This window comes from Arachis hypogaea, chromosome 1 (genome assembly GCF_003086295.3).
Source record: "Arachis hypogaea cultivar Tifrunner chromosome 1, arahy.Tifrunner.gnm2.J5K5, whole genome shotgun sequence".
Classification (NCBI taxonomy): Eukaryota; Viridiplantae; Streptophyta; class Magnoliopsida; order Fabales; family Fabaceae; genus Arachis; species Arachis hypogaea.
Genome location: NC_092036.1, coordinates 36,829,505 through 36,890,761, shown reverse-complemented (window position 1 = coordinate 36,890,761; position 61,257 = coordinate 36,829,505). Strand labels below are relative to the sequence as shown.

Genomic DNA, 61,257 nt, shown 5'->3' with positions numbered 1-61,257 from the left:
CACTCAACATTGTCACTAACATTGGAGCAACCACTCAAACCACCAAGAGCCACGTTAACCTCCACGTTAACTTGGTTAACGTGGAAGCTAACGATGAGGAATGAAGAATGAGCCAACGTTAGTGACACTCAACATTGTCACTAACGTTGGGATGGCTAAGGATGGCCACATTAGAAGCCACGTTAACCTAGTTAATGTGGACTCTAACGTGAAAGAAGGGGCACACTTGAACGTTAGTGACAATGTTGAGTGTCACTAACGTTCTCGAAGGTTGGCAAAAGCCACGTTAGAAGCCACGTTAACCTAGTTAATGTGAGCTTTAACGTGAAAGAAGGGGCACACTTGAACGTTAGTGACAATGTTGAGTGTCACTAACGTTCTCGAAGGGTAACAAGGCAACGTTAAAAGCCACGTTAACCCAGTTAACGTGGGCTTTAACGTGAGGCAAAAGAGGTGCATGGCAACGTTAGTGACAATGTTAAGCGTCACTAACGTCCTCGAACTTGTATTTTCACTAAATATTAAATGCCCCTAACGTCTTGAGTTAAAATCTCTGCACACTTCACACTTTCTCTCTGCAAGTAAGCCAAGCCCAAAAGAAGAAAGGAACTGCTTCAAACTCAAAGATCCAAAGGCCCAAGACTTGAAGAACTAACTAGAAGCTGAGAAAAGTAGTATATATAGGAGTAGTTTTGAAATAGAGAAGGAGCTTTTTGGGGAGGAGAGAACTACTCTCTGTATCTTTACTTTCTCTGCACTTCTAGTTCTATGATGTATTCTCCATCTTTGATTTTGATTTCTAGAGCTATGAACAACTAAACCCCTTTCATTGGGTTAGGGAGCTCTGTTGTAATTTGATGGATCAATACTAATTTTCTTGTTCTTCTTCTATCTTTCCTTTTGATTTTACTTGAAAGCTTTCGATCTTCATCCAATTGGATAGTGATCTTGGAAAAGAAGATATTCAAACATGGATCTCTTCGGATCCTTGAAAGAGGAATGAAGAGATTAGCTAGAAATGCTTTCTCATGCTGGACCAAATTGAGTGTGGATGGGTATGTGGCTATAACCCTCTAAGCACTTGATTTGGGAAGTGCATGTGGTATAATCAGTGACCACACTTCATCTCTTCTCATGAGCAATTGACCAAGGAATTGGCTATTGATCAAGATTTGAGAGATTGAATTGCAAGAAATTGTGATTCAATCACTTAAGATTGCCAAGGAGATCAATGAGTGCATTGATTGAGGAAGAGATGAAAATGAAATTGATCCGGAGAATGCAACATCTCCTAAGCCTAATGAACTCCCCATTTCTGATCTTACCCATTCTCTTAATTTCTACAATTTATTTTTATGAGCAATTCCCCCATTCCCATTTATAATTCTGCTATTTACTTTTAGTCATTTACTTTCTTGCCATTTTAATTTCTGCAATTATCATCTCTATTCATAGATTCACTCAACTAGATCATTCCTCTAATTAAAGTTGTTTGATCAATCAATCCCTGTGGGATTTGACCTCACTCTATTGTGAGTTTTTACTTGACGACAAATTCGGTACACTTGCCGAATGGGAATTTGTTGAGAGACAAATTTTCCCCGATCAGGATCCGAGCTGAACTACCAGAAAATAGAAAAATTTGCTTATACCCTCATTCTAACATCTTGACGACTTTGCCCATACTTCCAGGCTCACACCATTAAGGTTCGAACTAATCAGCCCATAAAAGGAATATTACAGAAAACAGATCTGGCAGGCAGAATTCTACAATGGACAGTCGAGTTGTCAGAATTTGACCTCCAATATGAAGCTCGGACGGCCATCAAATTACAGTATTTGGCTGACTTTATCGCAGAATTCACAGATGCCCTAGAAACCCCCACAGAATGGAATCTTTACGTGGACGGTTCTTTAAATAAAACTGGAAGCGGCGCGGGCGTGATAATAGAAAGCGACCAAGGAACCCAAGTTGAGCTCTCCCTCAAGTTTGGGTTCCTGGCCTCAAACAACCAGGCAGAACATGAAGCATTATTAGCTGGTTTGAAGCTAGCTACAGAGATCGGAGCTCAAAAACTCAACATTTACAGTGATTCACAAGTGGTCACATCACAAATAACAGGGAGATACCAAGCCAAAGATCCCACCATGAAAAACTATTTGGAAAAAACCAAGGAACAGCTCGGACAAATCGGGGAGTATAAAATCTACAACATACCCCGCGAGCAAAATGCCCGAGCTGATGCACTCTCAAAACTAGCTAGCACCAAACCAGGAGGCAACAATAGGATCCTCATCCAGGAAATGTTGCAAAACCCGTCAATCTCGGAAGAAGAAAAATTCCTGACTATAACAAGTCAGGACCAAGGATGGATGACCCCCATAATCAACTACCTCAAAACAGGAACGCTCCCCGCAGAAGAAAAGGAGGCAAAGAGGTTAAAAAGGGAGGCATAGTACTACACCATCATAAACAACATCCTGTACAAAAGAGAATTCTCATCACCTTTACTAAAATGCGTGCCGACCTCCAACACAAGGGAAGTGCTAGAAGAAATACACGGCGGCATTTATTGCAATCACTCGGAGCACGAGCTCTTGCCAAAAAAGTACTCCGGGCGGGATTTTATTGGCCAACTCTACAGAAAGAAGCTACAGAATTTGTAAAGACATGTCCACCATGTCAGAAACATGCCAACTTTCACATAGCCCTGCCAAAAGAGCTCATTAGCGTGACCTCGCCTTGGCCGTTTGCAAAATGGGGACTCGATCTTCTCGGCCCCTTCCCACAGGGATCAGGACAAGTTAAATTCCTCATAGTAGGGGTAGATTACTTTACAAAGTGGCTCAAGGCAGAGCCCCTAGCCAATGCCACCGCTTAGAGAAGCCGAAAATTCTTATATAGAAACATTGTCACAAGGTTCGGGGTTCCATATTCAATAACCACAGACAATGGCACTCAATTCACAGATGCAGGCTTCAGAAAACTAGTGGCTGACTTGAATATAAAGCACCAGTACACATCCGTCGAACATCCACAAGCCAATGGATAGGCTGAAGCTGCTAACAAAGTCATATTGGCCGGATTAAAACGGAGATTACAAGACGCAAAGGGAGCCTGGGCAGAGGAGCTTCCACCACAAAGGAATCCCCTTTCCGATTAGCATACGGAATGGAGGCAATGATTCTAGTAGAAATGGAAGAAGGATTGCCCAGAGTAGTTCACTACAATGAGGAAGCAAACTCCCAACATCAGAGAGAAGAGCTCGACTTGCTACCCGAAATCCAAGAAAGAGCTCGGATCAGGGAAGAAACTCTAAAGCGCCGAATGGCCTCCAAATATAATCAAAGGGTAGTGCCGAGAAGTTTTGTAGAGGATGATCTCATCCTAATCCGAAATGATATTGGAACAACTCGACCAGGAGAAGGAAAGCTGGCAGCAAACTGGAAAGGACCCTACCGAGTTGTAAAGGTACTTGGAAAGGGCTACTACAGACTGTCTGAACTCGATGGACGAGAGCTTCCTAGGTCATGGCACGCCTGCAACCTAAGAAGGTACTACAGCTAAGACAAAAGATCTCATCATTTGATGCACTCTTTTTCCTGAAAAGGTTTTTTAATGAGGCACTATGTTGAAGATCTAGGTCATGCCCAACTTAAAGGGATAAGAAAATTCCCGCATGTATATATTTGCATTTTTTCTTTGAATAAAGTCTATTTAGATATTTTACAAAGAATCCAAGACGCATTAATCTGAAGTATTCATCATCCAATTATAAAGCGACAGGTCGGCAGAAAGTGAAAAACAATTTCACTGCACGACCATGATAAAGATAAATCGTCCGATAAAGGTGAAAACGCGATTCACCCAAAGGACGATCTAAAGATTCCAACCACTTTCTACAAATCGGCAAAGATGAACACAGAATAATGTAAGAAGTTATCGAAAGTGATCTAAAAAATAACCTGACGAGGTCTTACGGATTGCTAAAATAATAACTTAAGGACTGGTCGAATGAACCAAGTCAAACCAAGTTATAAGTAAACCCTGGAAAGAGGTCTGGCCAACCCTATTAAAGAGGATTACTTTAACTTAGAAGGGCCTGACATAACAAAGTTAGCCCAAAACAAAAAGTTATACATGTAGTCCCTGAAAGAGATCTGACAAAGATCCAAGAAAGAGGACTACAAAAAATAACTTAAAGGAGACCGACATAACCAAGTCGGACTCCTATCACTAAAAAGTTATACAAGTAGTCCCTGAAAGAGATCTGACAAAGATCCAAGAAAGAGGACTACAAAAAATAACTTAAAGGAGACCGACATAACCAAGTCGGACTCCTACCACTAAAAGTTATGCGAAGTAGTACCTGAAAGAGATCTGACAAAGATCCAAGAAAGAGGACTACAAAAAATAACTTAAAGGAGACCGACGTAAACCAAGTCGGACTCCTACCACTTCAAAGTTATCAAAGTAATCCCTGAAAAGAGACCTAACAAAGGTCCAAAAAAGAGGATTACAGAAATAACTAAAAGAGGGACCTGCGCAAAAGACCCATCAAGAAACAAGTTGGACCCCTGAGTTACAACCTCAAAGGATCAAAGCTATAAACGATAAAATAAAACAATCCGAGGAGGTCAAGCTTCAAGATTTCAAACATCAGCAAGAAGATGCCAAGTCAAAAGACTACTTTTTTTTTTAAAAGGTCGTGAAAGGCCACCAAAACCTACTATCAAAAGACCGTAAGCTATTGTTCAGAATATAAAAGTTGCTAGATAAAGCAACTAAGAAGAGTCAGCAATTGAATAAAAAAGTTTCAAAATCCCACAAGCCGGGCCAGCTACAGATCAACAAGCTTCAGGAACTTTCATGGCATCATCAGGACAAGGAGAAGGCGGACGAGTCTGAATAGGCACGGCATCTATAGTTCCGTTCTCCCGGTTCAGAACTTGGCAATCCGAATCAGGTGCAACCGGAGGAACAGAAGAGGTCGACACTTTGGCAGAGGACACAGGAGGAGGATCAGCATCATCATCACCCTCGTCATCAGGGACAATCTTGCCATCTCTGACAATATTGTCTAAACTGAAAAGGGTGAGATCGGCCTCGGGAGCAATGACCCGAACTTGCTACTTCAAGTTCTCGTAAGCAGCAGTCACGCTGCCGACAAGATGACCTTGGAGCTCAGAATAATCCTCCCGAGCACTGTCCAACTCCCCCTCAGACGCATCACCTCCCGATAAGTTGTAACATAACTATCTTTATGCATCAGGGCTGTGTCCTCGGCCAACCGCAAAGAAGCCGCCAATGAAAGGGAACTCGCCTTCTCATTCTCTAGATCCTTCTCTAACTTGGTCACCGTTAATTCGAGCTCCTCCTTCAGCCCCTTCATCTGGTCAAACTCTTGTTTTTCCTCCTCCATAAATGCCTTGGTGGCATGAAGAGGGAGACTTTGGGAAGTCCGGTGTATAGCGGCCGCCATAAACGCCATCTGCACGTGATTCCGGGCCATAAATTCCAAATGGTGGAGGATGGACACATCGTCCATCGAGAGGGTACCATAGGGCCCAATTTGTTGATCTATGAACTCGATGGCATTGAAGTCAGGGGCATTAAGGTCGAAAGGCTCAACCGTCTTTTGCTTCTTACTTGGAGGGGCAGCAGATGGAACGGCAGAAGTAGGGTGAGGATCCACCAAGCGGACCCGAGGTGTCGGAATCACTTTCTTCACCATGGGGGAACTCGGCACTGATGGCTTCTCGCGCAATTGGGAGGACCCCTCCCCAGCCGCCTTGGCGGCAATATTCCTGGCAGCAGTCGCCTTCTGCGCCCTCTTAAAAGCTTTCATAGATTCATTATTCTTCATCGCCTCTGCAAATAAAATAGAAGTTGTTCCGAGGGTTACCTGAAACTGTAGGCCGATCTCGGATGAGATCTTCTGTGTTGGTCGGAGCCGACGTGTCCGGTAGGTGTACGGCGGCCGGAGCTGATGTGTCCGACTTGTTAGACTTGGTAGTGGTGCTGATCCTTCGTCCCCGGAGGGTGGGGGGTACCTGCAAGGGACTCCGATGCTTAAGTTAGCAAGGGTATTAAGCAGGTATTGAGTAGAATCAGAGTATGAGTTATACCTGGGTGCTCCAGTGTATTTATAGTGTTGAGACATGACCTTTGTTGGATAAGATAAGTTAGTTATCTTATCTTATCTTTATCTTTAGGGTTGAGGTCAGCGTGTCTTCAGCGGAACCGCCCTTATCACTATAGGCTTAGGCCGCCTTAGGATTTGGGTCGTGTTCCTCCATTTGGGCCCTTTACTGGGCTCTCTTGTCGATTTGGCCGAGCTCTCTGAGAAGAGGCCGGATAGTCTGACCTGAAGAGGTCGGTCGCTTTATCTTTAATCACCCCAGGTCGGATAGCTCGACCCAGGGTATGAACAGTGCCCCTGCTTGAGCTCGGTCTTCTTTCCTGAGGTCGAGTCCTAGACTTCGGTCCCTCTTGAGGCCGAACTCAAGCATTTTTGTCGATTCCCTTTGTAGAAGTTTTTGAATGTAGAACGTTTTCTTCTAAAAGCGCGCGCTTTTATATCGGCGCTTTGGAAACGTGCGAGGGTTTAATGCCTTTTATTTAACATTAATTGCCCCGTTTCTCCTAGGCCCTTTTATTTTGCTTTTGAAAACCCAGAAACGGTTTTTCTTCTTCATGCATTTCGTAACTTCTTCGCATTTCTCTCTTCTCCCGTTTTTAACTTTTCCTCTGTGTTTGCTCTATTTTGCCTTACTCTTTCTCTGTGCCGTTTCGTTTTGGTAGTCCATTGGTGCTTCCTTTGAGAGACGTTTTCCTGCCCCAGCTTTCCATTTTCTTCAGAACTTTCCAGGTTTGGTTTCTACTTTCTGTTTCCTTACTTCTTTTACTTTTTGACCTTCGGTTTATGATAAAGTTTTGGTTTTGCTTGCATGCTTGTTTGGAAAGCTTGAATCTTTTTGCATTTGTCGTGCCTGTTTATCGCCGTGTGTTCTGGAGCTTCTTCATTTTCTGCATGATCAATTTTTTCTTAATGCCTTTAGGGCTTTCGCTTGTCATTGCCTTTCCCGTTTGTACTTTTGATGGTGTTTTTTGCCTAATTCTGGAAAAGGTTGTATCTTTGGTGTTTGTTCTGTTTGGCATTGTTGACGTTGACAGTGCTTTTACTAGTAGATTGTAGAAAGATAGTTGCTTTAATGACTTTTGCATTTTTTATTTTGCTGGACGAAATACTTGTTGCTTTAGGCTTTGTTTCTTTGTTTTCGAGAGACGTTGGGGGTAGGTTTTTCCCAGGGACCCTGCTTTGCTGTTGCTGCCTCCAAAGGATGCCCCAAGACTTTTGGTTTGAGTCTTGGGGTTTTCCTTTTCTGCATGCCTCGTCTGTATGATATTTAAGTTTGCTTTCTACCTTCTCCGATATGTTTTTAGTAACCCCGTCTTCTTTTCTTCTTTGTAGGATTAGTTGGCCCTATGTCTTCTCGCAATAACATCGTAGAGATGTCTTCCAGAGTTCCCGAGGGGATGTCCGACTGGCTGGACTCCCTTGTCTTGTTATGTGTTTCTGTTGTGGATGCCGAGTTCTGTGCCGAACTGAGGAAGCGCCATAGGATTTGTGGTAACAACGCTCGTGAGGAGGATTATGAGCTTGTTGCCCCTGACTCTGACGAGAGAGTTTGCTTTCCGACTTCTGTCAAGGGAGAGCGTCCCTTCTTTTATGCTTACGAGTACTTTTTCAATCAGTTGAACGTTTCTTTTCCTTTTACCACTTTTGAGAACGACTTGCTGTGGTCGTGTAATATTGCTCCTTCCCAACTTCACCCCAATTCCTGGGGTTTTATTAAGATTTTTCAACTTCTCTGCCGTGAACTAGATGTAACTCCTTCCCAGACTTTGTTCCTTTATTTGTTTGTTTCCGCCAAGCCTGGTGGTTCCTCAAAAAAGAAAGCTTCTTGGGTTTCCTTTCGGTCTGCCCAGGGGCACAAAGTGTTTGCTATGTATGATGAGTCCTTTAAGGACTTTAAGAACTACTTTTTCAAAGTTCGAGCTGTTGAGGGGGTCCGCCCCTTTTTTCTTGATGAAAACGACGAACCCTCCTTTCCCCTAGAGTGGCAAAAAGATGTTCGAGTGTCTCGCTACACTTGGGAGATGCTAGATGACGTTGAACGCGCTTTTGTGGTTGTTCTCAAGGATCTTTGGGGGAAACCACCTCATCTTGATACGAAGAGATTCTTGAATGATCCTTCCTTGGATTGAACTGTTCTAGGTATTTTGTTTGGCTTTGCTTTTATACTTGTTTTTCCTTTCTCTACATTACATTTGTAACTCTTGGTTGTTGCTATGTTTGCAGAGATGTCAAAAAATACTGATTCTTTGAAGGCCTTTAAGAAGGCGAAGAAGGCCACTGCTGCTCTGAACATCTTGGCCAAGGTGGCCGGAGAGGGATCTTCTCAGATTCCTTTGAAGCCTCTTGTACCGAGTTCCCCTGGACCGAGGAAAGCAATTCCTGTTCCTCGGGTCCGCCTAGTTGATCCTCCTCAATCATCTACTGCAGCTTCTGGTCCCCCTCCTAGTAAAAAGCAAAAAACCATTAAACCCTTCAATCTAGATGCCCCCGACTTTGATGCCGTTGAATTTATTGATCAGCAAATTGCTCCCTATGGTGGACTTTCCATGGACGATGTGTCTCTCCTTCAGCACCTGTATTTTATGGCCAAGAATAGTGTGAAGATGGATCATATGAGTGCGGCTATTTTCCGGACAGTTCAGGGGATTCTGATTCATGCCACCAAGTCTTTTATGGAGGAGGCCAAGTCAGAGTTTAATCGGATCAAGGGCCTGAAGGAGGAGTTGGAGGTGAAGTTGGCAAAGGTGGAGAAGGAGATGGAGGGTGAAAAGGCTAGTTCTATCGCCCTTGCTGCTTCTTTGAGGCTGGCTGAAGACATGGCCCTGAAGCATAAGGACAGCTATGTCTCAGCTTATAGGGAAATCATGCACCTTCGGAGTGAGTTGGAGACTGCTCGGGCTGATTATGGTGAGCTTCAGGGCCATCTTGTGGGTAGCGTAACTGCTGCCTCCGAGAATCTAATGGAGCAGTTTCGCGTTGTTGCCCCTGATGCCGACCTGTCTCTTGTCAGCTTGGATAATGTGGTGAGGGATGGCAAGATTGTCCCTGACGACTAAGATGATGATGATGCTGACCCTCCTCCAGTTCCTTCTCTCAAAGTGTCAACCTCCTCGGTTTCTCCTGTTACAGCTGATTCGGATTGCCAAATCTTGAACCGGGATGATGGAACTGTTGACGCTGTGCCTATTCAAGCTCGCCCTCCTTCTCCTGATTCTGATGCCACCAAGAAAGCTCCCGATGCTGCCGAGAAAACTTCTGTTGATTTGTAGTTGGCCCGACTTGTGGGCGTTTTGTGGAAACTTTTTTATAACTTTTTTGTGTAGCTGGCCCAATGTGTGGGCTTTTTTGAACTCTTTATTTTTCTATTTCTCGTTTGACATTTTTAAGTTGCCTGCCTGGTAGCTTCATTTTGAAAAACAAAAGGCCGCTTTCTGAGGTGGATTATGGTGGTTTTTTGAAGCTTCGTATTTATGCTCTCTTTGGCGTAATATCCCTTTTCGGATTTTTGCATTTTGTTTCTTGGCTTCTTTGGATTGCTTTGCACTTATTGCTTGTAGCTCGGATCCTTTGAGACTGTGGTTGCATGGGTCCGACGTGCTTCCTAGTTTTTTTGCCATTGCTTTGTATTTTAGTACTTTATAGCCAGCTTCTTCGCGTTGGTCCCTTTATGAGTTATTTTTGTAATCCTCTTTCTTGGACCTCTGTTAGGTCTCTTTCACGGATTACTTTTATAACTTATCTTTGTAGGAGACCGACTTCGTTAGGTCAATCTCTTCTAAGTTATTTTTGTAATCCTCTTTCTTGGACCTTTGTCAGGTCTCTTTCAGGGACTACTTGTATAACTTTTCAGTAGCAGGAGTCCGACTTTGTTATGTCAGTCTCCTTTTAAGTTATTTCTGTAATCCTCTTTTTTGGACCTTTGTCAGGTCTCTTCCAGGGATTACTTTGATAACTTTTTAATGGTTGGAGTCCGACTTGGTTATGTCGGTCTCCTTTAAGTTATTCTTCGTAGTCCTCTTTCTTGGATCTTTTGTCAGATCTCTTTCAGGGACTACTTGATAACTTTTTTAATGGTAGGAGTCCGACTTGGTTATGTCGGTCTCCTTTAAGTTATTCTTCGTAGTCCTCTTTCTTGGATCTTTTGTCAGATCTCTTTCAGGGACTACTTGATAACTTTTTTAATGGTAGGAATCCGACTTGGTTATATCAGTCTCCTTTAAGTTATTCTTCGTAGTCCTCTTTCTTGGATCTTTTGTCAGATCTCTTTCAAGGACTACTTGATAGCTTTTTTAATGGTAGGAGTCCGACTTGGTTATATCGGTCTCCTTTAAGTTATTCTTCGTAGTCCTCTTTCTTGGATCTTTTGTCAGATCTCTTTCAGGGACTACTTGTATAACTTTTCGTTTTGGGCAGACTTTTATTATGTCGGGCCCTTCTAAGTTAAAGTAATCCTCTTTAATAGGGTTGGCCAGACCTCTTTCCAGGGTTTACTTATAACTTGGGTTGACTTGGTCCGACTTCCGCATGTCGGCCAGTATTTAAGTTATTATTTTAGCTATCCGTAAGACCTCGTCAGGTTCTTTTTTGGATTGCTTTCGATAACTTCTTACATTATTCTGTGTTCATCTTTGCCGATTTGTAGAAAACGGTTGGCATCTTTAGATCGTCCTTTGGGTGAATCGCATTTTCACCTTTATCGGACGATTATCTTTATCGTGGTCGGGCAGTGAATTTGTTTTTCACTTTCTGCCGACCTGTTGCTTTATAATCGGACGATGAATACTTCAGATTAATGCGTCTTGGACTCTTGTAGAATATCTAAAATATATTTTATTTAAAGGAAAATGCAAATATATACATGTAGGATTTTTCTGGTCTAGGTCTCGACGTGGTGCCTCATTAAAAAACCTTTTCAGGAAAAAGAGTGCATCCATTTAGTGAGACCTTTTACCTTTTCTAACTGTAGTACCTTCGTAGGTTGCAGGCGTGCCATAATCGGTGAAGCTCTCGTCCATCAAGCTCGGACAGTCTGTAGTAGCCCTTCCCCAGTACTTCAATGACTCGGTAGGGTCCTTTCCAGTTTGCTGCCAACTTTCCTTCTCCGGGTCGAGCTGTTCCAATGTCATTTCTGATTAGGATGAGATCATTCTCTGCGAAGCTTCTCGGCACTACCTTTAGATTATATCTGGAAGCCATTCGTCGTTTTAGAGCTTCTTCCCTGATCTGAGCTCTTTCTTGGATTTCGGGTAACAAGTCGAGTTCTTCTCTCTGAAGTTGAGAGTTTGCTCGTTCATTGTAGTGGACTACGCGGGGGGATCCTTCTTCGATTTCTATTGGAATCATTGCCTCCGCTCCGTATGCCAGTCGGAATGGTGATTCGTTTGTAGTAGAATGGGGGGTTGTTCGATACGCCCATAGGACTTGTGAAAGTTCCTCGGCCCAGGCTCCTTTTGCTTCTTGTAGCCTCCGCTTTAGTCCGGCCAATATGACTTTGTTGGCCGCTTCGGCTTGTCCATTGGCTTGGGGATGTTCGACGGAGGTGAACTGGTGTTTTATGTTCAAGTCGCCCACCAGTTTTTTGAAGCCTGCCTCTGTAAATTGGGTACCATTGTCTGTGGTGATGGAGTATGGTACCCTGATGAGCGGATAATTTGTACGCTTTTTGGCATTGTTTTTAGTATGTTTTTAGTATGATCTAGTTAGTTTTTAGTATATTTTTATTAGTTTTTAGTTAAAATTCACTTTTCTGGACTTTACTATGAGTTTGTGTATTTTTCTGTGATTTCAGGTATTTTCTGGCTGAAATTGAGGGACCTGAGCAAAAATCTGATTCAGAGACTAAAAAGGACTGCAGATGCTGTTGGATTCTGACCTCCCTGCACTCGAAGTGGCTTTTCTGGAGCTACAGAAGCCCAATTGGTGCGCTCTCAACGGCGTTGGAAAGTAGACATCCTGGGCTTTCCAGCAATATATGATAGTCCATACTTTGCCCACGATTTGATGGCCCAAACCGGCGTTCAAAGTCACCCTCAGGATTTCCAGCGTTAAACGCCGGAACTGGCACAAGGATGGGAGTTAAACGCCCAAACTGGCATCAAAGCTGGCGTTTAACTCCAAGAGGAGTCTCTACACGAAAATGCTTCAATGCTCAGCCCAAGCACACACCAAGTGGGCCCGGAAGTGGATTTTTATGTCATTTACTCATCTCTGTAAACCCTAGGCTACTAGTTTTCTATAAGTAGGACCTTTTACTATTGTATTTTTATCTTTGGACATCTAGTTCTTAGATCATATCTGGGTAGTTATCTTTGTTCTGATGCTATCTTAGATCATTGGGAGGCTGGCCATTCGGCCATGCCTAGACCTTGTTCTTATGTATTTTCAACGGTGGAGTTTCTACACACCATAGATTAAGGTGTGGAGCTCTACTGTACCTCGAGTATTAATGCAATTACTATTGTTCTTCTATTCAATTCCGCTTGTTCTTGTTCTAAGATATCACTTGTTCTTCAACTTGATGAATGTGATGATCCGTGACACTCATCATCATTCTCACCTATGAACGTGTGACTGACAACCACCTCCGTTCTACCTTAGATTGGGTGAATATCTCTTGGATTCCTGATACATGATGCATGGTTGATCGCCTGACAACCGAGCGCTCGCCTGACAACCACGCCAGCCATTCCGTGAGATCAGAGTCGTCGTGGTATAGGCTAGAACTGATGGCGGCATTCAAGAGAATCCGGAAGGTCTAACCTTGTCTGTGGTATTCTGAGTAGGATTCAATGATTGAATGACTGTGACATGCTTCAAACTCCTGAAGGCGGGGCGTTAGTGACAGACGCAAAAGAATCACTGGATTCTATTCCGGCCTGATTGAGAACCGACAGATGGATAGCCGTGCCGTGACAGGGTGCGTTGAACATTTCCACTGAGAGGATGGGAGGTAGCCACTGACAACGGTGAAACCCTTGCATAAGCTTGCCATGGAAAGGAGTAAGAAGGATTGGATGAAGATAGTAGGAAAGCAGAGAGACGGAAGGGACAAGCATCTTCATACGCTTATCTGAAATTCCAACCAATGAATTGCATAAGTATCTCTATCTTTATCTTTATGTTTTAATTCGTATATCACCCATATCCATTTGAGTTTGCCTGACTAAGATTTACAAGGTGACCATAGCTTGCTTCATACCAACAATCTCTGTGGGATCGACCCTTACTCGCGTAAGGTTTATTACTTGGACGACCCAGTACACTTGCTGGTTAGTTGTGCGAAGTGTGTTTATGCCATGGTATTGAACACCAGGTTTTTGGATTCATTACCGGGGATTATTTGAGTTGTGAAAAGTATTGATCACAATTTCGCGCACCAAGTTTTTGGCGCCGTTGCCGGGGATTGTTCGAGTTTTCGGCAAGCGTTTGGTCCGGTAACATCAGTGCCAAATTTCTGATCCGGCAACAGCACCAAGTTTTTGGCGCCGTTGCCGGGGATTGTTGAGTTTGGACAACTGACGGTTCATCTTGTTGCTTAGATTAGGTATTTTTCTTCAGAGTTCTTAAGAATGAATTCTAGTGTTTCATGATGATCTGTTGAAGTCTGGCTGGCTGTGAAGCCATGTCTAATTTCATTGGACCGAGGTTTCAACTTATCATCACAAGAGCATGTTGATTTCTATCAATCTTGCTGTTGGAGCAGTGATCTACTAAGGCTTAGCTGGCCATTGGCCATGTCTAGTGTTTTGGACCGAAGCTTTCTTTGAAAGCTTGGCTGGCTGTGAAGCCATGTCTAATTCCTGGACCGGAGTCTTAGACTAGCATTGCACTGATTCCTGGAATTCTCATTAAGAATTTTGATACCTTTTTCCACTTGATTTTCGAAAAACACAAAAAAAATTAAAAAATCATAAAATCCAAAAATTTCTTGTTTGAGTCTAGTGTCTCATTTTAAGTTTGGTGTCAATTGCATGCTTTCATTCATGTGTCTTAAGGATCTTCAAGTAGTTCTTGATGATTTCTTACTCTGATCTTTGAATTCTCTTGACTTGAGTGTTTATGTGTCTCATGTGCATTCTCATTTTGTTAGTGTCAGTAGTATACAAACTGCTAAGTTTGGTGTCTTGCATGCATTGTTATTTGATTTTAGTGCATTTTGATTATTCCTTATTATTAAAAATCCAAAAATATTTTTAATTGGTGTCTTTTCAAGTCAATAATACAGAGAATTGAAGATTCAGAACATACAACAGAGGAATTACACAGAAAAAGCTGGGCGTTCAAAACGCCCAGTGAAGAAGGACAGACTGGCGTGTAAACGCCAGCCAGGGTGCCTAGTTGGGCGTTTAACGCCCAAAAGGGTAGAGTTTTGGGTGTTAAACGCCAGAATGTGCACCATTCTGGGCGTTTAACGCTAGGATGGCACAAGAGGGAAGATTTTGTTTTCAAATCAATTTTTTTAAGTTTTCAAAATCTTTTCAAAATCAAATCTTTTTCAAATCAAATCTTTTCAATCAAATCTTTTTCAAAATCAATTTCTTTCTATTTTCAAAAATACTTGCTATCAATTAATGATTTGATTCAACATTTCAAGTATGTTGCCTTTTCTGTTGAGAAAGGTTTAATGTCTGAATCATATCTTTTCTTGTTAGCCAAGTTATCAATTTTTCAAAATTAAATCTTTTTTTTAAAATGTTTTTCAAATCACATCTTCTCAATCACATCTTTTTAAAACTAATCATATCTTCTTAACAACATCTTTTTCAAAATAGTTTTCAATCAAATCTTTCTGATTTCTAATTTCAAAATCTTTTTCAAAAATCACTTGATTTCTTTCCCACTCTTATTTTCGAAAATCAAGTAGTGTTTTTCAAATTGTTTTCAAAATCTTCTACTCAATTTTCGAAAATTACTTCCCTTCTTCTCACATCCTTCTATTTATGGAATAACACTATTCCTTAATGCATAATTCGAACTCCATCTTCTTTGATAAAGTTCGAATTTTCTACTTCTGCCTTCTATCTTTCTTTCTTTTCCTCTGACACCTCAAAGAATCTCTATACTGTGACATAGAAGATTCCATATTTCCTTGTTTTCTTCTTTTTCTTATGAGCACAAGCAAAGACAAAAGCATTCTTGTTGAGGCTGATCCTGAACCTGAAAGGACCTTGAAGCGAAAACTAAGAGAAGCTAAGGCACAACTCTCTGTAGAGGACCTAACAGAAATCTTCAAAGAAGAAGAACCCATGGCAGCCGAAAACAACAACAATGCCAACAATGCAAGGAAGGTGCTGGGTGACTTTACTGCACCTACTCCCGACTTCTATGGGAGAAGCATCTCTATCCCTGCCATTGGAGCAAACAACTTTGAGCTTAAGCCTCAATTGGTTTCTCTAATGCAACAGAATTGCAAGTTCCATGGACTTCCATTGGAAGATCCTCATCAGTTTTTAGCTGAATTCTTGCAAATCTGTGACACTGTCAAGACTAATGGGGTTGACCCTGAGGTCTACAGACTTATGCTATTCTCTTTTGCTGTAAGAGACAGAGCTAGAATATGGTTGGACTCACAACCTAAAGAAAGCCTGAACTCTTGGGAAAAGCTAGTCAATGCCTTCTTGGCAAAGTTCTTTCCACCTCAAAAATTGAGTAAGCTTAGAGTGGAAGTCCAAACCTTCAGACAGAAGGAAGGAGAATCCCTCTATGAAGCTTGGGAAAGATACAAACAATTAATCAGAAAGTGTCCCTCTGACATGCTTTCTGAATGGAGCATCATAGGTATTTTCTATGATGGTCTGTCTAAACTGTCCAAGATGTCTTTGGATAGCTCTGCTGGAGGATCTCTTCATCTGAAGAAGACGCCTACAGAAGCTCAAGAGCTCATTGAAATGGTTGCAAATAACCAATTCATGTACACTTCTGAAAGAAATCCTGTGAACAATGGGACTAGTCAGAAGAAAGGAGTTCTTGAGATTGATACTCTGAATGCCATATTGGCTCAGAATAAAATATTGACTCAACAAGTCAATATGATTTCTCAAAGTCTGTCTGGAATGCAAAATGCACCAAGCAGTACTAAGGAGGCTTCATCTGAAGAAGAAGCTTATGATCCTGAGAACCCTTCAATGGAAGAGGTGAATTACATGGGAGAACCCTATGGAAACACCTATAATCCTTCATGGAGAAATCATCCAAATCTTTCATGGAAGGATCAACAGAGACCTCAACAAGGTTTCAACAACAATAATTGTGGAAGAAACAGGTTTAGCAATAGCAAGCCTTTTCCATCATCTTCTCAGCAACAGACAGAGAGTTCTAAGCAGAACCACTCTGACTTAGCAACCATGGTCTCTGATCTAATCAAAACCACTCAAAGCTTCATGACTGAAACAAGGTCCTCCATTAGAAATTTGGAGGCACAAGTGGGTCAGCTGAGCAAGAAAATTACTGAACGCCCTCCTAGTACTCTTCCAAGCAATACAGAAGAAAATCCAAAAGGAGAGTGTAAGGCCATCAACATGGCCGAATTTGGAGAGGAAGGGGAGGCAGTGAACGCCACTGAGGAAGACCTCAATGGATGTCCACTGGCCTCCAATGAGTTCCCCAATGAGGAACCATGGGAATCTGAGGCTCAAAATGAGACCATGGAGATTCCATTGGACTTACTTCTGCCATTCATGAGCTCTGATGAGTATTCTTCCTCTGAAGAGGACTGAAGAGCACGTTGCTAAATACCTTGGAGCAATCATGAAGCTAAATGACAAGTTATTTGGAAATGATACTTGGGAGGATGAACCCCCTTTGCTCACCATAGAACTGGATGACTTGTCTAGGCAGAAATTACCTCAAAAGAGACAAGATCCTGGGAAGTTCTCAATACCTTGTACCATAGGCACCATGACCTTCAAAAAGGCCTTGTGTGACCTAGGGTCAAGTGTAAACCTCATGCCTCTCTCTGTAATGGAGAAGCTAGGGATCTTTGAGGTGCAACCTGCAAAAATCTCACTAGAGATGGCAGACAACTCAAGAAAACAAGCTTATGGACTTGTAGAGGATGTTCTGGTAAAAGTTGAAGACCATTACATCCCTGCTGATTTCATAGTCCTAGAGACTGGGAAGTGCATGGATGAATCCATCATCCTTGGCAGACCCTTCCTAGCCACAGCAAAGGCTGTGATTGATGTTGACAGAGGAGTGATGAACGGATAATTTATATGCTTTTTGGCATTGTTTTTATATAGTTTTTAGTAAGTTTGAGCTACTTTTAGGGATGTTTTCATTAGTTTTTATGTTAAATTCACATTTCTGGACTTTACTATGAGTTTGTGTATTTTTCTGTGATTTCAGGTAAATTCTGGCTGAAATTGAGGGACTTGAGCAAAACTCTGAAGAAGGCTGACAAAAGGACTGCTGATGCTGTTGGAATCTGACCTCCCTGCACTCGAAATGGATTTTCTGGAGCTACAGAACTCCAAATGGCACGTTCTCAACGGCGTTGGAAAGTAGACATCCAGAGCTTTCCAGCCATATATAATAGTTTATACTTTATTCGGAGATTGACGACGTAACTTGGCGTTGAACGCCAAGTACATGCTGCTGTCTGGAGTTAAACGCCAGAAAAACGTCATGATCCGGAGTTGAACGCCCAAAACACGTCATAACTCGGAGTTCAACTCCAAGAGAAGCCTCAGCTCGTGGATTAATCAAGTTCAGCCCAAGCATACACCAAGTGGGCCCCGGAAGTGGATTTATGCATCAATTACTTACTCATGTAAACCCTAGGAGCTAGTTTATTATAAATAGAACATTTATCTATTGTATTAGATATCTTTGATCACTTTAGGTCTTTGATCAGTCGGTCTTGTGACCACATGGGGGCTGGCCATTCGGCCATGCCTGAACCTTTTACTTATGTATTTTCAACGGTGGGGTTTCTGCACACCATAGATTAAGGGTGTGGAGCTCTGCTGTACCTCAAGTATTAATGCAATTCTATTCTCTTTTATTCAAATCTCTCTTATTCTTATTCCAAGATATTCATTCGTACCCAAGAACATGATGAATGTGATGATAAGTAACCCTCATTATCATTCTCACTTATGAACGCACGTGATTGACAACCACTTCCGTTCTACCTGCAACAGAGCTTGAATGTGTATCTCTTAGATTCCCCAACAGAATCTTCGTGGTATAAGCTAGATAGATGGCGGCATTTATGAGGATCCGGAAAGTCTCACCTTGTCTGTGGTATTCCGAGTAGGATCCTGGGAATCCGGAAAGTCTAACCTTGTCTGTGGTATTCCGAGTAGGATTCCGGTAATGAATGACTGTGACGTGCTTCAGACTCGCAAGTGCTGGGCGTTAGTGACAGACGCAAAAGAATCAAGGGATTCTATTCCAGTAGGAGCGGGAACCAACCAGTAATTAGCCGTGCTGTGACAGAGCGCGTGAGCGTAGTTTTCACTGCGAGGATGGGATGTAGCCATCAACCATGGGTGATGCCTCCAGACGATTAGCCATGCGAGTGACAGTCGCAGAGGATCATTTTCCCGAGAGGATTGAAAGTAGCCACCGCTGATGGTGAACCCCTATACACAGCTTGCCATGGAAAGGAGTAAGAAGGATTGAGTTGAAGAAGTGGGAAAACAGGCGTCCTTGAGCCATACAGTATCTCCATTCGCTTATCTGAAATTCCCACCAATGAATCTGCATAAGTATTCTATCCCTTTTATTATTTATTTTCTTATTTCTATTTTCGAAACCATAAATCAATTTAATCTGCCTAACTGAGATTTACAAGGTGACCATAGCTTGCTTCATACCAACAATCTCTGTGGGATCGACCCTTACTCACGTAAGGTTTATTACTTGGACGACCCAGTACACTTGCTGGTTAGCTGAACGGAGTTGTGTCCACTCGTGCCAATTTCAAATTCCATAAAAGTACAATTTAAAGAATAGTGATCACAATTTCGTCCACCAAGTTTTTGGCGCCGTTGCCGGGGATTGTTCGAGTATGGACAACTGACGGTTCATCTTGTTGCTCAGATTAGGTAATTTTCTTTTCAAAAACTTTTTCAAAAATTTTTCTTTTCTTTTTCTTTTTTCCAAAAATGTTTTTCAAAAAAAAAATTTAATAAAAATACAAAAAAAATTAGAAAATCATAAAAACCAAAAAATATTTTGTGTTTCTTGTTTGAGTCTTGTGTTAATCTTTAAGTTTGGTGTCAATTGCATGCTTTTAAAATTTTTCTTGCATTCTTTTCGAAAATCTCATGCATTCATAGTGTTCTTCATGATCTTCAAGTTGTTCTTGATAAGTCTTCTTGTTTGATCTTGATGATTTCTTGTTTTGTGTTGTTTGTTGTTTTTCATGTGCACTTTTGCATTCATATTTTCCATGCATTAAAGATTTCTAAGTTTGGTGTCTTGCATGTTTTCTTTGCATCAAATTTTTTTCAAAATTATGTTCTTGATGTTCATCATGATCTTCAAAGTGTTCTTGGTGTTCATCTTGACATTCATAGCATTCTTGCATGCATTCATTGTTTTGATCTAAAAATTTCATGCATTGAATATTTTTGTTGTTTTTCTCTTTCATAATTAAAAATTCAAAAAATCAAAAAAATATCTTTTCCTTATTTTCCTCCAAATTTTTGAAATTTTGGGTTGACTTGGTCAAAAAAATTTTAAAATTAGTTGTTTCTTACAAGTCAAGTCAAAAATTTCAATTTTAAAAATCTTATCTTTTCAAAATCTTTTTCAAAAATCATATCTTTTTCATTTTTTTTATAAATTTCAAAAATTTCAAAAATCTTTTTCAAAATATTTTCAAAATCTTTTTCTTATCTTTATATCAAATTTTCGAAAATTAGCTAACAATTAATGTGATTGGTTCAAAAATTTGAAGTTTGTTACTTTCTTGTTAAGAAAGGTTCAATCTTTAAGTTCTAGAATCTTATCTTGTAGTTTCTTGTTAGTTGAGTCTTTTTAAAAAAAAATTAAATCTTTTTCAAAATATCTTTTTATTAAAATTTTTATCTTATCTTTTTATCTTTTATCTTATCTTTTTCAAAAATTTTATCTTTTTCAAAATTTGATTTCAAAATATCTTATCTAACTTCTTATCCTCTTATCTTTTTCAAAATTTGATTTCAAATCTTTTTCAATCAACTAACTAACTTTTTGTTTGTTTCTTATCTTTTTCAAAACCACCTAACTACTTTTCCCTCTCTAATTTTCGAAAATTCTCCCTCTCTTTTTCAAAAATTCTTTTTGTTTTAAATTTTAATTTTAATTATATTTTGTCTTTGATTTTCGAAAATTACTAACCTCTTTTTCAAAAATTATTTTCGAAATCTTCCTTCTCTTTTCTTCTTCTATTTAATTATTTAATTACTAACACTTCTCTTCACCTCTCTTCATCCAAAAATCCGAATCCCCATCTCCATTCTTCTAACCCCTTTCTTCTTCTACTAACATAAGGGAATCTCTATACTGTGACATAGAGGATTCCTCTTTCTTTTCTTGTTTTCTTCTCTTTCATATGAGCAGGAACAGGGAAAAAGGCACTCTTGTTGAAATTGATCCAGAACCTGAAAGGACTCTGAAGAGAAAATTAAGAGAAGCTAAATTACAACAATCCAGAAACAACCTTTCAGAAATTTTCGAACAAGAGAAGGACATGGCAGCCGAAAATAATAATAATAATGCAAGGCGAATGCTTGGTGACTTCACAAAGCCAACGTCCAAGTTTGATGGAAGAAGCATCTCCATTCCTGCCATTGGAGCCAATAACTTTGAGCTTAAGCCTCAACTAGTTGCATTAATGCAACAAAACTGCAAGTTTTATGGACTTCCATCTGAAGATCCTTATCAGTTTTTAACTGAGTTCTTGCAGATCTGTGAGACTGTAAAGACGAATGGAGTTGATCCTGAAGTCTACAAACTCATGCTTTTCCCTTTTGCTGTAAGAGACAGAGCTAGAATATGGTTGGATTCACAACCTAAGGATAGCCTGGACTCCTGGGATAAGCTGGTCACTGCCTTCTTGGATAAATTCTTTCCTCCTCAAAAGCTGAGCAAGCTGAGAGTGGATGTTCAAACCTTCAAACAAAAAGATGGTGAATCCCTCTATGAAGCTTGGGAAAGATATAAGCAGTTGACCAAAAGATGTCCATCTGACATGTTTTCAGAATGGACCCTATTAGATATATTCTATTATGGTCTCTCTGAATTTTCGAAAATGTCATTGGACCATTCTGCAGGTGGATCTATTCACCTGAAGAAAACGCCTGAAGAGGCTCAAGAACTCATTGACATGGTTGCAAACAACCAATTCATGTACACCTCTGAGAGGAATTCCGTGAATAATGGAATACCTCAGAAAAAAAGAAGTTCTTGAAATTGATGCTCTGAATGCCATATTGGCTCAGAACAAAGTGTTGACTCAACAGGTCAACATGATCTCTCAAAATCTGAATGGGCTGCAACATGCATCCAACAACACTAGAGAGGCAGCTTCTGAAGAAGCTTATGATCCTGAGAACCCTGCCATGGCAGAGGTTAATTATATGGGTGAACCTTATGGAAACACCTATAATCCATCATGGAGAAATCATCCAAATTTCTCCTGGAAGGATCAACAAAAGCCTCAACAAGGCGTTAACAATGGTGGACGCAATAGGCTAAGCAATAGCAAGCCATATCCATCATCTTCTCAGCAACAGACAGAGAATTCTGAACAAAACACTTCTAATTTAGCCAATATTGTCTCTGATCTGTCAAAGGCCACTTTCAGTTTCATGAATGAAACAAGATCCTCCATCAGAAATTTGGAGGCACAAGTGGGCCAGCTGAGTAAGAAAGTCATTGAAACTCCTCCCAGTATTCTCCCAAGCAATACAGAAGAAAATCCAAAAGGAGAGTGCAAGGCCATTGATGTGATCAATGTGGCCGAATGTACAAGGGAGGAGGAGGACGAAAATCCTAGTGAGGAAGACCTCCTGGGACGTCCCTCAAGCAAGAAGGAGTTTTCCATTAAGGATCCAAGGGAATCTGAGGCCCATACAGAGACCATAGAGATTCCATTAAATCTCCTTCTGCCATTCATGAGCTCTGAAGACTATTCTTCCTCTGAAGAGGATGAAGATGTGACTGGAGAGCAAGTTGCTCAATATTTAGGAGCTATCATGAAGCTGAATGCCAAGCTGTTTGGTAATGAGACTTGGGAAAGTGAACCTCCCTTACTCATTAGTGAACTAGATACTTGGATTCAGAAAACTCTACCTCAAAAGAAACAAGATCCTGGCAAGTTCTTAATACCTTGTACCATTGGCACCATGAGCTTTTTCAAAGCTCTATGTGATCTAGGGTCAGGGATAAATCTTATGCCACTCTCTGTAATGGAGAAGTTAGGGATCATTGAGGTACAACCTGCCTTGTTCTCATTGCAATTGGCAGATAAGTCATTGAGACAAGCTTATGGAATAGTAGAGGACGTGCTAGTAAAGGTTGAAGGCCTTTACATCCCTGCTGATTTCATAATCTTAGACACTAGGAAGGAAAAGGATGATTGCATCATCCTTGGAAGACCTTTCCTAGCCACAGCAGGAGCTGTGATAGATGTCAACAGAGGTGAATTAGTCCTTCAATTGAATGGGGACTACCTTGTGTTTAAGGCACATGGCCATCCCTCTGTGACAAAAGAGAGTAAGCATGAAGAACTTCTCTCAGTTCAGAGTCAAGAAGAACCCACACAGTCAAACTCTAAGTTTGGTGTTGTGAGGCCACAACCAAACTCTAAGTTTGGTGTTAAGACCCCATATCCAAACTCTAAGTTTGGTGTTGGGACTACACTAACATTGACCTGATCACCTTGTGGCTCCATGAGAGCCACTGTCAAGCTATTGACATTAAAGAAGCGCTTGTTGGGAGGCAACCCAAGTTTATTTATCTAATTGTTATTATATTGTTATTTTGTGTTTTATTAGGTACATGATCATGAGGAGTCACGAAAAAATCAAAAAAATTAAAAACAGAGTAAAAAACAGAAGAAAAAAATTTTTCACCCTGGAGGACGCACGGGCTGGCGTTCAACGCCAGTAAGGTGCATCTGGCCGGCGTTCAACGCCAGAACAGAGCACCATTCTGGCGCTGAACGCCAGAAACAAGCAACATCCTGGCGCTGAACGCCATGAATGTGCCCAGAGAGGAAAAACTGGCGCTGAACGCCAGTAACAAGCATGAAACTGGCGTTCAACGCCAGAAACATGCTTTACATGGGCGTTGAACGCCCAGAACGTGCACCAATGGGCGTTTAAATGCCAGAATGGTGTGCCAAGGCAATTTACATGCCTATTTGGTGCAGGGATGGAATTCCTTGACACCTCAGGACCTGTGGACCCCACAGGATCATCTCAGGATCTGTGGACCTCACAGGATCCCCACCTACCTCGCCCTCTCTCTTTCCATTCATGGTCATTCCTTCTATTTTTCATTCACCACCTACATCTATCCACTCTTCCCCATACACCCCACCTACCTTTACAATTCAACTTCTCTTTCCCACCCAATCCCACCCATATAGCCGAATCCATCTCCCCTCACTCACCTCCATTTTCTTCTTCTTCTTCTTCCTCTCTTCTTTCTTCTCTTGCTCGAGGGCGAGCAATATTTTAAGTTTGGTGTGTAAAAGCATAGCTTTTTTGCTTTTCCATTACCATTAATGGCACCTAAGGCCAGAGAAACCTCAAAGGGAAGACAAAAGCTTCCACCTCTGAGTCTTGGGAGATGGAAAGACTATAAGCCGTCATAGCTCAGTGGTAGAACATGTGGCTGCAAATCAAGAGATCCCTGAGATACCTCAGGGAATAAGTTATCCTCCACACAAATATTGGAAGCAACTAAGGGTAGAAACACCAAAATTACTAGGAATCATTCAACAGAAGCAAGGAAGAGACATAGAGGAGCTCAAAAAGCACCATTGGACCTTCAAGAAGGCGCCACCCTCACTCAGGTGGATTCATTCCTTGTTCTTTATTTCCTTCTGTTTTCGGTTTTTAATGTTGTGTTTATCTATGTTTTGTGTCTCTACTTCATGATCATTAGTATGTAACCATGCCTTAAAGCTATGAATAAAATCCATTAATCCTTCACCTCTCTTAAATGAAAAATGTTTTAATTCAAAAGAACAAGAAGTACATGAATTTCGAATTTATCCTTGAATTTAATTTAATTATATTGATGTGGTGGCAATACTTTTTGTTTTCTGAATGAATGCTTGAACAGTGCATATTTTTGATCTTGTTGTTTATGAGTGTTAAAATTGTTGGCTCTTGAAAGAATGATGAACAAAGAGAAATGTTATTGATGATCTGAAAAATCATGAAATTGATTCTTGAAGCAAGAAAAAGCAGTGAAAAAGGAAGCTTGCGAAAAAAAAAAAGTGGCGAAAAAAAATAGAAAGAAAAAGAAGGAGCAGTAGAAAAAGCCAATAGCCCTTAAAACCAAAAGGCAAGGGTAAAAAGGATCCAAGGCTTTGAGCATCAATGGATAGGAGGGCCAAGGAAATAAAATCCAGGCCTAAGCGGCTAAATCAAGCTGTCCCTAACCATGTGCTTGTGTCATGAAGGTCCAAGTGAAAAGCTTGAGACTAAGTGGTTAAAGTCGTGATCCAAGGCAAAAGAGTGTGCTTAAGAGCTCTGGACACCACTAACTGGGGACTCTAGCAAAGCTGAGTCACAATCTGAAAAGGTTCACCCAGTTATGTGTCTGTGGCATTGATGTATCCGGTGGTAATACTGGAAAACAAAGTGCTTAGGGCCACGGCCAAGACTCATAAGTAGCTGTGTTCAAGAATCAACATGCTTAACTAGGAAAGTCAATAACACTATCCGAAATTCTGAGTTCCCAGAGACGCCAATCACTCTGAACTTCAAAGGAAAAAGTGAGATGCCAAAACTATTCAGAAGCAAAAAGCTACAAGTCCCGCTCATCTAATTAAATTAATATTCATTGATATTCTGGAATTTATAGTATATTCTCTTCTTTTATCCTATTTGATTTTCAGTTGCTTGGGGACAAGCAACAATTTAAGTTTGGTGTTGTGATGAGCGGATAATTTATACGCTTTTTGGCATTGTTTTTATATAGTTTTTAGTAAGTTTGAGCTACTTTTAGGGATGTTTTCATTAGTTTTTATGTTAAATTCACATTTCTGGACTTTACTATGAGTTTGTGTGTTTTTCTGTGATTTCAGGTAAATTCTGGCTGAAATTGAGGGACTTGAGCAAAACTCTGAAGAAGGTTGACAAAAGGACTGCTGATGCTGTTGGAATCTGACCTCCCTGCACTCGAAATGGATTTTCTGGAGCTACAGAACTCCAAATGGCGCGCTCTCAACGGCGTTGAAAAGTAGACATCCAGAGCTTTCCAGCAATATATAATAGTCCATACTTTATTCGGAGATTGACGACGTAACTTGGCGTTGAACGCCAAGTACATGCTGCTGTCTGGAGTTAAACGCCAGAAAAACGTCATGATCCGGAGTTGAACGCCCAAAACACGTCATAACTCGGAGTTCAACTCCAAGAGAAGCCTCAGCTCGTGGATTAATCAAGCTCAGCCCAAGCATACACCAAGTGGGCCCCGGAAGTGGATTTATGCATCAATTACTTACTCATGTAAACCCTAGGAGCTAGTTTATTATAAATAGAACATTTATCTATTGTATTAGATATCTTTGATCACTTTAGGTCTTTGATCAGTCGGTCTTGTGACCACATGGGGGCTGGCCATTCGGCCATGCCTGAACCTTTTACTTATGTATTTTCAACGGTGGAGTTTCTGCACACCATAGATTAAGGGTGTGGAGCTCTGCTGTACCTCAAGTATTAATGCAATTCTATTCTCTTTTATTCAAATCTCTCTTATTCTTATTCCAAGATATTCATTCGTACCCAAGAACATGATGAATGTGATGATAAGTAACCCTCATTATCATTCTCACTTATGAACGCACGTGATTGACAACCACTTCCGTTCTACCTGCAACAGAGCTTGAATGTGTATCTCTTAGATTCCCCAACAGAATCTTCGTGGTATAAGCTAGATAGATGGCGGCATTTATGAGGATCCGGAAAGTCTCACCTTGTCTGTGGTATTCCGAGTAGGATCCTGAGAATCCGGAAAGTCTAACCTTGTCTGTGGTATTCCGAGTAGGATTCCGGTAATGAATGACTGTGACGTGCTTCAGACTCGCAAGTGCTGGGCGTTAGTGACAGACGCAAAAGAATCAAGGGATTCTATTCCAGTAGGAGCGGGAACCAACCAGTGATTAGCCGTGCTGTGACAGAGCGCGTGAGCGTAGTTTTCACTGCGAGGATGGGATGTAGCCATCAACCATGGGTGATGCCTCCAGACGATTAGCCATGCAAGTGACAGTCGCAGAGGATCATTTTCCCGAGAGGATTGAAAGTAGCCACCGCTGATGGTGAACCCCTATACACAGCTTGCCATGGAAAGGAGTAAGAAGGATTGAGTTGAAGAAGTGGGAAAACAGGCGTCCTTGAGCCATACAGTATCTCCATTCGCTTATCTGAAATTCCCACCAATGAATCTGCATAAGTATTCTATCCCTTTTATTATTTATTTTCTTATTTCTATTTTCGAAACCATAAATCAATTTAATCTGCCTAACTGAGATTTACAAGGTGACCATAGCTTGCTTCATACCAACAATCTCTGTGGGATCGACCCTTACTCACGTAAGGTTTATTACTTGGACGACCCAGTACACTTGCTGGTTAGTTGAACGGAGTTGTGTCCACTCGTGCCAATTTCAAATTCCATAAAAGTACAATTTAAAGAATAGTGATCACAATTTCGTCCACCAAGGAGAATTGATCATTCAAGTGAATGAAGAATCCTTTGTGTTCAAGGCTCAAGGATATCCCTCTGTCACCATGGAGAGGAAGCATGAAAAGCTTCTCTCAAAACAGAGCCAAACAGAGCCCCCACAGTCAAACTCTAAGTTTGGTGTTGGGAGGCCACAACCAACTTCTAAGTTTGGTGTTGAACCCCCACATTCAAACTCTAAGTTTGGTGTTGGAAGGCTCCAACATTGCTATGAGCATCTGTGAGGCTCCATGAGAGCCCACTGTCAAGCTACTGACATTAAAGAAGCGCTTGTTGGGAGGCAACCCAATGTTATATTTTATCTATTTTCCTTTGTTATTTTATGTTCTTTTGTAGGTTGATGATCATGAGAAGTCACAAAATCAATGAAAAAAGCAAAAACATAATGAAAAACAGAAAGAAAAACAGCACACCCTGGAGGAGAGCGTGCTGGCGTTTAAGTTTGGTGTGGTAAAAGCATTGCTTTTTGTTTTTCCATAACCATTTATGGCATCCAAGGCCGGAGAAACCTCTAGAAAGAGGAAAGGGAAGGCAAAAGCTTCCACCTCCGAGTCATGGGAGATGGAGAGATTCATCTCAAGGGTGCATCAAGACCACTTCTATGAAGTTGTGGCCTTGAAGAAGGTGATCCCCGAGGTCCCTTTCAAACTCAAAAAGGGTGAATATCCGGAGATCCGACATGAGATCCGAAGAAGAGGTTGGGAAGTTCTTACCAACCCTATTCAACAAGTCGGAATCTTAATGGTTCAAGAGTTCTATGCTAATGCATGGATCACCAAGAACCATGATCAAAGTGTGAACCCGGATCCAAAGAATTGGCTTACTATGGTTCGGGGGAAATACTTGGATTTTAGTCCGGAAAATGTAAGGTTGGCATTCAACTTGCCCATGATGCAAGGAGATGAACATCCTTACACTAGAAGGGTCAACTTTGATCAAAGGTTGGACCAAGTCCTCACAGTCATTTGTGAAGAGGGCGCCCAATGGAAGAGAGATTCAAGAGGGAAGCCGGTTCAATTGAGAAGGCATGACCTCAAACCCGTGGCTAGAGGATGGTTGGAGTTTATCCAACGCTCAATCATTCCCACTAGCAACCGGTCCGAAGTTACTATAGACCGGGCTATCATGATTCATAGCATTATGATTGGGGAAGAAATAGAAGTTCATGAGGTTATAGCTCAAGAACTTTATAAGGTGGCGGACAAGTCCTCTACCTTGGTAAGGTTAGCCTTTCCTCACCTCATTTGTCACCTCTGTTATTCGGTTGGAGTTGACATAGAGGGAGACATCCCCATTGATAAGGACAAGCCCATCACTAAGAAGAAGATGGAGCATACAAGAGACCCCACTCATCATGAGATCCCTGAGATTCCTCAAGGGATGCACTTTCCTCCACAAAACTATTGGGAGCAACTAAACACCTCCCTAGGAGAATTGAGTTCCAACATGGGACAACTAAGGGTGGAGCACCAAGAACACTCTGTCCTCCTCCATGAAATTAGAGAAGATCAAAGAATCATGAGAGAGGAGCAACAAAGACAAGGAAGAGACATTGAGGAGCTCAAGCACTCCATAGGATCTTCAAGAGGAAGAACAAGCCGCCATCACTAAGGTGGACCCGTTCTTTAATTTCCTTGTTCTTTATTTTCTGTTTTTCGAATTTTAGTGCTCATGTTTATCTATGTTTGTGTCTTGTGATCATTAGTGTCTTAGTGTCTATGCCTTAAAGTTATGAATGTCCTATGAATCCATCACCTTTCTTGAATAAAAAAATGTTCTTAATTGAAAAAGAAAAGAATTGCATGAATTTTGAATTTTATAACAGTTTAACTATTTTGATGTGGTGGCAATACTTTTGTCTTCTGAATGTATGCTTAAACAGTGCATATGTATTTTGAATTTGTGGTTCATGAATGTTGGCTCTTGAAAGAATGATGAAAAAGGAGACATGTTACTGAGGATCTGAAAAATCATAAAAATGATTCTTGAAGCAAGAAAAAGCAGTGAATACGAAAAAAAAAGAGAGAAAGAGAAAAACGAAAAAAAAAAAGAAGAAAGAAAAAGAAAGAGAAAAAGAAAAAAAGAGAGAAAAAAAAAGTTGTGATCCAAGGCAAAAAGAGTGTGCTTAAGAACCCTGGACACCTCTAATTGGGGACTCTAGCAAAGCTGAGTCACAATCTGAAAAGGTTCACCCAATTATGTGTCTGTGGCATGTATGTATCCGGTGGTAATACTGGAAGACAGAGTGCTTTGGGCCACAGCCAAGACTCAATAAGTAGCTGTGTTCAAGAATCATCATACTTAACTAGGAGAATCAATGACACTATCTGAATTCTGAATTCCTAAAGAAGCCAATCATTCTGAATTTCAAAGCATAGAGTGAGATGCCAAAACTATTCAGAGGCAAAAAGCTAAAAGCCCCGCTCATCTAATTAATACTGATCTTCATAGATGTTTTTGGAATTCATTGCATACTCTCTTCTTTTTATCTTATTTGATTTTCAGTTGCTTGAGGACAAGCAACAATTTAAGTTTGGTGTTGTGATGAGCGGATAATTTGTACGCTTTTTGGCATTGTTTTTAGTATGTTTTTAGTATGACCTAGTTAGTTTTTAGTATATTTTTATTAGTTTTTAGTTAAAATTCACTTTTTTGGACTTTACTATGAGTTTGTGTGTTTTTCTGTGATTTCAGGTATTTTCTGGCTGAAATTGAGGGACCTGAGCAAAAATCTGATTCAGAGACTAAAAAGGACTGCAGATGCTGTTGGATTCTGACCTCCCTGCACTCGAAGTGGATTTTCTGGAGCTACAGAAGCCCAATTGGCGCGCTCTCAATGGCGTTGGAAAGTAGACATCCTGGGCTTTCCAGCAATATATGATAGTCCATACTTTGCCCAAGATTTGATGGCCCAAACCGGCGTTCAAAGTCACCCTCAAGATTTCCAGCGTTAAACGCCGGAACTGGCACAAGGATGGGAGTTAAACGCCCAAACTGGCATCAAAGCTGGCGTTTAACTCCAAGAGGAGTCTCTACACGAAAATGCTTCAATGCTCAGCCCAAGCACACACCAAGTGGGCCCGGAAGTGGATTTTTATGTCATTTACTCATCTCTGTAAACCCTAGGCTACTAGTTTTCTATAAGTAGGACCTTTTACTATTGTATTTTTATCTTTGGACATCTAGTTCTTAGATCATATCTGGGTAGTTATCTTTGTTCTGATGCTATCTTAGATCATTGGGAGGCTGGCCATTCGGCCATGCCTAGACCTTGTTCTTATGTATTTTCAACGGTGGAGTTTCTACACACCATAGATTAAGGTGTGGAGCTCTGCTGTACCTCGAGTATTAATGCAATTACTATTGTTCTTCTATTCAATTCCGCTTGTTCTTGTTCTAAGATATCACTTGTTCTTCAACTTGATGAATGTGATGATCCGTGACACTCATCATCATTCTCACCTATGAACGTGTGACTGACAACCACCTCCGTTCTACCTTAGATTGGGTGAATATCTCTTGGATTCCTGATACACGATGCATGGTTGATCGCCTGACAACCGAGCGCTCGCCTGACAACCGAGCCAGCCATTCCGTGAGATCAGAGTCTTCGTGGTATAGGCTAGAACTGATGGCGGCATTCAAGAGAATCCGGAAGGTCTAACCTTGTCTGTGGTATTCTGAGTAGGATTCAATGATTGAATGACTGTGACGTGCTTCAAACTCCTGAAGGCGGGGCGTTAGTGACAGACGCAAAAGAATCACTGGATTCTATTCCGGCCTGATTGAGAACCGACAGATGGATAGCCGTGCCGTGACAGGGTGCGTTGAACATTTCCACTGAGAGGATGGGAGGTAGCCACTGACAACGGTGAAACCCTTGCATAAGCTTGCCATGGAAAAGAGTAAGAAGGATTGGATGAAGACAGTAGGAAAGCAGAGAGACGGAAGGGACAAGCATCTTCATACGCTTATCTGAAATTCCAACAAATGAATTGCATAAGTATCTCTATCTTTATCTTTATGTTTTAATTCGTATATCACCCATATCCATTTGAGTTTGCCTGACTAAGATTTACAAGGTGACCATAGCTTGCTTCATACCAACAATCTCTGTGGGATCGACCCTTACTCGCGTAAGGTTTATTACTTGGACGACCCAGTACACTTGCTGGTTAGTTGTGCGAAGTTGTGTTTATGCCATGGTATTGAACACCAAGTTTTTGGATTCATTACCGGGGATTATTTGAGTTGTGAAAAGTATTGATCACAATTTCGCGCACCATACCCCGAACCTCGTAATAATGTTCCTATATAGGAATTTTCGACTTCTTTGAGCGGTGGCTTTGGCTAGGGGTTTTGCCTCGATCCATTTTGTGAAATAGTCTACTCCTACTATGAGGAATTTTACTTGTCCCGATCCCTGTGGGAAGGGTCCGAGAAGGTCGAGTCCCCATTTTGCAAATGGCCAGGGCGAGGTCACGCTGATGAGCTTTTCTGGTGGGGCGATGTGAAAGTTGGCATGCTTCTGGCATGGTGGGCATGTCCTCACAAATTCTGTAGCATCCTTTTGTAGAGTTGGCCAATAGAATCCCGCTCGGAGTATCTTTTTGGTGAGGGCTTGTGCTCCGAGATGATTACCACAAATGCTGTTGTGCACTTCGTCCAAGACTTCCTTTGTGTTAGAAGTTGGTACGCATTTTAGTAAAGGTGTTGATATCCCTCTTTTGTATAGTGTGTTGTTTATGATAGTGTAGTACTGTGCCTCCCTTTTTAGCCTTTTTGCCTCCTTTTCATCTGTTGGGAGTGCTTCTGTTTTGAGGTAATTTATTATGGGGGTCATCCATCCTTGATCCTGACCTATTATGGCTAGGACTTCTTCTTCCGATATTGACGGGTTCTGTAGTATCTCCTGGATGAGACTTCTGTTGTTGCCCCCTGGTTTGGTGCTGGCTAATTTTGAAAGTGCATCAGCTCGGGCATTTTGCTCTCGGGGAATGTGGTAGATCCTGTATTCTCCGAGTTGTCCGAGCTGTTCTTTGGTTCTATCCAAATATTTTTTCATGGTCGGGTCTTTAGCTTGGTAGCTTCCTGTTATTTGTGAGGTAACGACTTATGAGTCGCTGTAGATGTTGAGTTTCCAAGCTCCAACCACCCTAGCCAGCTTCAAACCGGCTAGTAGCGCTTCGTATTCCGCTTGATTGTTCGAGGCCGGGAATCCGAATTTAAGGGAGAGCTCAAGTTGAGTTCCTTGGTTGCTTTCAATTATCACACCCGCACCGCTTCCTGTTTTATTTGAGGATCCGTCGACGTATATGTTCCACTCTATAGGGATTTCCGGGATGTCTGTGAATTCTGCGATGAAATCGGCCAGGTGTTGTGATTTGATGGCTGTCCGTGCCTCATATTGGAGGTCGAACTCGGACAACTCGATTGCCCATTGTAGGATTCTTCCTGCCAGATCTGTTTTCTGTAATATCCCTTTTATGGGCTGGTTGGTCCGAACTTTGATGGTATGTGCCTGGAAGTATGGGAGAAGTCGCCGGGATGTGAGTATCAGAGCGTATGCAAATTTTTCTATTTTCTGGTAGTTCAGCTCTGATCCCTGTAGTGCTTTACTAATGAAGTAGACGGGTTGTTGGCCTCTTTCGTCTTCTCGAATCAGCGCTGAGGCTATTGCCCGACTTCCTACTGCGAGGTATAGTATGAGCGATTCTCCCTCTTGTGGTCGCGATAGGGTAGGTGGTTGCCCCAAGAATTCTTTGAAGTTTTTGAAGGCTTGTTCACATTCTGCTGTCCATTCGAAGTTCTTTCCCTTCTTCAAGGTAGCGTAGAAAGGGAGGGATCTTATTGCTGATCCTGCGAGGAATCTGGATAAGGCTGCCAACCTTCCATTGAGTTGTTGTACCTCTTTGACGCAGGTTGGGCTCTCCATGTTGAGTATGGCCTGGCATTTATCTGGATTTGCCTCGATTCCCCTTTGTGTGGGCATAAATCCTAAAAATTTACCTGCTTCAACTGCGAAGGTGCATTTAGCCAGGTTGAGTCGCATACCGTGCTTCCTTATGGTATCGAATACTTGAATCAAATCGGTTAATAATGTCTCTTCGCTTTGTGTCTTTATCAACATGTCATCCACGTAGACCTCCATGATTTTTCCGATGTGATCTGAGAAGACTTTATTCATTAGCCTTTGATAAGTAGCTCCTGCGTTCTTGAGACCAAAAGGCATCACTATGTAACAGTAGTTTACTTTCTATCCGAGGTGTCTCCGATCTGGATTCTTTCTACTTCTCCTTCGGGTTGTGGTCGGAGTTCTTCTCGCCTCTGAACTCCACCGAGCTCGATTGTGTGGAACTCTCCTCCTTCACCTCGGAGGTTTAGGCTTTCGTTGTAACAGTGACGTGCCATCTTTTGATCTGCCTTTATTGTAGCTATCCCTTCCGCAGTTGGGAATTTCATACATAGATGTGGAGTTGAAACTATTGCACCGAGTTGATTTAACGTTGTCCGACCTATTAAGGCATTGTAGGCCGAGCTTACGTCGACCACGATGTAGTCTATCTTGAGTGTTCTGGATTGGTTCCCCTTTCCGAAGGTTGTATGCAGTGATACGTATCCCAGCGGTTGAACTGGGGTATCTCCTAGTCCGAACAGACTGTTCGGGTATGCTCTTAGCTCTTTTTCTTCTAGACCGAGTTTGTCGAAGGCAGTTTTGAATAAGATGTCGGCAGAGCTTCCCTGGTCAATTAGTGTATGGTGAAGGTTGGCGTTTGCCAGTATGATTGTAATGACCATGGGGTCGTCATGTCCCGAGATGATTCCGGATGCGTCTTCCTTGGTAAACGTGATTGCTGGGATGTCTGGGGTTTCCTTTTTTCCTTTGACGTGGTATACCTCTTTGAGGTGTCTCTTGCGAGATGATTTGGAGATTCCTCCTCCAGCAAATCCGCCGTGTATTACGTGAACGTGTCTTTCCAGTGTGCGAGGTGATCGTTCAGATCGTCCAGCATCTTCATCCCTTCTTCTTTTTCTTGGTTCGTCATCCCGATTAGCCAAAAACCGATCTAGTTTTCCTTCTCTTACTAGTTTTTCTATGATGTTTTTCAAATCGAAGCATTCATTGGTGGAATGCCCTCGAAGTCGGTGGTATTCATAGTATTCATTCCGATTTCCTCCTCCTCCTTTACCTTTAAGTGGCTGAGCTGGAGGGATTTTCTCTGTATGGCAGACTTCTTTGTAAACATCTACCAAGGATACCCTAAGAGGGGTATAGTTATGATATTTTTTGATTTTCTCTACGGAGCGATCTTCCTTTTTCTTGGATTCTTTATCTCGGTAGGCAGAACCGAACCTTGAAATTTCGCTAAGTCGAGAGTTCTCTTCCATGTTGATGTATTTTTGTGCCCGCTCTTGTACTTCGTCTAAGGAGGTCGGGTATCTCTTCGATATAGATTGGCTAAATGGTCCTTCTCGCAGGCCATTTATGAAGCCCATAATGGCAGCTTCTGTTGGAAGATTTTGTATGTCCATGCATGTTTTGTTGAATCTTTCCATGTAGTTGCGAAGGCTCTCCCGATCTCCTTGCTTGATCCCTAGTAGGCTAGGCGCGTGTTTGGCTTTATCCTTTTGTATGGAGAATCGGGCCAGGAACTTCTTGGCCAGGTCGTCGAAACTCGAGATGGATTTCAGAGGTAGGTTGTCGAACCATTTGATGGCTGTCTTGGTTAGAGTTGTTGGAAAGGCTTTGCAGCGAACTGCATCTGAAGCATTAGTGAGGTACATTCTACTTCTGAAGTTGCTGAGATGATGGTTGGGATCCGAGGTTCCGTCGTATAGAGTCATCTCCGGAAGCTTGAAATCTTTTGGAATTTTGGTTTTCATGATTTCTCTGGTGAATGGATGTTGATCTTTCTGAGAGCTATCCTCTGTGGATGGTCAAGTAGCTTTAGTTTTGAGATCAGCTTCGAGTCTTATAAGTTTATCTTCTAATTCTCGGCGTCGCCTTATTTCCCGGCGTAGATCTTCTTCTTTTTCACGTCGATGTTGGGCTTCTTTCTCAAGTTGCTCCAATCGGTTTTGAAGTGCTTCTATTACTCCTGGATTTGATGAATTTTTGTCTCCGTTGGTTTCTGGAGTATTTTTGAGTATCGTGTCCGCGTTTTTATGCGGCGTTCTGTCTTCCAAACCTGAATCGTGGTCGTTGTCATGGTCATCCGCCATGTTGATGGGATGATTTCCAGGTCCCCAGCAACGGCGCCAATGTTCTGAGGGTTACCTAAAACTGTAGGCCGATCTCGGATGAGATCTTCTGTGTTGGTCAGAGCCGACGTGTCCAGTAGGTGTACGGCGGCCGGAGCTGATGTGTCCGACTTGTTGGACTTGGTAGAGGTGCTGATCCTTCGTCCCCGGAGGGTGGGAGGTACCTGCAAGGGACTCCGATGCTTAAGTTAGCAAGGGTATTAAGCAGGTATTGAGTAGAATCAGAGTATGAGTTATACCTGGGTGCTCCAGTGTATTTATAGTGTTGAGACGTGACCTTTGTTGGATAAGATAAGTTAGTTATCTTATCTTATCTTTATCTTTATGGTTGAGGTTAGCGTGTCTTCAGCGGAACCACCCTTATCTCTATAGGCTTAGGCCGCCTTAGGATTTGGGTCGTGTTCCTCCATTTGGGCCCTTTACTGGGCTCTCATGTCGATTTGGCCGAGCTCTCTGAGAAGAGGTCGGATAGTCTGACCTGAAGAGGTCGGTCGCTTTATCTTCAATCACCCCAGGTCAGATAGCTCGACCCAGGGTATGAACAGAAGTCAAGCTACATATCGAACAAGTCGGAAATACAGCTACAAGTAACATAAACAAACAGCAAAGAAAACACAAGATACCCAGTTCAGTTTAAAGAAGAGAATGATTGGTTAGAAATTTCTTTGTATCAAGATGGGGAGGTTGACCCCAGCGTTCTTCCAAAATAGTCACAAAGGCTCGCTTAGCCTCGTCCAACATGTCCCAAGAATACCTGGAGACCCTCACATCTTTTTGCCATTCCAGAGGAAAGGCGGGCTCATCATTTTCATCCAGAAAAAAGGGCCGAGTTCCTTTAACAGCTCAGACCTTGAAAAAGTAGTTTTTAAAATCGCGGAATGATTCGTCAAACATGGAAAAAACCTTCTTTCCCTGGGTGGAACGAAAGGAGACCCAAGCTGCTTTCTTTTTCACCACTCCAGGCTTAGTCAAGACAAACAAGTAGAAGAAGAGAGATTGGGAAGCAGGAATACCAAAGCCATTACACAACAATTGGAAAATGTTTATAAAACCCCAGGAGTTGGGGTGAAGTTGAGAAGGGGCAACATTACAAGACCATAACAGGTCGATTTCAAATTGAGTAAAAGGAAGGGTGATACCCAGCTGACCGAAGAAAAAATCGTAAGCATAAAAGAAAGGGCGACCATCAACAACCCGAGTTGAAAAACAGACTCTCTCATCAGAAGAAGGAGGGACAAGTTCATAGTTCTTCTCATCACCAGAATTGCTATAGACACTGTGAAACCGCCTAAGCTGAGCACAAAACTCAAAATCAGCCAGTGAGACACACAGGAGAACCATGGAGTCCACCCAATCAGCCATACCTGCAGGAACCTGGGAAGGCATCTCTACAACGTTATTTCGGGAAGACATGAGGCCAACTAAATCCTACAAAAGAAAAGAATAGTGGATTACTTAAAAACATCTCGACGGAAGGATATACCAAAAAGGGAAAAACCCCAAGACTCAAGAGAAGAAGTCTTGGAGCATCCCTTGGAGGCAGTAAATAAGAAGGGTCTTCAAAAATATTTCTACAGTCTACATCTCGGCACTCATCAAAATAAAATCCAGAAAAGAAAGCAAGGGAAGCAAAGAACGCAAAAGGTCCACCCTTCTACAGTTTATCAAGAAAAGCATTGCTCCTACAGTTTACCAACACTACTGCTACAGTTTATCAGAACACCAAAAAGACCAAACGGAAAACAGCAAAGGCACAAACTTTTCAAAATCAAGCAAAAAATCATCAGCCAAGGCACAAACAGAAACGGCGGCAACATGCAGAAGAAAAAGATTCAAGCAACAAGAAAAAGGTTCACACCAAAAAATTCCAGAGCATGCAAACAAAGTCAAGCACGATAAAAACAGAAAAATCCAAACTTTCTCCAAAAAAGAAGATCAAAGGGAAAACTTCATCCCAAAAGCTAAAAACAAAATACGAAATGGGACTAACCTGGAGACTAAAAAAGCTTCGAGGAAGAGTGGAAGCGTAGAGATAAAGGCTGCCCAGAAGAACGCCAAGCGACACCACAAACACAAGAAAGTAGAGGAGCAAGCAAAAGACAGAAAACAGATGAGAGAAACAGAAGAACGAGAGAGTAAAGGGAGGAGTTACGGAGAAGAAGTGAAGAAGAGAAACTGTTTTTTTGATTGAGGGATTCAAAATAAAAGCCAAGAGAGAATGGGGCAATTAAATGCCAATTAAATGCGGATGTTAAAACCGCTTGCGTTCCCAAAAAAGCGCTAATACAAAAGTGCGCGCTTTTAGAGGAAAACGTTCTACAAAAGACTCTACAAAGAAAAGGAATCGACAAAATGCTTGAGTTCGACTTCACTTAAGAAGGACCGAAGTCAAAGACTCGACCTCCAAAGGAAGAACCGAGCTCAAGCAGGGGCACTGTTCATACCCTGGGTCGAGCTGACCGACCCGGGATGTTTAGCGACAAGGCGGCCGACCTCTCAGGTCAGACTATCTGACCTCTTCTCAAAGAGCTTGGACAAATCGACAGGAAAGCCCAATAAAGGGTCCAAATAGAGGAACACGACCCAAATCCAGAGGCAATCCCAGCCTACAGAGATAAAGGCGGTTCCGTTGAAGATAAGCTGACCTCACCCAAAAGATAAGATAAGATAAGATAAGATAACTAACTTATCTTATCTAGAAAGGTCACTTCTCACCATTATAAATACACTGGAACACCCAGGTATAACTGATACTCTGATTCTACTCAATACCTGCTTAATACCCTTGCTAACTTAAGTATCGAAGTCCCTTGCAGGTACCCCCAACCCTCCGGGGACAAAGGAATCAGCACCACCACCAAGTCCAACAAGTCGGACACAACAGCTCCGGCCGTCTCCCACCAGCCGGACACGTTAGCATCGACCAACACAGAAGATCTCATCTGAGATCGACCTCCAGTTTTAGGTAACCCTCGGAACAACAAGTTATAAAAGTAATCCCTGAAAGAGACCTAACAAAGGTCCAAGAAAGAGGATTACAAAAATAACTTAGAAGAGATCGACCTAACGAAGTCAGTCTCCTACAAAACAAGTTATAAAAGTAATCCCTGAAAGAGACCTGAACAAAGGTCCAAGAAAGAGGATTACAGATACAACTTAGAAGAGCCCGACATGACAAAGTCGGCCCAAATGACAAAAGTTATAAAAATAATCCCTGAAAGAGACTTGAACAAGGTCCAAGAAAGAGGAATACAGAAATAACTTAAGAGGACCCGACATGACAAAGTCGGCCCAAGCGACAAAAGTTATAAAAGTAATCCATGAAAGAGACTTGAACAAGGTCCAAGAAAGAGGATTACAGACATAACTCAGAAGAAACTGACAAGAAGAAGTCGGACCAACGAAAACAACAGCTTGGACCGACAAGAAGAAGTCGGACCAACGAAAGCTACAGCTTGGACCGATAAGAAGAAGTCAGACCAACGAAAGCTACAGCTTGGACCGACAAGAAGAAGTCGGACCAACGAAAAATGTGCGCTAAAACGGACATAGCTCCGCCCAAAAAGCCACGGCTCCACGACAAGGCTATCAAAATTGTTCAGAATGACTAAAAAGTGTTCTACGAAAACACTAAAAGGTCGTCGGACAAATTAGCCCCAAGGACCACCTCGACCAAGCAGAAAATGGATAAAATCAGAAGTGATCAAAAGAGGTCGGACAACAAAGTACCGACACTCTACAAAGATCCACAAAAATGGACAAAGACATCTCGCAAATGGCCAGAGGAAGGTCAAGAATGTTTTGCTAAAAGGTACGAAGTCTTGAAAAAAGACACTACTTAAAAAGCGAAAAGCACAGCCTCAAAGACAGAGCTAAAAAGTCATCCAAACAAACTATAAAAAGGTTCCCCATCAGAACACTACCTAAAAAGTTGTTGGATTATGACTAAAAAGCCCGAACAGCGAAGACAAACAAGTCGGAAGAAGGCTGAAAAGTCCCTCAACAAAGTAAAAGGGGCAATACCAGACTCGCACAAGGAGAAACTACTCAAAGATCGACCAAAGTCAGGATGCTTGAGCACAACTTCCCCGAAGAGATCGAAACTCTGAAAGCACGGTCTCACGGAAAAATCTGAACTGAAGCAGGGGCAAAGTCATACAGGTCGATGTCAGCTAAAGAAGAGGCGCAAGTATGACTTCAAAAAAGAACAAGCCAAAAGGTTGGGAAACAACTTAAGGCTCAAATGCGCTTAGCCAAAAAGGATACAACTCCACTCAAAGAAGGCACAATCTCAAACAGGGCTACAAAAATCATCCAAAACTAAAAAAGGGTTCTATATAAAGAACACTAAAAAGTCATTGGACAAATCACTAAAAGTCCGGATATCAAGCCGCAAGGACAACTTTGCCAAAGCAGAGGGTTGTCAACACAAACTTAAAGCAAGGCGTGATCCAGAAGGCAAGGGTAGAAAACCCACGCTACCACTCAAAAGAGGTTGGACTGTGAAGTATCAAACCTCTAGAAAATCTGCAAGATTGCAAAGCAATGAAGAAACAAGCAAGACAGATGCTTGAGCACTACTTCCAAAGAGATCAAAGCTCTGAAAAGCACGATCTCATGGAAAGATCGAACTCAAGCAAGGGCACTGTTCATACCCTGGGTCAAGCTGTCCGACCCGGGATGTTTAGCGACAAGCCGACCGACCTCTTCAGGTCAGACTATCCGACCTCTTCTCAAAGAGCTCGGCCAATGCCCGACCTCTTCTCAAAGAGCTCGGCCAAATCGCCAAAGGAGCCCAAAGCAAGCCCAAAATGAAGGAACACAGCCCAATCTAAAGGCAGCCGAAGCCCAGAAAGATAAAGGCGGTTCCCCTAAAGATAAGATGACTTCACTCAAAGATAAGATAAGATAAGATAAGATAACTATCTTATCTCCAGAGAGGTCACTCCTCACCATTATAAATACACTGGAGCACCCAGGTATAACTCATACTCTGATTCTACTCAATACCTGCTTAATACCCTTGCTAACTTAAGCATCGGAGTCCTTTGCAGGTACCCCCACCATCCGGGGACAAAGGATCAGCAGCACCGCCAAGCCCAACAGGTCAGACACGACAGCTCCGGCTGCCAGATCCAACAGGTCGGACATGACAGCTCCGGCCACCAGCTCTAAACAGGTTGGACACAACAGCTCCGACCAGTACAGAAGATCTCATCCGAGATCGACCTTCAGTTTTAGGTAACCCTTGGAACAAGTTCCCTATTGAGGACCTAAAGGAATCTGAGGCTCATATAAAGACTATAGAGATTTCTTAACCTCCTTCTACCATTCATGAGCTCTGAGAACTATTCTTCCTCTGAAGAGGATGAATATATAACTGGAGAGCAAGTTGCTCAATATCTAGGAGCTATCATGAAGCTGAATGCCAAGTTGTTTGGTAATGAGACTTTGGAAGATGCACCTCCCTTGCTCATTAGTGAACTAGATACATAGGTTCAGCAAACTTTACCTCAAAAGAAACAAGATCCTGGTAAATTCTTAATACCCTGTACCATAGGCACCATGACCTTTGAGAAGGCTCTGTGTGACCTGGGATCAGGTATAAATCTTATGCCACTCTCTGTAATGGAGAAGCTGGGGATCTTTGAGGTACAGGCTGCCACATTCTCATTAGAGATGGCAGACAAGTCAATAAGACAAGCTTATGGATTGGTAGAGGATGTGTTAGTAAAGGTTAAAGGCCTTTACATCCCTACTGATTTCATAATCTTAGACACTAGAAAGGATAAGGATGAATCCATCATCCTTGGAAGACCCTTCCTAGCCACAGCAGGAGCTGTGATTGATGTTGATAGAGGAGCTAGTCCTTCAATTGAATGGGGGCTACCTGGTGTTTAAAGCTCAAGGATCTTCCTCTGTAACCATGGAAAGGAAGCATGAAAAGTTTCTCTCAATACAGAGTCAAACAGAGCCCCCACAATCAAACTCTAAGTTTGGTGTTGGGAGGCCACAACTAAACTCTAAGTTTGGTGTTGAACCCCCACATTCAAACTCTAAGTTTGGTGTTGGGAGGTCCCAACAATGCTCTGAGGATTTGTGAGGCTCCATGAGAGCTCACTGTCAAGCTATTGACATTAAAGAAGCACTTATTGGGAAGCAACCCAATTTTTATTTATCTATATTTTTATTGTTCTTTTATGTTTTATTAGGTTCATGATCATGTGGAGTCAAAAAACAATTACTAAAATTAAAAAAAATTCAAAAAGCAGCAGAAGAAACAGCACACCCTGGAGGAAGAGTTTACTGGCGTTTAAATGCCAGTAAGTAGCATCTGGCTGGCGTTCAACTCCAGAACAGAGCATGAATCTGGTGTTGAATGCCAGAAACAAGCAGCAGTCTGGCATTTAAATGCCAGGATTACACCCTAAGGAGAGCTGGCATTAAATGGCAGAAACAAGCATGGAACTAGCGTTTAACGCTAGAAACATGCTGCAGATTGGCGTTGAATGCCCAAAACAAGCATAGAGCTGGCGCTGAACGCCAGAAACAAGCATCAATCTGGCGTTGAATGCCAGGATTGCATGCAGATGGCATTTTACATGCCTCATTAGTGCAGGGATGATAAATTCTTGACATCTCAGGATCTGTGGATCCCACAAGATCCCTACCTACCTCAACTCACCTTCTCTCTTCTTCACACAATCCAATAACACTCTTTCCCAAAAACCCTTCACCAATCACCTCAATCTCTCTTCCCCATCACCTCTTCACCACTCACACCTATCCACTCTTCCCCATAAACCCCACCTACCTTCAAATTCAAAATCCTTTTTTCCCACCCAAACTCACCCTAATAATCGAACCTACTACCCTCTCCCTCCACTATATAAACCCCTCTATCCTTCTTCATTTTCACACAACACAACCCTCTCTTCTCCCCCTTGGCCAAATACACATCCCTCTCCATCTCCTTCATATCTTCTTCTTCTTCTTCTTCTATTCTTTCTTTTCTTTGCTCGAAGGCGAGCAACATTCTAAGTTTGGCGTGGTAAAAGCATAGCTTTTAATTTTTCCATAACCATCTATGGCACCTAAGGCCGGAGAAACCTCTAGAAAAAGGAAAGGAAAGATAAAAGCTTCCACCTCCAATTCATGGGAGATGGAGAGATTCATCTCAAAGGTCCATCAAGACCATTTCTATGAAGTTGTGGCCAATAAGAAGGTGATCCCTGAGGTCCCTTTCATGCTCAAGAAGAATGAGTATTCGGAGATCCGACATGAGATCCAAAGAAGAGGTTGGGAAGTTCTGACCAACCCCATTCAACAAGTTAGAATCTTAATGGTTCAAGAGTTCTATGCCAATGCATGGATCACTAGGAACCATGATTAAAGTATGAACCCGAATCCAAAGAATTATCTTACAATGGTTCGGGGAAAATACTTAGATTTCAGTCCGGAAAATGCAAGGTTGGCATTCAACTTGCCTATGATGCAAGAAGATGCACGCCCCTACACTAGAAAGGTCAACTTTGATCAAAGGTTGGACCAAGTCCTTATGGACATATGTGTGGAAGGAGCTCAATGGAAAAGAGACTCAAAAGGCAAGCCGGTTCAATTAAGAAGACTGGACCTTAAGCCTGTGGCTAGAGGATGGTTGGAGTTCATCCAACGCTCCATCATCCCCACTAGCAACCGATCCGAAGTTACTGTGGATCGGGCCATCATGATCCATAGCATCATGATTGGAGAGGAAGTAGAAGTTCATGAAGTCATCTCTCTAGAACCCTACAAAGTAGCCGAAAAGCCCTCCACCTTGGCAAGGCTAGCTTTTCTTCATCTTATTTGCCATCTATGCTATTCAGCTGGAGTTGTCATAGAAGACATCCTCATTAAAGAGGACAAGCCCATCACTAAGAAGAGGATGGAGCAAACAAGAGAGGCCATCCATGGATCTCAAGAGACGCATGAGGAAGCTCATCATCAAGAAATCCCTGAGATACCTCAAGGGATGCACTTTCCTCCAAACAACTATTGGGAACAACTCAACACTTCTCTGGAAGGATTGAGTCATGATATGAACCAATTGAGGGTAGAGCACCAAGAGCACTCCATCATTCTCAATGAAATTAGAGAAGATCAAAGAGCTATGAGGGAGGAGCAACAAAGGCAAGGAAGAGACATAGAGGAGCTCAAGGACATCATTAGTCCTTCAAGAAAAAGGCACCACCATCACTAAGGTGGACTCATTCCTTAACTTCCTTGTTCTTATTTCTCTGTTTTTCATTTTTTTAGCTTCATATTTGTCTATGTTTGTGTCTTTACTACATGATCATTAGTATTTAGTAACTATGTCTTAAGGCTATGAATAATTCCATAAATCCTTCAGATTTCTTAAATGAAAAATGTTTCTAATACAAAAGAACAAGAAGTACATGAGTTTCGAATTCATCCTTGAAATTAGTTTAATTATATTGATGTGGTGACAATACTTTTTGTTTTCTGAATGAATGCTTGAACAATGCATATTTTTTATCTTGTTGTTTATGAATGTTAAAATTGTTGGCTCTTGAAAGAATGATGAACAAAGAGAAATGTTATTGATAATCTGAAAAATCATGAAATTGATTCTTGAAGAAAGAAAAAGTAGTGAAGAACAAAGCTTGTGAAAAAAAAAAGTGGCGAAAAAAATATATATATAAAAGAAAAAAGAAAAAAAGCAAGTAGAAAAAGCCAATAGCCCTTAAAACCAAAAGGAAAGGGTAAAAAGGATCCAAGGTTTTGAGCATCAATGGATAGGAGGGCTCAAGAAAATAAAATACAGGCCTAAGCGGCTAAATCAAGCTGTCCCTAACCATGTGCTTGTGGTATGCAGGTCCAAGTGAAAAGCTTGAGACTGAGTGGTTAAAGTCGTGATCCAAAGCAAAAAGAGTGTGCTTAAGAGCTCTGGACACCTCTAACTGGGGACTCTAGCAAAGCTGAGTCACAATCTGAAAAGGTTCACCCAGTCATGTGTTTGTGGCATTTATGTATCCGGTGGTAATACTGGAAAACAAAGTGCTTAGGGCCACGGTCAAGACTCATAAAAGTAGCTGTGTTCAAGAATCAACATACTTAACTAGGAGAATCAATAACACTATCTGAAATTCTAAGTTCCTATAGATGTCAATCATTCTAAACTTCAAAGGAAAAAGTGAGATGCCAAAACTATTCAGAAGCAAAAAGCTACAAGTCCCGCTCATCTAATTAGAACTAATATTCATTGATATTTTGGGATTTGTAGTATATTCTCTTCTTTTTATCCTATTTGATTTTTAGTTGCTTGGGGACAAGCAACAATTTAAGTTTGGTGTTGTGATGAGCGGATAATTTATACGCTTTTTGGCATTGTTTTTAGGTAGTTTTTAGTAGGATCTAGCTACTTTTAGGGATGTTTTTATTAGTTTTTATGTAAAATTCACATTTCTGGACTTTACTATGAGTTTGTGTGTTTTTCTGTGATTTCAGGTATTTTCTGGCTGAAATTGAGGGACCTGAGCAAAAATCTGATTCATGCTGACAAAGGACTGCTGATGTTGTTGGATTCTGACCTCCCTGCACTCGAAATGGATTTTCTGGAGCTATAGACATCCAGAGCTTTCCAGCAATATATAATGGTCCATACTTTGTTCGAGATTAGACGACGCAAACTGGCGTTCAATGCCAACTCCATGCTGCATTCTGGAGTAAAACGCCAGAAACACGTCACAAACCAAAGTTAAATGCCAAAAACACGTTACAACTTGGAGTTTAACTCCAAAAGAAGCCTCTGCACGTGTAAAGCTCAAGCTCAGCCCAAGCACACACAAAAGTGGGCCCCGGAAGTGGATTTCTGCATCAATTACTTATTTCTGTAAACCCTAGTAGCTAGTTTAGTATAAATAGAACTTTTAACTATTGTATTAGGGGTCTCTGAAACCAATTTTGTCCTGATTATTCCAGTTCCCTCTCTGGGGCCGAAGCCAATGAACACTACTTTCACTTATGTATTTTCAACGGTGGAGTTTCTACACACCATAGATTAAGGTGTGGAGCTCTACTGTACCTCGAGTTTTAATACAAAGTACTACTGTTTTCTATTCAATTCATGCTTATTCTTATTCTAAGATATTCGCTGCACTTCAACATGATGAATGTGATGATCCGTGACACTCATCATCATTCTCACCTATGAACGCGTGACTGACAACCACTTCCGTTCTACCTTAGAACGAGCGTGTATCTCTTGGATTCCTTAATCAGGATCTTCGTGGTATAAGCTAGAACCCTTTGGTGGCCATTCTTGAGAATCTGGAAAGTCTAAATCTTGTCTGTGGTATTCTGAGTAGGATTCAGGGAATGAGTGACTGTGATGAGCTTCAAACTTGTGATTGTTGGGCGTAGTGACAAACGCAAAAGAATCAATGGATTCTATTCCGACATGATCGAAAATCGACAGATGATTAGCCGTGCTGTAACAGAGTATTTGGACCATTTTAACTGAGAGGATGGAAAGTAGCCATTGACAACGGTGATGCCCTACATACAACTTGCCATGGAAAGGAGTATGAAGGATTGAAGGAAGGAAGTAGGAAAGCAGAGATTCAACAGGAACAAAGTATCTCCATACACTTATCTGAAATTCCCACCAATGATTTACATAAGTATCTTTATCTTTATTTTATGATTTATTTATTATTATTTTCGAAAACCATTATAATCATTTGAATCCACCTAACTGAGATTTATAAGATGACCATAGCTTGCTTCATACCAATAATCTCCGTGGGATCGACCATTACTCACGTAAGGTTTATTACTTGGATGACCCAGTGCACTTGCCAGTTAGTTGTGCGAAGTTGTGAAGAATGTGAGTGAACCATAGTAGTGTGCACCAAGTTCTTGGAGCCATTACTAAAAATCGTTCGAGTTAGTTCTTTAATTAGTAACTCAGTGTTTGTTAGTTCTTTAATTCTCTGAGTACGTTCCTAGTTCTCAATATATTTATTAGAAAATAATTATAGCTAAAAAGCTTTTACTAGAAAATTTATTATGTGCATGGTTGAGAAGCATACTAATTAGTTCTTTAATTCTCTAAAACTGAACCAGAACAAGCAGTTCCAACACAAGCAGAACAAGCAGTAGCCCCTATTCTAGTTCTCTGTTCTAGGTTTTTGTCCATTTTCCTTTTTATTTTATTAAGTTTGATTAATTTTGGTTAATTAGTTGATTAATTTCTAGGTTCTTTGTGATTTAAAACCAAGAGAATTATACTAAGAGAAATCAGCTACTAAGAATAAGGGTTAGGGTAGTTAGAAGCTCAATCAACTATGAAATTATGAAGCTGTATTGGTTGAGTTTGTGTTGCTGGATTTGTGCTAGATTATTGATGAACGGATAATTTATACGCTTTTTTGGCATTATTTTTAGGTGGTTTTTAGTATGATTTAGTTAGTTTTCAGTATATAATTATTATTTTTTATGTTAAAATTACATTTCTGGACTTTACTATGAGTTTGTGTGTTTTTCTGCGATTTTAGGTATTTTCTGGCTGAAATTGAGGGACCTGAGCAAAAATCTGATTCAGAGGCTAAAAAAGGACTGCAGATGCTGTTGGATTCTGAACTCCCTGCACTCGAAGTGGATTTTCTGGAGCTATAAAAACTCAATTGGCGCGCTCTCAATTGTTTTGGAAAATAGACGACTTGGGCTTTCCAGCAATGTATAATAGTCCATACTTTGCCCGAGATTTGATGGCCCAAACTGGCGTTCCAAGTCAGCATAAAAATTCTAGTGTAAAACGCCCAAACTGGCACCAGAATTGGAGTTAAACGCCCAAACTGGCATCAAAGCTGGCGTTTAATTCCAAGAAAAGCCTATGCACGTGGAAGCTTCAATGCTCAGCCCAAGCACACACCAAGTGGGCCCCGGAAGCGGATTTCTGCATCATTTACTTATTTCTGTAAACCCTATGTTACTAGTTCACTATAAATAGGACATTTTACTATTGTATTTTCATCCTTTGATGATCCTTTGATCATCTTTTTTTATCATCTTTGATCTTGGGATCAGGTCTTTGAACCCTTTTTTGTTTGTTTCATGCTATTTAGGAGGCATGGCCATTCGGTCATGCCTAGACCTTGTTCTTATATATTTTCAACGGTGGAGTTTCTACACATCATAGATTAAGGTGTTGAGCTCTGCTGTTCCTCATGAATTAATTCAATTACTACTGTTTTCTATTCAATTCAAGCTTATTCTTGTTCTAAGAAGATATTCAATTGTACTTCAACCTGATGGATGTGATGATCCGTGACACTCAACATCATCCTCCCTATGAACGTGTGCTTGACAACCACCTCCGTTCTATCTGCGAGAGCTTGAGTGTGTATCTCTTGGCCTCCTAGTTCACGACGCATGGTTGCCTCTTCTGAAAATAGAGTTTCCATTCCGTGCGATCAGAGTCTTCATGGTATAAGCTAGAATCAATTGGCAGCATTCTTGAGGTCCGGAAAGTCTAAACCTTGTCTGTGGTATTCCGAGTAGGATCTGGGATGGGATGACTGTGACGAGCTTCAAACTTGCGACTGTGGGGCGCAGTGACAGTGCGTGAAAGGATCAATGGATCTTATTCCGACATGATCGAGAACCGACAGCTGATTAGCCATGCGGGAAATCGTAGAGGACCATTTTCACTGAGAGGATGGATAGTAGCCATTGACGACGGTGATCCACCTACATATAGCTTGCCATGGAAAGGAGTATGAATGATTGGATGAAGGCAATAGGAAAGCAGAGGCTCAGAGGGAACAAAGCATCTTCATACGCTTATCTGAAATTCCCACCAATGAATTGCATAAGTATTTCTATCCTTTTTTATGTTCGATTTCGTTCTTTTAATTATCAAAACCCCATAACCATTTGAATCTGCCTGACTGAGATTTACAAGATGACCATAGCTTGCTTCAAGCTGACAATCTCCATCGGATCGACCCTTACTCACGTAAGGTATTACTTGGATGACCCAGTGCACTTGCTGGTCAGCTGCACGAAGTTGTGTATTACGATTTCGTGTACCAAGTTTTTGGCGCTGTTGCCAGGGATTGTTTGAGTTTGGACAATTGATGGTTCATATTGTTGCTTAGATTAGGTATTTTTCTTTTTTATTTTCTTCTTCAGAATTTTTAAGAATGAATTCTAGAGTTTTAGATGATGCTTTTATCATCACAGGAGCTAGTTGATTCCCATCAATTTGGCTGTTGTATGTAATGTCCTGCTGAAGCATGGTTGACCATGTCTAATCTTTTTAGACTGAAGCTTTAGACTAACATTGCATGATTCCTGAAATTCTTATTAAAAATTTTGAGTTTCTTATTCTCTTTTTCAAAATAATTTTTGAAAAAAAATTATAAAATCATAAAATCAAAAATATTTTATGCTTCTTGTTTGAGTCAAATTTTAAGTTTGGTGTCAATTGCATGTTTCTATTTTTCTTGCATTTTTCAAAAATATATGCATTGTGTCTTCATTGATCTTTAAGTTGTTCTTGATGATTTTCTTTGTCTGATCTTTGAATTCTCTTATTTTGTGTCTTTTGTTGTCTCTCATGTGCATTCTCAAATTGTTAGTGTCTCTAGTATGAAAAATTCTAAGTTTGGTGTCTTGCATATCTTTCTTTTCTTAAAATTTTTCAAAAATATGTTCTTGATGTTCATCTTGACATTCAAAATGTTCTTGCATGCATTATTTTTTTTTATCTTAGTTTTTCATGATTAGTTTCATTTTGTTGTTTTTCTCTCTCATTATTAAAAACTCAAAAAAATTTCAAAATTATGTCTTTTCAAGTCAATAATACAGAGAGTTGAAGATTCAGAACATACAGCAAAGGAATTACAGAGAAAAAGCTAGGCATTCAAAACGCCCAGTGAAGAAAGAATTTTGGCGTTTAAACGCCAGCCAGGGTACCTGGCTGGGCGTTTAACGCCCAAGGAGGTAGACAAGTGGGCGTTAAACGCCAGAACGGATACCATTCTGGGCGTTTAACGCCAGGATAGCACCAAGGAGGTAGTTTTGTTTTCAATTCAAATCGTTTTCAATTTTTCAAGTTTTAAAACTAATTTTTCAAATCTTATCTTTTTCATATCAATAATATCTTTTTCGAAATCAAATCTTTTTCATTTTTCTTTTAATATTTTTGAAAATCCTTGCTAACAATTAATGTTGTGATTCAAAAATTTCAAGTTTGTTACTTTCTTGTTAAGAAAGGTTCAATATTTGAATTTTAGAATCATATCATTTAATTTCTTGTTAGTCAAGTCATCAATTTTAAAAATCAAATCTTTTTCAACCATATCTTTTCAATCATATCTTTTTAAAATCAAATTTTTTTCAATCATATCTTTTTAAAATCAAATTTTTTTCAATCATATCTTTTCAATCATATCTTTTTAAATCATATCTTTTTCAAATCACATCTTTTAAAATTCTAATTTCAAAATCTTTTTTTCTCATCTTTTTCAAAACCACCTAACTACTTCTCTCTAATTTTTGAAAATCACTAACCTCTTTTTTCAAAATTCTTTTTGATTAACTAATTGTTTTAAATTCTAATCTCCTTTTATTTCAAAAAATTTTCGAAAATTTCCTCTCACATCTCTTTCTATTTAATCACTAACACTCATCCTCTCTTAATAATTCAAACTCTCTCCCTCTCTATAAGTTCGAATTCTCTACCTCATCCTTCTATTCTTTTTTTCCTCTGACACACCAAGGAATCTCTATATTGTGACATAGAGGATTCCATACTTTCTTTGTTTTCTTCTCTTTCATATGAGTAGGAACAAAGATAAAGGCATTCTTGTTAAAGATGATTTTGAACCTGAAAGGACTCTAAAGAGGAAGCTAAGAGAAGCTAAAGCACAACTCTCGGGAGAAGATCTGACAGAAATTTTCGAAAAAAAGAAGACATGGCAGCCGAAAATAACAACAATGCCAACAATGCAAGGAAGGTGCTTGGTGACTTTACTGCACCTACTCCCAACTTCTATGGGAGAAGCATCTCTATCCCTGCCATTGGAGCAAACAACTTTGAGCTTAAGCCTCAATTAGTTTCTCTAATGCAATAGAATTGCAAGTTTCATGGACTTCTATTGGAAGATCCTCATCAATTCTTGGCTGAGTTTTTGCAAATCTGTGACACTGTTAAGACCAATGGAGTTGATCTTGAGGTCTACAGACTTATGCTTTTCCCTTTTACTATAAGAGACAGAGCTAGTATATGGTTGAACTCACAACCTAGAGACAGCCTGAACTCTTGGGAAAAGCTGGTCAATGCCTTCTTAGCTAAATTCTTTTCACCTCAAAAGATGAGTAAGCTTAGAGTGGAAGTGCAAACCTTCAAACAGAAGGAAGGTGAATCCCTCTATGAAGCTTGGTAAAGATACAAGCAATTGATCAGAAGGTGTCCATCTGACATGCTTTCAGAATGGAGCATCATAGGTATCTTCTATGATGGTCTGTCTGAGTTATCCAAGATGTCATTGGACCATTCTACATACGAATCTATTCACCTGCAGAAGCCCAAGAACTCATTGAAATGGTTGCAAATAACCAGTTCATATACACTTCTGAAAGAAATCTTGTGAACAATGGGACAACTCAGAAAAAATGAGTTCTTGAGATTGATACTCTGAATGCCATATTGGCTCAGAATAAAATATTGACTCAACAAGTCAATATAATTTCTCAGAATATGATTGGATTACAAGCTGCATCCGGTAGTGCTAAAGAAGCCTCCTCTGATGGAGAACTTTTGACCCTGAGAATCCTGCAATAGAAGAGGTGAATTACATGGGAGAACCCTATGGAAACACCTACAATTCTTCATGGAGGAATAACCCAAATTTATCATGGAAGGATCAACAGAAGCCTCAACAAGGCTTCAATAACAATAATGGTGGGAGAAACAGGTTTGGCAATAGCAAGCCTTTTCCATCATCTTCTCAGCAACAGACAGAGAACTCTTAGCAGAATTGTTCCGACTTAGCAAATATAGTCTCTGATCTATCTAAGGCCACACTAAGTTTCATGAATGAAACAAGATCCTCCATTAGAAATTTGGAGGCACAAGTGGGTCAGCTGAGTAAGAAGGTTACTAAAACTCCTCCTAGCACTCTCCCAAGCAATACAGAAGAAAATCACAAGAGAGAGTGCAAGGCCATAACCATGACCAACATGGCCGAACCTGGAGAGAGTGAAGAGGACGTGATTCCCAGTGAGAAAAACCTCATGGAATGTCCTCTGAACGAAAAGGAGTTCCCTCCTGAGGAACCAAAGGAATCTGAGGCTCATACAGAGACCATAGAGATTCCATTGAACCTACTTCTGTCATTCATAAGCTCTGATGAGTATTCTTCATCTGAAGAGGATGAAGATATTACTGAAGAGCAAGTTACTAAGTACCTTAGAGCAATCATGAAGCTGAATGCCAAGTTATTTGGTAATGAGACTTGGGAGGATGAATCCCCTTTGCTCATCAATGAACTAAGTGCATTGGCTCAGGTGAAGATACTTCAAAAGAAAGAGGATCCCAGAAAGTTCTTAATACCCTGTACCATAGGCACCATGACCTTTGAGAAGGCTCTGTGTGACCTGGGGTCAGGCATAAACCTCATGCCACTATCTGTAATGGAGAAACTAGGAATCTTTGAGGTACAAGCTGCAAGAATCTCACTAGAGATGGCAGACAAATCAAAAAAATAGGCTTATGGACTTGTAGAGGATGTCTTGGTAAAGGTTGAAGGCCTTTACGTCCCTGCTGACTTCATAATCCTAGATACTGGAAAGGATGAGGATGAATCCATCATCCTTGGCAGACCCTTCTTAGCCACAGCAAAAGCTGTGATTGATGTTGACAGAGGAGAGTTGGTCCTTCAAGTGAATGAGGACTACCTTATGTTTAAGGCTCAAGGATCTCCCTCTGTAACTATAGAGAGGAAGCATGAAGAGCTTCCCTCAATACAGAGTCAACCAAAGCCCTCACATTCAAACTCTAAATTTGGTGTTGGGAGGCCCCAACCATGCTCTGAACATTTGTGAAGCTCCATGAGAGCTCACTGTCAAGCTATTGACATTAAAGAAGCACTTATTGGGAGGCAACCCAATTTTTATTTAACTATGTTAAATTTCCATTGTTATTTTATATTTTCTTTAGGTTGATGATCATTTGGAGTCACAAAAACAACTGCAAAAATCAAAGCAAACTCAAAAATAGCATTAAGAACAGCACACCCTGGAGGAAGAGCTTACTGGCGTTTAAATGCCAGTAAGGGTAGCAGAATGGGCGTTAAACGCCCAATCTGGCACCATTCTGGGCGTTTAACGCCAGAAAAGGGCACTAGACTGGCGTTTAACGCCAGAAAAGGATACTAAGTTGGCGTTCAACGCCAGAAAGGGAAGAAAAGCTGGCGTTAAACGCCAGAAATGGGCAGCAACCTGGCGTTTAACGCCAGGATTGGCATTCATAAGGTGTTTACACACCAGAATGGTGCAGGGATGAGAAATCCTTGACACCTCAGGATCTCTGGATCCCATAGAATCCCCACCTACCCCACTTCTTTTTCTCTCTTCTTCACACCTTTCCATAACACCCTTCACCACTCACATCCATCCTTCATAAACCCATAATATGATAAACCCCAATTTTGTGGTTTATCTTGTGGTTAATTTGCGGATTTTGTCAATATTTCTCGCACTTATTCACAAGAAATGCATGGTTTGTGTTTACTTCATAATATTGCTCCATGATAGAAAACATGCTTATTTTGCCTTAGAATTGCTATATTTTGATCCTCTTTATTGTCATTTGATGTTGTGACGTATTTGTTGAGTGATTTCAGAATTAATAGGGTAAGAATGGCCTAGAAGAGAGAAAGAAAGCTTGCACAAGAGGAAGGAACATAAAGATTTGGATTTTGGGAACTGCAGCACCGACGCGCACGCGTACATCACGCGCACGCATGGATGAGGATAGCTGGAAGCAGCGCACAAGGATGGACGCATCCGCGCAGGCCAGAGAATTCCAACCGACACGCACGCGCACTTGGCGTGCACGCGTGGATCACAAAAGCAATTGGCGCGCACACACGCATGGCGCGCACGCATGGGAAGTTGCACGTGACCTCATTAAAGGAAATCATGCCTGGCGATTTCTAAGGCTCATTAGGCCCAATTTCAAGCTATTTTTGCATAGAAAAAGACCTAAGGATGCTAAGGAGAAGGGGGGATCAATCATTTTTACACTAAGACACATTTTCTAGTTTTTTTAGTTCTTTGTTCTTCTAGAGAGAGAAACCCTTGTTCTTCTCTAGATCTAGCTTTAATTTGATCTTCCCTTGTTAAATTATGAATTAGATCTTGTTAATTACTAGTTTTGATTGTTAATTTGAATCTCTTAGTATAATGTTGCTTAGATCTTGTGTTAGTTTTATGGATTCTTGTCAATTGTCACTTTATACCCATTGCATGAATGTTGTGAATCTTGACTTGTTGATGTTACATTGATGATTCCTATGATTAATTGTATTGTTTGAGTGATTGTAAGTTGATATTTGTTAGTGGGTATTTGTTAATTTCAATTCAATTGCAATTTGAACATGTGTTTTGTTAATGCTTACCATGTGTTTGATGAATTGTTTACCTTGATTATGGAGTAGTTCTTTTTACTCTTGGCTTAGGCCAAGGAAATTGGGTAAACTTGAGTCATTGGGTCTAATGGATTTGATAATTTGGGAACCCTTAGTGGTCAATTTGATAGCCATTGACACTAGCCTACTACTAGGTTAATTAGTAGTGAGGTTAGACCATATGGGTGGATGTTGACCAAACCATTTAACTTACTTCAAGTATAGAAGTAGATTTAATGAGCTTGGCTCCTCATATTTGTCAAGATATGGTTATTAGACAAAGATAGTGACCCCAATTCCCATGTCTAGCCAAGAATTGTTTTTATCATTCTTATTTGGAAAACCAAAAAATCTTTATTGCCTTGCCTTAGTTATAGTTATTGTTTAGTTGAGAGTAGAATTAAATTGAATGTTGTCTTCTTAGTTTGAAATTGCTCACATCTTGCTTAGTTATTTGAATTAGTTCCTTGCACTTTAGATTACTTGTTTGCTAAGATTCCTAGTTTACTTTCTTGCTCATGACTTACAACCCCGGATTTCTAACCAATGTTAAAGCACATGTTTGCCCATTCCTTGTGAGACGACCCGAGGTTTGAATACTTCGGTTATTTTATTGGGGTTGAACTTGTGACAACCAATTCCTTTCTAAATTTGATCCTCGAGGATTATTGTTGGTAGAGCTATACTTGCAATGCAACTTTATTGAGAAATTCTCTTTCGACGCAATTTCTGTGCGCATCATAATCCCTCCTTCATTTTCACACATCATAAACACTTCTTTCCCCCCTTGGCCGAACCACTCACACCTCTCCATCTCCTCCATTTTCTCCTTCTTCTCCTCCCTTCTTTCTTCTTTTGCTCGAGGATGAGCAAACCTTTTAAGTTTGGTGTGGTTAAAGCGTTGCTTTTTATTTTTCCATAACCATTTATGGCACCTAAGGCCGGAGGAACCTCTAGAAAGAGGAAAGGGAAGGCAAAAGCTTCCACCTCCAAGTCATGAGAGATGGAGAGATTCATCTCAAAAGCCCATCACTAGAAAGAGGATGGAGCAAACAAGAGAGCCCATTCATGGACCTCAACAAGAGCATGAGGAATTTCCTCATCAAGAAATTCCTGAGATGCCTCAAGGGATATATTTTCCTTCACACAACTATTGGGAGCAACTAAGAATAGGAGCACCAAAAGCACTAAGGATGGAGCACCAAAAACACTCCAGTATCCTCCATGAAATCAGAGAGGATCAAATAGCCATGAGGGAAGACCAACAAAGACAAGGAAGAGACATTGAGGAGCTCAAGCACTCCATAGGATCTTCAAGAAGGAGAACTAGCCGCCATCACTAAGGTGGACCCGTTCTTTAATTTCCTTGTTCTTATTTTTTTGTTTTTCGATTTCTATGCTTTATATGTTATCTATGTTTGTGTCTTCATTACATGATCATTAGTGTCTAGTATCTATGTCTTAAAGCTATGAATAATTTCATGAATTCTTCACCTTTCTTAAATAAAAAATGTTCCTAATTACAAAAGAACAAGAAGTACATGAATTTCAAATTTTATCTTAAAATTAGTTTAATTATTTTGATGTGGTGGCAACACTTTTTGTTTTTCTGAATGAATGCTTGAATAGTGCATATTTTTTATATTGAATTTTATGAATGTTAAATTTGTTGGATCTTAAAAGAATGATGAACAAAGAAAAATGTTATTGATAATCTGAAAAATCATGAAATTGATTCTTGAAGCAAGAAAAAGCAGTGAATAACAAAGCTTGCAAAAAAAATGGTGAAAAAAAAGAGATAGAAGAAAGAAAAAGCAAGCAGAAAAAGCCAATAACCCTTTAAAATAAAAGGCAAAGGTAAAAAGGATCCAAGACTTTGAGCATTAATGGATAGGAGGGCCTAAAGGAGTAAAATCCTGGCCTAAGCGGCTAAATCAAGCTGCCCTAATCATGTGCTTGTGTCATGAAGGTCCAAGTGAAAAGCTTGAGACTAAATGGTTAAAGTCGTGATCCAAAGCAAAAGAGTGTGCTTAAGAACTCTGAACACCTCTAACTGGGGACTCTAGCAAAGTTGAGTCACAATCTGAAAAGGTTCACTCAGTCATGTGTCTGTGGCATTTATGTATCCGGTGATAATACTGGAAAACAAAGTGCTTAGGATCACAGCCAAGACTCATAAAGTAGCTGTGTTCAAGAATCAACATACTGAACTAGGGAAATCAATAACACTATCTAAAATTCTGAGTTCCTATAGATGCCAATCATTCTGAATTTCAAAGGATAAAGTGAGATGCCAAAACTGTTCAGAAGCAAAAAGCTACTAGCCCCACTCATCTAATTAGGACTAAGTTTCATTGATATTGTGAGATTCATTGTATATTCTCTTCTTTTTATCCTATTCTGTTTTTATTTTCTTGGGGACAAGCAACAATATAAGTTTGGTGTTGTGATGAGCGGATAATTTATACGCTTTTTGGCATTGTTTTTAGGTAGTTTTTAGTATGATTTAGTTAGTTTGTTAGTATATAATTATTAGTTTTTATGCTAAAATCACATTTTTGGACTTTACTATGATTTTGTGTGTTTTTCTAAGATTTCAGGTATTTTCTAGTTGAAATTGAGGGATCTGAGCAAAAATCTGATTCAGAGGCTGAAAAAGAACTGCAGATGCTGTTGGATTCTGACCTTCCTGCACTCGAAGTAGATTTTCTGGAGCTGCAGAAGCTCAATTAGCGCGCTCTCAATTGCGTTCAAAATTAGACATCGTGGGCTTTCCAGCAATGTATAATAGTCTATACTTTGCTCGAGATTTGATGGCCCAAACTGGCGTTCCAAGTCAGCATAAAAATTCTAGCGTAAAACGCCCAAACTGGCACCAGAATTGGAGTTAAACGCCCAAACGGGCATCAAAGCTGGCGTTTAACTCCAAGAAAAGCCTATGCACGTGGAAGCTTCAATGCTCAGCACAAGCACAAACCAAGTGGGCCCCGGAAGTGGATTTTTGCATCATTTACTTATTTCTGTAAACCCTAGGTTACTAGTTCACTATAAATAGGACCTTTTACTATTGTATTTTCATCCTTTGATGATCCTTTGATCATCTTTTTGATCATCTTTGATCTTGGGATCAGGTCTTTAAGCCCTTTTTCGTTTGTTTCATGCTATTTGGGAGGCATGCCAATTCGGCCATGCCTAGACCTTGTTCTTATATATTTTCAACGGTGGAGTTTCTACACATCATAGATTAAAGTGTGGAGCTCTGCTGTTCCTCATGAATTAATGCAATTACTACTGTTTTCTATTCAATTTAAGCTTATTCTTGTTCTAAGATATTCACTCGTACTTCAACCTGATGGATGTGATGATCTGTGACACTCATCATCATCCTCCCCTATGAACGTGTGCCTGACAACCACCTCCGTTCTATCTGTGAGAGCTTGAGTGTGTATCTCTTGGCCTCATGGTTCACGACGCATGGTTGCCTCTCCTGACCACAGAGCTTCCATTCCGTGCGATCAGAGTCTTCGTGGTATAAGCTAGAATCAATTGGCAGCATTCTTGAGGTTCGAAAAGTCTAAACCTTGTCTGTGGTATTTCGAGTAGGATCTGTGATGGGAGGACTGTGATGAGCTTCAAACTCGCGACTGTGGGATGCAGTGACAGTGTGCAAAAGGATCAATGGATCTTATTCTGACATGATCGAGAATCGACAGCTGATTAGCCATGCGTGAAACCGTAGAGGACCATTTTCACTAAGAGGATGGATGGTAGCAATTGACGATGGTGATCCACCTACATACAGCTTGCCATGGAAAGAAGTATGAATGATTGGATGAAGGCAATAGGAAAGTAGAGGCTCAGAGGGAACAAAGCATCTTCATACGCTTATATGAAATTCTCACCAATGAATTGCATAAGTATTTCTATACTATTTTATGTTTGATTTCGTTCTTTTAATTATCAAAACCCCATAACCATTTGAATCCGTCTAACTGAGATTTACAAGATGACCATAGCTAGCTTCAAGCCGAAAATCTCCGTGGGATTGACCCTTACTCATGTAAGGTATTACTTGGACGACTGATGAGCGGATAATTTATACGCTTTTTGGCATTGTTTTTAGTATGTTTTTGGTATGATCTAGTTAGTTTTTAGTATATTTTTATTAGTTTTTAGTTAAAATTCTCTTTTCTGGACTTTACTATGAGTTTGTGTGTTTTTCTGTGATTTCAGGTATTTTCTGGCTGAAATTGAGGGTCCTGAGCAAAAATCTGATTCAGAGACTGAAAAGGACTGCAGATGCTGTTGGATTCTGACCTCCCTGCACTCGAAGTGGATTTTCTGGAGCTACAGAAGCCCAATTGGCGCGATATCAACGGCGTTGGAAAGTAGACATCCTGGGCTTTCCAGAAATGTATAATAGTCCATACTTTGCCCAAGATTTGATGGCCCAAACCGGCGTGGCAAATCAGCCTCAGAATTTCCAGCGTTTAACGCTGGAACTGGCATAAAACTTGGAGTTAAACGCCCAAACTGGCATAAAAGCTGGCGTTTAACTCCAGAAAAGGTCTCTACACGAAAATGCTTCATTGCTCAGCCCAAGCACACACTAAGTGGACCCAGAAGTGGATTTTTACGTCATTTACTCATTTTTGTATACCCTAGGTTACTAGTTTACTATTAATAGGATCTTTTGACATTGTATCTGTACCTCATGACACTTTACACGTTTCTTTGTGTATTTTCCACAGCATGAGTCTCTAAACCCCATGGTTGGGGGTGAGGAGCTCTGCTGTGTCTTGATGGATTAATGCAATTACTACTGTTTTTCATTCAATCATGCTTGCTTCCATTCTAAGATATTACTTGTTCTTAAACCGGATGAATGTGATGATCCATGACACTCATCATCATTCTCAATTATGAACGTGTGCCTGACAACCACCTCCGTTCTACCGTAGATTAAGTAGATATCTCTTGGATTCTTTAATCAGAATCTTCGTGGTATAGGCTAGAACTGATGGCGGCATTCAAGAGAATCCGGAAGGTCTAAACCTTGTCTGTGGTATTCTGAGTAGGATTCAATGATTGAATGACTGTGACGAGCTTCAAACTCCTGAAGGCGGGGCGTTAGTGACAGACGCAAAAGAATCACTGGATTCTATTCCGGCCTGATTGAGAACCGACAGATGGATAGCCGTGCCGTGACAGGGTGCGTTGAACATTTCCACTGAGAAGATGGGAGGTAGCCACTGACAACGGTGAAACCCTTGCATACAGCTTGCCATGGAAGGAGCCTTGCGTGCTTGAAGAAGAAGACAGTAGGAAAGCAGAGATTCAGAAGATAGAGCATCTCCAAAACCTCAACCTATTCCCCATTACTGCAAAACAAGTACTTATTTCATGTTCTTTTACTTTTCACAATCAACCTTGATAATTATTGATATCCTGACTAAGAGTTACAAGATAACCATAGCTTGCTTCAAGCCGACAATCTCCGTGGGATCGACCCTTACTCACGTAAGGTATTACTTGGACGACCCAGTGCACTTTCTGGTTAGTTGTGTGGGATTGCAAAAGTGTGATTGCAATTTCATGCACCAAGTTTTTGGCGCCGTTGCCGGGGATTGTTCGAGTTTGGACAACTGACGGCTTATCTTGTTGCTTAGATTAGGACTGTTTTATTTTTGTTAGTTTAGAGTCTTTTAGTTGAGTCCAGTTTCATATTTTAAGTTTGGTGTCAATTGCATGCTTTTGCTTTTCTTTTAATTTTTGAATTTGCATGTCCTTAGTCCCTTTTTTTTCCGTAAAAATTCTAAGTTTGGTGTCCTCTTTGTGTTTTTCCCTTAAAAATTTTCGAAAATTAGTGTTTGATTTTCTAAAAATTTTAAGTTTGGTGTCATTTTGTTGTTTTTCTCTTTCCTCATTTCAAAAATCAAATCTTTTTCATAAAATTTTTCAATCATATCTTTTTAATTAACTAATTGATTCAGTTCTCAATTTGCTTTGATCTTGTTTTCTTTTTAATTTTCGAATTTTTATTTTAATTTCCTTTTGTTTCATTTTATTTTTTTCGGTTAATTCAAAAAAAAAATTTATCTATCTGCAATCCATATCATTTCCCTTTATCCATTATGGACCTAAGTGGGATTGATCAGTCCAAAAGGACTCTGGGGTCATATGCTAACCCCATTACAGCTGCATATGGGAGTAGCATCTGTACACCTCCCATCAAAGCAAGCAGCTTTGAGCTAAATCCTCAACTCATTATCATAGTGCAGCAAAATTGCCAGTATTCCGGTCTTCCACAGGAAGAGCCTACTGAGTTTCTGGCACAGTTCTTACAAATTGCTGACACAGTACATGATAAAGAGGTGGATCAGGATGTCTACAGACTATTACTGTTTCCATTTGCTGTAAAAGATCAAGCTAAAAGGTGGTTGAATAACCAACCTACAGCAAGCATAAAGACATGGAAACAGTTATCAGACAAATTCCTGAATCACTTTTACCCTCCAAAGAGGATGACACAGCTAAGGCTGGACATCCAAGGCTTTAAACAAGAGGATAATGAATCCCTTTATAATGCCTGGGAGAGGTATAGAGGTATGCTAAGAAAATGCCCCTCTGAAATGTTTTCAGAGTGGGTACAGTTAGACATCTTCTACTATGGGCTTACAGAAAAAGCTCAGATGTCTTTAGACCACTCAGCTGGTGGATCTATACACATGAGGAAGACAATTGAAGAGGCTCAAGAGCTTATAGACACTGTTGCTAGAAACCAATATTTGTTCTCTAGCAATGAGTTCTCTCCAAAAGAGGAAGTCATGACAGTAGTCACTGATCCTAATCCTCAAGAACAGATGATTGAGCTTAATCAACAATTTCTCCTGATGACAAAATAGTTAGCAGAATTTAAAGAGATGCTCCATGAAACTAAAGTTGCTAACAAGAACATAGAACTGCAGTTGAATCAAGCAAAACAGCAAATATCTAAACAGATAACAGAGGAATGTCAAGCAGTTCAACTGAGGAGTGGGAAGACACTGAATAACACTGCTCAAAGTAGCAAAAAGCCAAACAAGGAACAATTGACAGGGGATAACCAAACCACTGTTCAAAATCCCTCTGAGGACAGTAAGAGCCCAGAGAGGAATGTTATTGGCGTTCAAACGCCAGAGAGGGAGGGAAAGCTGGCGTTAAACGCCCATTCCCTGCCCAGTTCTAGCGTTCAA

General features: G+C 40.7%; 1 non-coding gene across 1 annotated transcript; it reads right to left on the bottom strand.

Annotated features, from left to right (window-relative positions):
* Positions 1-21,225: 21,225 nt before the first annotated feature.
* On the bottom strand, positions 21,226-21,329 carry LOC112712549 (small nucleolar RNA R71). Its single transcript, XR_003157822.1, has one exon. It is a non-coding gene; the product is annotated as a small nucleolar RNA R71 (small nucleolar RNA).
* Positions 21,330-61,257: the final 39,928 nt, after the last annotated feature.